The following is a 72,089-nucleotide window of genomic DNA, read 5'->3' as shown; positions in this document are numbered from 1 at the left end:
AAACTCTGGAAGATAATTTGTCAGATGGACTATTTTTTCTCTGTAACTTCACATTCAGTTCACGTGTGTGTGAGTTTTCTTTACAGCAGAAAATTTTGACATACAAGTTCAGATTTTTGATGCACAACTTCTCACATTTTATTCTAATAGTTTTCACATCAAATCTACAAGTTTGTTCATTTTGGCACATTTTTACCTTCATAAAACACAGCATTCATCATTTCATAGCCTTCATCATGAAGAGCAGTTGTAGCCACATCCTGTTTCCTGCAGAACAGGCAAGACTGCGAGTCATTACACAAGTTTAAAAGATGAACTTTAAGATGTCAACACTTCTGCTTGCTTTAACAAAAGTCATGAAGACGAATCAAGAAGCAGATGTAGGTGACGACAATGGAGCAAACAGAGGACCAGAGAGTCAAGGAGATGAAGAGGAAGACGTGAAGACATGAGGAAGAATTGAGAAGAAAATTAAGGTAAAGACATGAAATAGAATTGAGATGCAGACGGGGAGGAACTAAAGCACTCTGAATCCACAAAAAATGTGATGAAAAAGCACATCAAATCACTGCAGAAACAAAATGAGCACCTCAATGAACAAAATCAAAAACTCCAACAGGATTTGTGAAAACAAAAGCACTTTGAATCCGCATGTGATGTGATGAAAAACAAATTCAATCAGGGACAGCTACAAAATGAGGACCTCAATAAGAAAATCAAAAACTCCAACAGGATTTGTGAAACCCAAAGCACTTCGAATCCGCATGTGATGTGATGAAGAACAAATTCAATCCAGTGCAGATAAAAAATGAGGACATTGATAATAAACTCAATTGATGATGAACTCAGAAACTCCCAAGAGTATTTACAAGAATTAAAGCAGTCCAACTCTGCAATCGATGTGATGAAAAACAAAATAATCCAAGTTCTTGCATTTCCTCTTGGACCAGAAGAAACAGAAGTTCCAATCAGATGAAAAAGAAAAGTTACAGTCAGATGAAAAAGAAGAGTTACTGTTAAAGCAAGCAGAGGTGTTGACATCTTAAAGTTCTTCTTTTAAACTTGTAATGGCTTGCAGTCTTGCCTGCTCTGTAGATAACTGGTTGTGGCTACAACTGCTCTTCATGAAAATGAAATGATGAATGCTGTGTTTTTCATTCTGACTTGCTTGCACTACTGATTCATGTGATTTGCATAATCTGCTCAATAAAAAGGCTGTGCTGGGGTTGAGACTTCAGAGTTGACACCAGATACTCTCTGAGTGCTGAACCACTGTCTCTCCCCATCGCGATGTTGATAACCATACACAGGTCACCATACACAAAAGGAAAAATAAATAAAAAGAAAATAAAAATAAATTATATAAGAGTTAAACACAGATAAAGGACATTGATATAAAAATGACAAAAAAACAGTCAGTTTACATGATTTACAGGGAGTAGGCCAGTTTAAACAGGTGGGTTTTGAGTACAGATGTGAATGATAGCAGAGAGTTGATGTTCCGAATCTCGGGTGGGATTTTAGAGAGACAGACCGGGGGAACAGTAAGGTGAACGGAGGAGGATGACCTAAGAGCACAGGAGGGAGGGAGTGGTAATATGGAGGAGATCAGACAGATAAGGCGGGGCCAGATTGTGAATACCTTTGAAAGTGAGGACCAGTAACTTATAGTTAATTCTGTATTTTATTGGGAGCCAGTGGAGTTGTTGAAGTACAGGGGAGATATGTTTAAAGGAAGGGGTGTGAGTCAGGATAGGAGCAGCAGAGTTCTAGAGAAGCTGCAGTTTCTGAAGTGATTTATTGGGAAGACCGAAGAGTGAGTTACAGTAGTCAATGCGGGATGTGACAAGACTATGGATAAGGATTGTAGCAGCACGCGGAGTGAATGATGAGTGCAGACGGTTGATATTACAAAGGTGGAAGTAAGCAGACCGAGTAATGCTACTGATGTGGGCTTGAAAAGATAGGGTGCTGTCAAGAATGACGTCGAGACTCTTGACCTGAGGGGAGAGGGAAATGGCAGAACTGTCAATGTTGATGGAGAAACTGTGAGACTTGGTTGGAGTGGAGGGCGTGACGACAAGTAGAACCTCAGTTTTACTGCTGTTGAGTTTGAGAAAATTGGAGGAGAACCATGCTTTGATTTCACGGAGACAGTCAGAGAGAGAGGAAGGTGGGCGAGAGGAGTATGGTTTGGAGGAGATGTACAGCTGGGTGTCGTCTGCATAGGAGTGGAAGTTGATATTATATTTATGGAAAATATAGCCAAAGGGGAGAAGATAAGTGATGAAGAGAAGGGGGCCCAGGACTGATCCCTGGGGTACACCGGCCGAGACAGGGAGTGACTCTGAAGTGTGGGTCTTGAGTTGAATAAACTGTGTGCGGTTAGAGAGATACGAGGAGAACCAAGTAAGAGGAGTATGAGAAACACCAAGGGTTGCCAGTCTATTTAGGAGGATGCTGTGTGAGATGGTGTTGAATGCTGCACTGAGATCTAAGAGGATGAGGATTGTGAGAAGACCGGAGTCAGCTGCCATCAGCACATCATTGGTGATTTTTAACAGAGCAGATTCTGTGCTGTGAAAAGGACAGAAGCCAGACTGGAATTGTTCATAAAGGTTATTATTAGTGAGGTGTTTGTGGAGTTTCGAGAATTTTGGAGAGGAAGGGAAGATTAGAAATGGGACGAAGGTTATTGAAGTCAGACGGATCAGCACCAGGTTTTTTGATGATCGGAGTGACAGCAGCAGTCTTGAAGGTTAGTGGAACATATCCGGTGTTGAGGGAGGAATGAATGATGGCAGTGATGAGAGGAACCAGTGAAGGGAGACATGCTTTAACTAGGACTGTAGGGAGAGGGTCGAGCAGGCAGGTGGAAGGTTTAGATTTCCTGAGCTCCTCCAGTGGTGAGCTGCTGATGGATATTTCAGATTTTTGAGGTAAAGAAGGACAAAAGAGAATTACAGAAGTCAGCTGAGTAAAGATGAGGAGGGAAGGTGTCCGGAGGTTTTGTGATATTATTGAACAGTGAAAAGAGAGATTTAGAATTTCCTTCATTAGAACAGATTGAACCTGAATAGTATGTGGATTTTGCTGAAGCAATACAGTCCTCATATAGATGAATGTGGCTATTGTACATGTCCTTATGAATGGTGAGTCCAGTTTTCTTGGCAAGGCGTTCAAGCCGGCGTTCTTTGGCTTTAAGCTAGCGCAAGGCGGGAGTGAACCATGAAGCAGAGTGGGAGAAGGAAACACATCTGTGTTTCGGTGGAGCGAAGATGTTAAGAAGGTTGTTGAGGTTTTCATTGTAGTGAGAAACTAAATTATCAGGAGTGGAAAAATCACAAGAAGTGGAGAGGTTATTTATGGCAGAAGACAGTGTGTTGTGATTGATATCCTTGATTTTCCTGAAGGAAATGAAACGGGGAGGGTGGGTTTTATACAGAGACACACTTATTTTGAAGGAGATTAATTTATGAACAGAGAAGGGAATGTGAAGGGCTGTAGAATCAGTAGGAATTTGTACAGTTTTTAATTATTGTTAACTCTAATTTCTAGAGTGAATTGTTTGTGCTTGTAATTTGTGATCTTACGATCTGATCGGTGTACTTCCAGGCAGTTCATGCTTTCCTTCCAAGTAAAAATAAAAGAACAGAAACACTGCTTGTTTTTCCTATGTTTCCTTTCCTAAACAAAACAAGAAATAAGATAACAGTTCATTATCTAATTTCTGTATTGTGCTTAGAACGATAATAGAAAAAACTGACAAGCATCACAATTTTATATGTTTCTCCATCTGAGACAAGTTACGTGACCCAGAAATGATTTCTGGTCTGTAAATGCGTTCTTCACCACTCGTCCAAACCTGTGTTGACCTCATTTGTCATACATGCATATAACATGTTTAAAACTTGTCTCATATTTTTAAAACTAAATCAAGTCGAACAACTTGTGATCCTTTCTTTTCAATTTTCGTTCTGAGGACATTGGAAAACAGATAACCGTCTTTTGGTTAGGTTTAGTAGAAGGAGGAAAACAAGAGTTTTATTTTGTGTGTTTTTTAATTTTATGTTCCAAAGGAAATAAATGAACTACCTGAAAGTAAACCAACCCTTATGGAAGTTGGATTATATTTATCCCTAAAAAAAGATGATTTTTCTCTACAGTAGGGAGGATGATGAAGTTGGTTACTTACATTGTAGTTAAAAACAGGCTGATTCTCAACTTTCTGCTGATGCAGGAAAATGTTTTTCCTTCCTAGAAAATCCACGAGTGTCGCTGTTTTCCAAAATCGTTGGTGAAAAAGCTCTGAAACAAAGCAAGTGCTTTCTCTTGGTCTGGTGTGTGACTGAAATGGAACTCTGTACTATAGAACACACGGTCACATGCTCTTAGAATGTTCCGTTGCCATAGAGAATTATGATGTCATTTAAACATGCAAATTAGATTATTCCTTTGATATTTAAAAAAATGCTATTTAAATTAACACAGAACTAAATGTAACACCAAGTGCTTTACAGAGTTCAAATTTAAGAATGATGTAAAATATGACTGATGACATCATTAACTATAATCTTAGTAATAATTATAAAATAAAGATGCAAACTCATGAGCCAAATAACATTAACTTTAGGCTACTGAAACTTTTGTGTTCATCTGAAAATGTGCTGAAAACGGGGTCATTGATCCAGGAGTATTATTAATTAAAGCTGCAAGCAGCGATGAAGACCCTTGCACCTACGGCACCACTCCGGCCTATTGTACCGACCCATTAGCCGGCAACCTCCCTCCTACTGCACAGCCGCTCTCGCCGTATGCCCATTCTTCAAGAGGTTATCTTCATTAAGTGGTGATTTTCCTCATGAGAGGATCAACTTGCACCTCAGTCTGACCAGTGATGACATCTGAAGCGTTCATGATGTTTCTTACAAATTGTGTTGAATTCTCACAAACCAGAGCATGATTAAATTGCACATGGCCACTGGGTGGCGCTATAGTCGTTTTTCACGTAGAGCCATGTTCAGGTTGGAACTCTAACAAGAACAGGAAAATATCACCTCCATTGGTCAACCGACGGCAGGGTAAGAGCCACTTCCTGCTTCATGGCAAATGATATAACCATGACAGGAAGCCACTTTGATGATGATACTGCAAGAAGTTAGTCATATTTTCAACCATGAGTTCATGAAGGATGATATTAATGAGTTTGAATTAGTTTTACAGGTATTAAAGGGTTAAAATGATGGGACTTCCTGTTTCCAGGGGCTTGGGCTATGGTGTTGACAACATCTGGACAAGAAGAGGCCATTTTTTTGTCCTGGGATGTTGTATTAATATGCTGAATTTCATCAATGTCAGTCATTGCAGTGGTTGGAGAGGATAAATTAAATATGGAATTTAATGGAATGGAAGAATGGAATTTAATGGAAGAATGGTCGACACCATTCGCCATGGTTCTGCTTGATGAAGGAAATTGAGGTTTTATTTCCTGTAGTGTCATGAAAGGGTTTGATCTGATCTGAAGCACTTTTGAGTATGTGAGGTTCATTCCTGAGGAGAGGGACCCCGGTGTCTGAAAAAGGCACTTCCTGTTTTAAGTGGGCGGGACTTAGGCCGAGACCAGAATTAGTTATATGTATCTGTTCAGGACCAGACCCTGATTAAAAACTGTAAGTGTGGTTTTGCCTGGGGCGGTCGGGCCCCGTCGGGTTCCTGGGTGGGGCTTTGCTGGGGGCAAAGGGTGGCCCTTGGGCCTGTGGGGCGCCTGCCCTCCGTGCGGCCCGCACCGCAGCGCCCGGCATCCGCTGGGCCTGCTCGCCATCGCCCTGGGCTGCCCGGTGCCCCTGCCCCGTCGCGCCGGGGGTTCCGGTCTGGGGGCCCCTCTGCTCTGGACCGGGTGGGCTGCTGCTCTGTCTGCTTTGGCTGTCCCGGGCTTCGTACTCTGTGGATCTGCTTGGCCTTTGGGGCCTCGGGCTCCCCCCGTCCCCCGCTGATGCTTCGGGGTGCAGCGTGATCGCGGCCCCCTTGCGGGTACACTTTTCCTCCTTGTTGCATGGCCACACATGCATGTTAACATGTGCATGCTCACAAACGTGCTCGTCTCTCCATCCGCTTCTCACTAGATGTAGTTGATGTTTGTGTGTTGGTACGTTCATCTGCAGGTACGTTTGATGACTATTGTAATTTTTTATATTATCATCATTCTATCTGTCTTTCGGTATCATGTAGTACTGTGGTAGTTTATGTTGTTGTTTTTTTGTGATATGTTCTAGGCAGCATAGACAACAGTTATTTCCCGATTTTAATCCTGCCCTTTTCTCCCTTCTTTTTTCTCTCTCTTCCTCTATCTCCCTGTCAAGTTCGGCACTGACATATAAGACTAAAGAAAATAAGATAAGAATAAAAATAATAAAAATATCAAGGGCAGCCATGTATATAACATGTCTCCCTTGGTAGAGCAAATCTGTCAAGCAAAATATGGCACACAGACCACCGTTCTGTATGTTAGGATGCTGGACAGGACAGGGTTAAAAAAAAAAAAAAAAAAAACTGTAAGTGTGATGGTGATTGGATGAAAATTGAGGGATTTATATTGAATAATGATGTCATGGCATCTTATCCAACATTGCCTAAAAATTGTAATTGGCCAGAGAGTGTACTTATGTAAAGGTCGAACAGAGCGTTTCAAACACAGAAAAACAGAAAAACACGGAGAGCGTTCTTCCCCTCCTCCCCCTCGGAGAGTTGTACGTAGGTTTGTGCGCAGATGGTTCTTTTATATACAGTCTATGAAGGAGGGAGAACATAGCGCCAGCAAACACCATGATGCGGAGTGAAGATGATTCACACACACACAGTAAGTTGCTATGCCTTGCAATGCTAGCACTAATTTCAAGCGCTAATTTACGTTAGCATGAAATAGTGTAAACAAAGCCCACATTAATCAACAAATGCCACACAGCGGCAGTTTTCCCTTAGTCTCACTTAATGAATTAATTTGATAGTAATTTCATAAGTTTATAAGGACAAACACAGTATTCACTTGGCCCAAACATCATTACAGTTGTTGTAAACTAATAGCCCACCAATTTACTCCACTAATACATAAGAAACTTTGCCAGCTCAGACTTCTCCACCTTTCAAAAGATCCTCCAAAATTGATCCTCGTTTTATTCTATGTTTGGCCGTTTGCTTATTTAGCAGGATGCCGAGGCTTTTTAGGTTTTTCTGAAACTATTTCTGGTCCGGTTCTTTTACTAGTAGTTTAGAATGAATACCAGTTGTTGTTGTTAGGTAACCGTGGGGAGTCGTATATGATTGGTTAAGGAACCAGGAAGTTGGAAAGAGCAACACGGTGCACCCAAGTTATTCCTGCATGGAACTCTTATTTTGAAGGACAAAAGCTTGACAAAAACAGTGTTGATATAGGAGACAGATTGTTTATAGGGAAGCTTCCTTTTATCCCTCACAGCAAATGAGAACATTTTAAATTATTTTTAAGGAAAAAACCTCAACTATTCAGCCTTTAAGGGCCAAGGAAAGAGGGAATGGTGGGGCTGAGCAATGAAGTGAGAAAGATCTTTTCTATACGCCTGAACAGGGACTTGAACCCTGGACCCTCAGATTAAAAGTCTGATGCTCTGCCATCTGAGCTACCCAGGCCCTTATAAGGTAGTTTCCTTTACTTTTTGTACCTTTGTGTTTGTCTTTGTGGTCAAGGAGCTGCAGAACAGGGGTCCTTTATCTTCTATTACAAAGTGACACATAAAGTTTGAAAGATCCAGTTTATCAGAAAAGCCAGTGTCGCAAAAGTTGTGATGGTGCTTCAACTAAGGTGGTACTGAAGTTGAGCTAGACCCAAGAAAACGAGGAAGACACCAAGAGATGGGTTCTACTGACCATTTGCTCCCATTTGCTGTCACTGCAAAATCACCAGAATACATGAAACGAGCAAATCAAATCAAATCAAACTTTATTTATATAGCACCTTTCATACATAAAAATAGCAACTCAAGGTGCTTTACAGAGAATAAAATAAAATCCCCCAGAACCCCAACCCAATAACAACAAGGCCACCCCCAACCCCTTCCATTCAGCACACACACAACCCAGAGGGTAAAAGCAAGTTAAGAGGAAACGCTGTCTTAAATTCTGGAGTCTTGTAGTGTGGGGAAACACTGAGATAAAACACTATAAAACAAAATCTAAACAATCTAAAAAAGCAACCCTGGGTATAAAAATAATATTTCTCAGTCCCATAAAATAAGAAAACCCACGAAATAAGAGAATACAAAATGATGAAACAAATACATAAATGATAGAGGAATAGAAGCAAAATACAGCCTTTGTGTTAAGAATAAATAAATGAATAAATACAATAGTAGTAGAAAAAGAAATTTGGGTCTTGAGTCTGTTTTTAAAAATATCCACACTAGGTGCTCCCCTCACGTCCTCAGGCAGGCTGTTCCACATGTGAGGGCCATAGAAATAAAAGGAGGACTGGCTGTGGGTTTTTGTTTTTACTCTGGGAACAGTTCAAAGGCCAGTACCAGAGGACCAGAGGGGTCTAGTGGGCTCCTAAGATAGAAGCAAATCAGATAAATAAGGTGGGCTAAGACCTTTAAGAGACTTAAAATCCAATAAAAGAATCTTAAAATCAATTCTGAAGCTAACAGGGAGCCAGTGCAGAGACTTTAGAATTGGTGTAATATGGGCCCTTTTTCTGGTCTTTGTCAACAGATGTGCAGCTGCGTTCTGTACAAGCTGCAGCTGGTTCAGGTACTTCTTTGGAACACCAGAAAGAAGAGCATTGCAGTAATGTAATCTTGATGTGATAAAAGCATGAATCAGTGTCTCTGCACTGGCTCGAGAGAGAAACAGCCTGACGCGGGAGATGTTCTTCAGATGATAAAAAGCAGTCTTTGTTATGTTTTTAATATGGGGCTCAAAACTGAGATCTGGGTCTAAAATCACTCCCAGGTTTTTTACTTGATTTAAATGGTTGAGTGCTATTGTTTTCAGTTTGGCCTCCAGTTTCACTCTCTCAACTTCAGGTCCAATCATTAAAACTTCTGTTTTATCCTGGTTGAGCTGCAGGAAGTTTTCTGCCATCCACCCTCTGATATCTAAAATACAATCTAACAGGGCATCAATGGGCCTGTGCTCATCAGGAGTCACGGCAACATATAACTGTGTGTCATCAGCATAGCTGTGGAAATTTATGCCGTGTCTCCTGATGACATCACCAAGAGGAAGCATGTAAAGATTAAAAAGGGTGGGGCCTAAAACTGAGCCTTGGGGTACACCACAGGTCAGTCTATATCTCTTGGACGAGGATTCCTTCATGCTAACAGAGAACTCTCTATCTGTTAGATAGGATTTAAACCAGTTAAAAACAGTACCAGTGAGGCCAACCATGTCGTGGAGTCTGTTTAAAAGAATAATGTGGTCAACTGTGGCAAAGGCTGCACTGAGGTCAAGCACCACTAAGACAGAGAGTTTTTTCATGTCAGTATTGAGCCTAAGGTCACTCACAACCTTGGCCAGTGCCGTCTCAGTGCTGTGATTGGTCCTAAAACCTGACTGAAACTTGTCAAATTTATTGTGTGAGGTAAAACAATAATTTTTTAAACAGATTTCTCTAAAATTTTGCTTAAAAACGACAGGTTGGATACTGGTCTGTAGTTGTTAAGAACTGCGGCATTTAAATTGCTCTTCTTCAGAACAGGGGTCACCATGGCTGTCTTTAGGGAGGAAGGGAAGACACCCATCTGGAGAGAGCAATTCACAATGCTCAGTAAATCCTCCTCAAAAGAGCCACAGACAGTTTTGAAAAAAGGCAGTAGGGATGGGATCTAAAATACAAGTTGCAGATCTTAACTGTGAAACAACATCCCTAAGCATTGCAGCATCAACCAGGGCAAAACTCTCCAGTGTTTCCCCACAGGTAATGAAAACCCCAGACCATTTAAAATCTGATGCAGGTCAGATCTAATTTTCTCTACTTTATCTCTGAAATGGGCTGCAAACTCCTCACACCTGGCACCAGTGGGTATATCAGCAGGATTGTTAGAAACAGGGTTAATTAGGATTGATTGTGGAAAGAGGACACTTTATTTGTTTTTATTTTCAGTTATGAGTTTGGAGAAGTGGGCCTGTCTTGATATTCTAACAGCCTCATTGTAAATACATAAGTGTTCATGTAGAATTTGATAATTTCTTGTTAGTTTGTTTTTTTGCCACCTCCGCTCTGCTATTCTGCAGTTCCTTTTTAACCTCTTGATATCTTCAGTTTTCCAGGGAGGAGCTGGTTTTGTTGTTACTTTCTTCAGTTTTAGTGGGGCCACTTTATCCAGGGTAGCACGTAATTTACTATTAAAATGGTCAACAATAAAATCACAGGATGAAGGTGAAAAAAAAACCTGGGGCGCTGTAAAGTTGATCAGTAAAGTTTGCAGCCACTTCAGCATTAAGACAGCGTTTCCTAATAATCCGTTCAGGAATAGCTTGTTTCATAAAACCTTCAACCTTAAAAATGACACAAAAATGGTCAGAAATACCTAAATCAACAACTGATGTTATGTTGGTAGATAGTCCATAAGTAATAACAAGGTCTAACGTGTGGCCCTTGTTGTGCGTGGGTACTCTGACATGCTGGGTAAAATTCATACAGTCTAAAAGATTTAAAAAGTCCTGGGGGAAAGAGTCTGACTGATTATCTATGTGCAAATTAAAATCACTTAAAATAACAATCCTCTCATACTGGTTGATTGAGAGCAGCTCTGAGAAGTCTGTTATGAATGATGAGCATCTTCCAGGAGGTGTATATACTGTTACTCCAAGGACAGGTGGGCTGCTGAAAACAATGGTGTGATATTCAAAAGAAGAGTATTCTTCAAACGAAATGTCTTTAAAACCAATGGAAAATGACAGGATAGAGGCTGTCCCACCACCCTTTCTGCCTTTCCTGGCCACATGTGTGAACATGTAGTTATGTGGTGATGCTTCAATTAGGGTGATGGAGGCATCTGTGCTGAGCCATGTCTCTGTTAAAAACATACAGTCAATGCTGTTGTCTAAAATCAGGTAATTTATAAGAAAGGACTTATTCAAAAGTGATCTGATGTTCAGTAGGGCCATATTCAGGGGACCAGAAGGAGTGTCCTTAGAAACCGGGTGTGTGTTGGGTGGGCTGTTGAGTGTCTGTATTGACGTGAGGTTAGCAGGGTTTCTGTGGGACTTTTTACTGAGTATCTGTGTTCTGTTCGTGATAATAGACTGTATGGGGAGAGACACAGGTGTAGGTGGTGATGCCAGGTGGTACTGATAGGGGGCGCTGGCAGGGGATACAGTGCTCAATGGTGCAGGTAGGGTGTTGTGGTTGGTAATTAGTCAGTCATGTGTAGAGCATGTACAGCATGCTGCACGTTTGCAGCTAGCACCCTGCTTCCCAGCGGGCTTGGGTGAACTCGGTCGCCTCTGAAGAAAGAGGCCCGGTTCCAGAAGAGGTTAAAATTGTCAATAAAACCAACCTTGTGGGCACTGCAGGAAGACAAAAGCCAGGTGTGGAGGCGAAGGATTCTGCTGAAGCGCCCCATTCCACGGGCTAGTGTTGGGATTGGACCTGAAATAAAAACAGATTTTCTGCAGCTGCTGAGAAGGTTAAAAAGGTCCCTAAAATCCTTTTTTGTCAGCTCAGACTGCTGACAGGCTGTATCATTTGTTCCCACATAAACTATGTTCAATAGAAGATGGCATAGAGTTCAGCAGCCCAGGGAGTGGCGTTGAAAAGTTTGATGTTTCTGGTGATGGAATCTCCCAGAATTATTGTTGTTGGCGCAAACAAGGGAGGAGGAGATGTTGAGACGATGCTCTCCGGACAACCAGGTGTATGTTTTTGTACAGATATGGCCTTCCCCGTTTCACCCAAGCAGAGCGCACAGCCAGAGCTGGCTGGGTTCGCAGGAGAGAGGTGATCAGTGGTGGGCAGAGGGCCAGTGCCGGCCCCGGGAGTGCCATCTGAGTCAGCTGGCAAAAGTTTGCTGCGGGACAGAGCGGCCATGTTGCACAACTCTAGATGTCCCTCCTGCTTAAAGCCAGAGATAGGGACGTCCATCCCCAGTCTGGGCGTAAAGTGAATCGAGCCAGGCCGAACAACCACGGACCGACGTTGGCTTTTACGTTCCATAGGAGAAGCGGGTCTCATTACTGCCTTCGTGGAAGACGGAGGGGAAGCCAGGTAGCCATCACGCTTTTAAGAGGAGCCAGACAAGCTGCGATCAGGGAGAGGAGGGAAGTCTTCCTCGCTCAGGATGGAAAACTTATTTGAAGCTTGAATGGCTGACGGAGATGCCGGGCATCGCCTGATTTTGCTGCTGTGTTTCCCCTTAGTGACCGAATTCCACATCTCCTGGTTAGGAGTGGAGGCAGCCATTGAGTTAGATTTGCCCTCTTCAATCTTTTTGACTTCATGCAAAAATACAAAGACATCATTTGAATATTGTTCCCACACTGCAAAATGATCATCACTGATGGTGAGTAGCTCTGGAGGGGAGGAGTTTCTGTGAAATAACAATCCTAATGCTATCACCACTGCAGTGGAAAGCCTCTGATAGAAGAGTGGCCAATCTTCTTTTAAGACCACGTTCCTTTCCATTGACATCAGTGCTTTCTCCCTTGGAACAGAATGGAAAGACATGTATGGATTCTTGCTCCAAAAATGAAGTATGGTCTATTTTGTTGCCAAGATTTCACATGACAAATTGTGGATACCCACCTGAAAATGGAGGTTCCAAGATAGATTGGCAAAAGGTTTTCAAAGCGGCCCATTCAGTTCAGGTGGTCCATCTCGTCCGCAAACCAAGGTTGCCAAAGTTATGATGGGGGTTAAACTAAGGTGGTACTGAAGTTGAGCTTCCAGCAACAGACCCAAGAAAACTAGGACGTGATCAGAAAATCTGCACGTAGTCCTTTGGAACAGAATGGAAATTGATGTGTAGATTCCTGCTAGAAAACTTAAGGCTCCTCTGTGCTTACAGACAGAGATTGAACACTGTAAATGGATGATAAGGTATACAACAGTGACACCACAGATTCAGAGTCACTGTGACCATGGCAGGTGGTCTTGTGCATTTGCTGAACCCCAGGATCGAACCAGGGACTTTCAGATCTTCAGTCTGACGCTCTCCCAGCGGAGATACTTCGGCTTGCAGCAGCTTTTCCAGCATTCCAAAAAGAAAAATTGTAATTGGCCAGAGGGTGTCAAACATGGTGGCATGACAGCACGGTCTCGCCATGCAGCATTGAGCAATCTCCAGATAACAACATCTAGACATATAGATGTTGGAACTGAAGTGAAACATGTGTAGTTTGATGCAGACATGATAAAGAAAAATATACAATAAATATTTTCCACTGATTTGTGTTAAAAATGCATTTTCAGTATGACTCTAACACGTTTTTGACAGTTTATTAAGTAAAAATTGCCAAATTTGAGTATTTCCCGATCAAATCCAGTGCAGAAACCCCAGTGGGGGCACGAGCGAGCTGTGCCTCAGCTTTGACTGTGCCATCCAATACGAACTAGGTTGTGTGACACATGCCGTTTTCTGTTCCTCAGCATATCGCCAATATGAACTTTACAGAAATATTTGTTATACACCATGACTCTCAACAGTCTGTGTAATGTATTTAATGTATTTGTGAGAAAAATATTCCCGTTTATCGTACAATAACATGCAGAGAAAAGTCAGTAGGTGAGGGAAACAGTACTCTGCCTTACCTCAAGGGGTGCACTGCCAACTTAGCGACCTTTTTTTTTGTTTGTTTTTTTTAAAAGCGACTAGCGACAAATCTAGCGACTTTTTCAGTATTGGAGACTTTTGCAGACTGACGTATATGAAAGTAGTTTATTCTTCTCAATGATGAGTGGGTGCTGCTGCTCAGGCCCCTCCCCTGTCCAAAAGCAATCAGAAGAGGCTTCTGGCAGCAGCAAAGCTGCATTCAGAGCAGGAGGTGGTCACCTGTTTCATGATAAAAATTAAACGTTCAAAGCTGGTGCAGGATGATCTTGCGCTGGCTTACAGTCATATATTAATGTCTATTAATGAAGCGTGTGGAGGAAAACAAGTGTTATGAAATGTTGCAGCCTCCTAATTAGAAAATAACCCACACTTAATAAAATTAAACTAGAATAAAACAAAATATTAACCAAAGAATTTGTTTTATTTTCATTAGTTTTGGCTTTTAAAAATTTTTTAGCTTGTCTTTTCTCTTCTATTATTCTATTCTACAGTCATTTAGCAAACGCTTTTATCCAAAGCGACTTACATTTGAGAGTAAGAACAACACAAGCATGAATTCAAACAAGATGGGACATCATAATTAAGTGATAGTCAGACTGCTTTGAGTCCAGTTGGAGCCAGGTGCTGTCATGTAGTGCTAGAGGCAGTGCATATAATAATTTAAAAAATTTTTAAAAAGTAATTTTGTTTAAATACAAGATCACGATTTCATCACACAATATCAACTTGGGCATAAGTCCACACAGTTTCTTCAGTACTTGGTTGAGCCAAAGAGCTGGACAAATTTTTCTAACTCATTCTGTTGCGTAAAATAGTTAAGCTAAGTGTGGAAATGCTCCTTAAACAACTGGTTCTTTAGCTTGCTCTCAAAAGGATAAAAGGATAAGGACTCTGCAGATCGGACGGAGTTTGGTAGATCGTTCCACCATCGGGGAACAACAGAGGAGAAGAGTCTAGCTACTGATTTTGTGCCACCTTGTGGTGGGAGCACTAGGCGTCTTTCACTGGCAGAGCGTAACTGTGGAGAGGGAGTGTAGCTCCGGATTAAGGAGTGAAGGTAGACCGGAGCCATTTGGGTTATTGTTTTGTAAGCCAGAAACAGAGCTTTGAATCTGATGTGCTGCAACTGGAAGCCAGTGAAGAGCAATTAGCAGCGGAGTGACATGAGCTCTTTTGGGCTGGTTGAAGACCAGACGTGCTTCTGCGTTCTGGATCATCTACAGAGATTTAACTGAGCATGCAGGCAGGCCAGCCAGTAAGGAGTTGCAGTAGTCAATGCGTGAAATGACCAGAGCCTGGACCAGGAGCTGGACCGTGTGTTCAGTCAGTTAGGGTCTGATCCTCCTGATGTTGTAGAGAGCAAATCGGCAAGACCGGGAAACCGAGGCAACATGGTCCTTAAAGGTCAGCAGGTTGTCTATCATGACACCAAGATTACTGGTAGGAAACTTAGGCACAAGTGTGATTGAGTCAAGCTGCACGCTTATCTGTGGTGGTAAGGAAGGATTGGCTGGAAAGACAATAAGCTCAGTCTTGGACAGATTTAGCCGAAAGTGGCAATCCATCATCCATACGGAGATATCAGCAACATGCTGATATTCGCATTGAAACGTTGTGTCATCAGGTTTGAAAGAAAGGAAAAGCTGAGTGTCATCTGCATAGCAGTGGTAGGAGAAGCCATGAGAGCTAATGATGCACTGAGTGAGGAGGTGTATAATGAAAAGAGAAGAGGGACAAGCACCGAGCCCTGAGGCACCCCTGTTGTCAGCCAGCTTCAGCAGCGGGTAACCCGAGCTTGCTTGAAGGCAGAAGGAAAGACACCGGATTTAAGAGAGGAGTTGATAATATGGGTTTTTGCAGTTTTCACTGTAGGTAAAATGCTCTGCAGGATGTCAGAGGGAACAGGATCAAGAGAACAGGTTGTGGGTTTTGAGCTGACTAGAAGTTTAGAGACTTCATGCACAAGAATATTCTGACTACACATTAAATACTAGTTGCATTAAAAAGTCCAGCCAACTAACATCAAATGTGTTGAAACAAATTCTGCTAACAAGTGAATTTCTCCACTGTGAGATAATAAAGTCTAGTCTAATCTAATCTAATCTAATCTAATCTAATCTAATCTAAACAGACCAGAGGTCTGTACTACGAAGCTGGATTTTCTCTTATCGGGGTAACTTCAGGGTTAACTCGGGGTTTTCTGTACTACGACGCTGGTTCACTTCTTACCAAGCTGTATCACCGCAGCAACAAATTGTCATGGTTCCTGGGTTTATGTTCTTTGGTTTGTGTTAGGTTTTTATCATGGTTTGGGTTTCTGGTTTTGTGATGTTTAGTTCAGTTTGTAGTTTCCTCTCATGTGCTCTGTTTTCTTTTTCTGGCTCGTTAGATCACCTGGTCTGATTCTCATTCTCTTCACCTGTTCCTCATTACTCATTATGTATATATGCCCCTTGGTTTTCAGTTGTCTTTGTCAGATCATTATGTGGTTCATCCCCTTTAACGTGTGTGTTCCTGCATATATCCACAAGGCACGAAACTGCAGGAATAACAGCACACAATCGGGACACGTTCCTTCTTCTGTACGTGCCAGTCTTGCCCTTCATGGATGCAAATGGAACTCGACCATGTACCACCTTCATGTACCTATCCACATTGATGTAGATTAGATTAGATTAGATTAGATTAGACTTTATTATCTCACAGTGGAGAAATTCACTTGTTACAGCAGCTCTTGTTATAGAATAAAGTACAGAGAGGCAAAATAAGGGGAACATGCATCACAGCAAGAAAGTGCAATAGAAATTATTTACAAGTCTAAGAAAAGCAAAAATATGTACCGTTATAATATAAAGATATATATATATATATATATATATATACATACATATATATACATACATACACACATACATACATACACACATACATTATATATATATATATATATATATACATATATATATACATACATACACACACACACACTACATCCATACATAAAATAAAATAAAATATAACAACAACCTCACAGACTATATACATATTTACATGGTGATGGTGGGATATGAAGAATATGATGACATTGATAATGGGGGGTATTGCACAGTAAAATATAAATAAATATTGCACAGTATTATGACTATACAGACAAGTTGTACAGTCTGACAGCAGTGGGGATGAAGGACCTGCGGTAGCGCTCCCTCCTACACTGAGGGTGTCTCAGTCTGCTGCTGAAGGAGCTGCTCAGCCCCCCCAAAGTCTGGTGCAGTGGGTGAGAGGTGTTGTCCATGATGGATGTGAGCTTGGCCAACATCCTCCTCTCACCCACCTCTTCCACAGAGTCCAGCCCGCAGCCCAGGACAGAGCTGGCCCTCCTGACCAGCTTGTTCAGTCTCTTCCTGTCCCGGTCGGTGCTGCTCGCTCCCCAGCAGACAACGGCGTAGAGGACAGCAGAGGCTACCACAGAGTCATAAAATGTCCTTAGCAGAGGCCTGCATACTCCAAAGGACCTCAGTCTCCTCAGGAGGTGGAGGCGACTCTGGCCCTTCTTGTACAGGGCGTCTGTGTGGTGTGACCAGTCCAGTTTATTGTTGAGGTGAACACCCAGGTACTTGAAACTGTCCACCCGGTCAATCTCCTTCCCCTGGATGTTCACCGGTGTGTGGGGTAGTGTCCTTCTCCGGAAGTCAATCACCATCTCCATGGTCTTACTGGTGTTTAAGCACAGGTGGTTGCGCTCACACCAGTCCACAAAGTCCCTGATGACTGACCGGTACTCCAGCTCGTTCCCCTCAGACACACAGCCCACAATGGCTGAGTCGTCAGAGAACTTCTGGAGATGACAGCTGCTGGTGTTATAGGTGAAGTCCGAGGTGTAAAGGGTGAAGAGGAACGGTGAGAGCACTGTTCCCTGAGGGGCCCCCGTGCTGCAGACTACCACCTCAGACACACAGTTCTGCAGACGCACGTACTGTGGCCGGTTGGTGAGGTAGTCGATGGTCCACGCAGCTAGCTTTCCATCCACACCAGCTCCTTCCAGCTTCCCCCGCAGCAGCACCGGCTGGATGGTGTTAAACGCACTGGAGAAGTCAAAAAACATGACTCTCACGACGCTCCCAGCGGTCTCCAGGTGAGCCAGCGCCCTGTGCAGTAGGTAGATGACAGCATCATCCACCCCGATGTTTGGCCTGTAGGCAAACTGCAGCGGGTCCATCGCGGTGCACACCACGGAGCGGAGGTGACCGAGGATGAGCCTCTCCATGGTCTTCATCAGGTGGGAGGTCAAGGCGACGGGTCTGTAATGGTTCGGTTCCTTCGCGTGTGATATCTTAGGAACCGGAACCACACAGGAGGTCTTCCACAGGACAGGGACCTTCTCCAGGCTGAGGCTCAGGTTAAAGATGTACCTGAGCACCTCACAGAGCTGATGCCGTCGGGTCCTGCAGCTTTCCTGTTCTTCAGCCGCCTCAGTTCTCTCCTCACCTGGGCCGATGTAAAGGAGAGGGGGGAGGTGGAGGGCAGTGGGGGGCTGGTGGTCGAGTCCATTGGTGTGGAGTGGAGATGGGGGGTAGGTGAAAGTGGAGGTGAAGATGAAGGTGGTCGGGGGAAGGTGATGGTAGACGCTGGACTGGGGATGTGTGAAGAGGGGGGAGGGGGGGCAGGGAGAGTGGGGTTTGAGTCAAATCTGTTAAAAAACAGATTTAAATCATTGGCCCAGCGCTGGTCTCCATCAGCTGTCCCTCTGGCACCACTCTGTCCAAATCCAGAGATCTCCTTCAGCCCTCTCCACACGTCCCGTGTGTTCTTCTGCTCCAGCTGCTCCTCCAGCTTCTTCCTGTAGCTGTCCTTGGCCCGCCTGATCTTGTACTGGAGTTCATGCTGAACTCTCCTCTGCTCCTCTCTGTCCCCTGAAATGAAAGCCCTCTTTTTCTGGTTCAGCAGGACTTTAAGCTCAGGGGTCACCCAGGGTTTGTTGTTGGAGAAACACCGCACCCTCCGGGTTGGCACAGTGTTCTCCACACAGAAGCTGATGTAGTCCGTGATGCAGTGGGTCAGGCCATCAATGTCCTCTCCATGAGAGCTGCAGAGTGTCTCCCAGTCTGTGGTTTGGAAACAGTCTCTCAGTCTCTCATTGGCCTCATCGGTCCACACTTTCAGACTTCTTCTGTGCCAGCTGTCTTCTCACCCTGGGTGTGTATTCAGGGAGCAGATGTACGAGGTTGTGATCAGAGCGTCCAAGCGGGGGGAGGGGGGCGGAGGTGTATGCGTCCTTCACATTAGCATACAGTAGGTCCAGCGTCTTGTTCTCCCTGGTGTGGCACTTCACGTACTGGACGAAAGTAGGGAGAGTGGCAGAGAGCGAGGTGTGATTGAAATCCCCGCTGATCAGCAGGAGGGACTGCGGGTGGCGAGTCTGCATCCGAGTCACTGCGCTGTGGAGCAGCTCACAAGCAGCTGCTGCATCAGCCGAGGGAGGGATGTACACATTAAACAGTATAACGTGTGAAAACTCCCTCGGGAGGTAATACGGCCGCATACCCACAGCGAGTAACTCAATGTCCCTGGTGCAGAGCTGTTCCTTTACACAGACGTGCGCCGGGTTGCACCATCTCTCGTTGACATACACCGCGAGTCCCCCGCCTTTCCTCTTACCACTCTCCGCCGCACTCCTGTCCGCGCGCGAAAGTTTAAATCCATCCAGGGAAACCACAGAGTCCGGAATAAGTCCATTCAGCCACGTCTCCGTTAGACACATGAGGCTACATTCCCTGAACTCCCTCTGTAGCCGGGTCAGCGCCGTGAGCTCGTCGGTCTTGTTAGAGAGGGAACGAACGTTTCCCATAATCACGGAGGGTAAATATGGCCTGTACCTCCGTTTCCTCTCCTGGAGCTTTCTTCCTGCTCTGCAGCCTCTTCTTTTTCTCCGTATCTCCGCGGGAATCTCCGGCTTCTCCGCGTAGAGAAGAGCAGTGCCGCTCAGAGCTAACAGCTGGTCCCTGGTGTAAACAATGGAGCCGTGGCTGAAACCAAAGGTGTCCCCCGCCGAAGTTTGGAAAAGTGCCAAAAGAAGCAGAAATCCAAATAGAAAAACAATAAAAGTAGGTTTCCCATGTGCAGAATTGCACCTGGTACTGACTACTGTAAAGGAAAAAAGAAAACCACGTCTAAAAACCATATAAAACACTAAAAAAAGGAATAGAGGAGGCAGAGCTGCCGTAGCACGCAGCTGCTCGCACAGCGCCATGTTTTCCAAGATAGAATGGCAAAAGGTTTTCAAAGCGGCCCAAACAGTTCTGGTGGTGGATCTCGTCCACAAACCAGGGTTGCCAAAGTTAGCAGGTACTAACCACTATTCAGAGGGAGGAAACGTGGAGCTGTGGACCACTGATGCTACATGTTGGAAAGTGGTTTTCATCTGTCTGCTGGGTTTAAGACAGAGGAGGTCCTGGCTAGTTTTGTGCCCTGGGCGAACCACCTGACAGATTTTGTGTTGATGTTCAAACAACAGGAGTTCCCTTCGTTCTAAAGACGACTGCATCCTGTTCTGTTATGTACAGCATTAAATACGGTTATGAAATAAGAAAATGCTGCAATAAATATCTGTATGAGTTCAGCTTGGAGTGAAATGTGTCCTGAGATCAGCTCACATCAGTTCAACAGGCCTAGATTCAGTCGGTAAGGCTGCTGTCATTAAATACTCAGTAAAGCAGCCATTGTAGGGTTTTTAAAAATACAAAAATGGATGAAAAATATTTAATAGGATAGAAAGACAAAAACATCAATCCCTCTCATTTGTTCAGACTGATGGTAACTAAATATTTTAATATGTAGGTGTTTACAAACATGCAGTTATTGTGGTATTTATATATTTATCCAATTTACTGGTAATTTCAGTTTGATTCACAAAGTATTCTATGAAAATGTTACTACCACTTCCTTTCCCCTCAGTGGAGCTGCTCTCAAAGTAATTTTCCAAACACATGAAGTTTCTGGACAAAGCACTGGTATCAGACCGGTATCGGATCGGTATCAGACCGGTATCGGATCGGTATCAGACCGGTATCGGATCGGTATCAGATCGGTATCACACCGGTAATGGATCGGTATCGCTGATACTGGCTTGCATTTTACTTGGTATCAGATCAGAAAGAAAGCGAGTGGCATCGTACATCACTACTCCAGTACTCCTGCTGGCAGCACGCGGTGTGACGGAAACCTACGAGCCTGCGTGCTCTAGTCTGGAGCTGCTCTTAAAGGGCCAGCGTCACTAAAATACCCCACACAGTTATCACAATACCAGCTTTACAAGCAGAACGAATGTGAACAGGTAAACAGTTTAAAACATAATAAGCTCTGTTTCACAATGACAGATATTTAATATTAGTTCACTTGGCTACAGATAAATATATTTAGTTCAGTAAACGGCCTCTCATTACACAGTTCTTACCTTTCAGTTTACCAAACCAAGACTTGGTGGTTCACATGTTGCAGCTGCAGAGCCGAATGTCGCCATGGCCAGGAAAGTGTCTCAGGTAAACTGCAATCACACGTCAGCTGTTTAAAAGTGGGTTGTTAATACAAGTTACTTAGACTCTGTTTTACAGAAACAAGTCATGGAAGGTGGAGATTACTGGTTCTCTGGTCAGCACTGCCATCTCAGTGGTTTCCAACCTGGGGTCCGGGACCCACAAAGAGCACAGAGTGTACCCAAGGCTTTGGACATTCAGAGCCATTGTAATTAATGTCCACACATTGTCCCTTCTTTAAGAAAGAAAAGTAAAGCTCTATGTTGTTAATTTAACTTTGGCTTTATCAGAAGGATGCTCCGTCTTTTTCATTAATTTAACCAGATGAGTAAAAATTGTACTAGCCAGTTCATTTAGTACCGAAACCGTTTGGTGACATCGATAGAAAAAAAAGAAAAAAACTAGGGCCACGCATCCTTAAATTGTGGGCACCCAACAACACCTCAACAACCCAGTTAGCTCAGTTAATTTTCTATAATTACTCTCAACGTTAAAATACAACCACATGAAATGATAATTGTGGGTTTAACTAATACGTTTCCTCAAGTTAATGATCTCTTCCACACGCTAATAATGCTTGATCACATGATAACTTTTTTCTATCGATCTCATCAGACGGACTCGGTAGTTTTGTGCTATTAAGTTATAAAGTTTTAAGAAACCTGTTCATTTCCTCTTCAAACAGAGCGCCTCTGTTTTCTTTACAGCTGCTGTGTTAGAAACACCATGGAAACAGCAAAACACCGAACATTAAATTGTGTGGTTGATGTCACCACTGTTATTTTCAAGCCACGGATTTATTCTGAGCCGGTTAGCCTGAAACTTTTATTTGGGCTGCTTGGTAACGTTACCGGCACCAACGCTACCACATCACTGACACCAGCACCGCTACTAGCGCTGATCTTTTCTTCTGTTTTCTCTTCAGACGATGTGAGGCCAGATTTACATTTAAACCAGCTGTCCATGAATGCATCGTCTTACGGCAGGAAATCGCCAACGTTTGGTTTACCAGCGGGAGCGACGCTGCGACAGCAGAGGAAGCTCAGAGCTTAGAGAGAAGGAGAGAGATGAATCTGTAGTGGAAGTGCTCTCCCTCCTTTTAGATTTATGGCTCCGATGCAAACCTTCACTACACATTATTACACACAGCTGTCCATCACTATGACTGGGTAACACACACCTCACCAGTCTGATGCTCATTTCAGAGCTTCACCCTCCCCAAGACCAGTTTGACTTTACTGGAACTCTTATCAGATGGAAAGAGATTAAGTAGAAGAGACAGAGGAAACAATAGAGCACGGAGGGAAATGACTTATTACACTGATGCAGCTCAAACAGTCAACAAATTACAGCAACAAATCTAGTTTTTATACCTAGTATAATACTCAAATTAGAAAACTTTACTGTCACAACTAATTTTCTATTAAATGCTGCAAAAGAGACGGAAACTAACTCAGCTGAGTTCATCCATCCTGATCAATAATCCACTCAGACCAATAATCCACCGCTACAATAGTCAAAAATAATCAATAACAGACCCAATATTTATTAGTTACTTAATAAATAGCTGGTGTTTAGAAAGTACAGCACACTTCTAATCATAGGCCTATAAAAGCCACAGTAAACTTAATAAATGAATCATCAGTAATCCTAAAGCAATCTAAGAGTCAGTCCACAACAGCCCGATAATCTTTGTGTACCTAGCTTGAGACCACTCTGCTGATAAACATGTAAAACTAGTAGATGATTAACCTCGTAGGAGGAGAGTCTGTCAGGGTGGGATGTGAACCCACAGCTCCTTTTAGAGACCAGAATTCCCTGTTTTATAGAAGGAAACAACCGCTGTGTTTGGCGTCTTAGGCCGTTCAGCCTGAGTCGTATCTGACATGCAACATACCTGATGTTGAAAACCTCTGAAACCTGACAAGGAGTAAAACCTTAAACATGACTGCAATAAAAATACAGTTGTCACAGAAGAATGACTTAAACGACTATTAGAAAAGCTTTTGTCACTTCATTTTTTCCATGAGATTTTGTTTCCCCTGGAAGTCAGTTTATAGTTGTTGATGTTATAATTTGTTAATAAAGAACTCTGAGCAATAAAATGCTGCAAAACTATTAATGTTTAGCAAGACTTGTGTATAGTCGTCAGTGTGTGAGAGCAGCAAGGAAAGGATGACCTCAGCTCACCTAGTTTTTTCTGGTTATTTGGTGTAGTTGTGTCCATGTCAAATCATAATCTGTTGCACCTGTAAACACGCTGTAAAGATTCGTAGCTGTAGATGTTCTCCAAGGAAGCGATCAGCTGAAGGTTCCTGACCAAGCATCACTTTATGATCAAAATTTCAACACCCAACGTGGGGCTCAAACCCACAACCCTGAGATTTAGAGTCTCATGTTCTACCGACGGAGCGAGCTGGGCCACATTTGAGGTAAAATGTTCAGAAAAAAACCATGAAACAAAAAGTCTGATTAGGAGATGTGTAATGGATCGCATGACGTGACTATGGCTTCTTATAGAAATGGGCCTCAGTGTACTTGGAACTCTGCAAAGAGAGGATCTTTTTTATTTTAAATGTGCACCAATACATACTGAAGTTGTCAGAAGTGGGATTTGAACCCACGCCTCCAGAAGAGACTGCAACGGAAAAAAAGGCAATCCATGAACATGGGTCTTGGGAGGATTTTTGGACAAACTTCACCTTCCCTGCATGGGCTCCCCAAGGGGGTGTAAAGATACACCGGGGGCATTTGTGCGAGCATCCCTCCCCCCTCTAGCCTACAGGAAAGGTAAGCATGCACGTACCTCTGACCATCACTAATATAAAAAATCTTTCATATTTTTGCAACAAATTCCCTTACCCGTCAGCAAAGAGTCATTTTGTCCATTTGCAAAGCCAGCGATGTAAAAATTTCTCCAGAAACCCTGTTTTGTATTGAAAATGTGTCATTTTGTCCATTTAAGAAGCTACAACATTTCTTTTATTTGAGTCTTAATCATCCTGCAGACTGGATTTTTCTACTGATGTTCCAAGATTCAGTAAACGACAAGAAGATCTGTCAGTGATGAATGAGACTTCTTTGGAAAGGTTCTGAGCTGGTTTTTCCAGGGACAGTAACCAAAATCACACTTTATATACAGCTTTTTTAAGCGAGGCTGGAGGCCAAGCAGACATCCAGCCTGCTTGTGCATGGCTGCGGCAGGCCCATCTGATCCCCAGTTTCATCTCCAGCAACAGCTGGATCCCTACTGGACCTGTGTGGCTGCAGCATGCACAGCTGCTAGAGCTCTGTTGGGTCTCCAACACACGGAGAGCTGCTGGGGGTCAAGCTGGAGGTCAGGTGAGACTGCAGCAGCCAAACACAAGCATGAAGAGCCACTTGAGGTCTGCTTGGTCTCCAGTACACAGAGAGAAGCTGGTGGTTGGATGGACCTGCAGTAGCCATGCACAAGCAGGCTGGATGTCTGCTTGGCCTCCAGCCTCGCATTAAAAAGCTGTTACTTTATATAAAGTGTTATTTGGTCTCTCATATGTCCTCGAAATACCCAGCCTATTACCTTTCTAAAGAGGTCTCATTCATCACTCACAGATCATCTTGTCATTTACTGGACCTTGGAACATCAGTTGAAAAAAGTGTTTACTTTGGGTGATGCTGCTGTAGGATATTTATCACTGCTGCAGTCACACTTCAATGATAAAGGGGAAAATGTGTTTTTATCCAGATCATCAGTTTTATCAATTCCTTCATCAATGTTAGCTGTTTGTTCTTCACTCATCACATCTGGTGGTTTTATGACAGTTATGATCACCATGGAGACGGTTGGTGAGATGATTATATTATATTACAGATGTTCTGATGATTGAATGGTGCTCTGGATAAATGTATTAAAACCACCTGAATTGTTTATAATCAGCATCTACTTTCCGTGGTAAACAGCTATAATTCAGGGGCTCGTCTGGGATTTGAACCGAAGACCTCTCACACCCAAAGCGAGAATCTTACCCCTAGACCAACGAGCCAGTCTGTCAGAGCGCCAATGATCATCAATTACATAACATCTAAATTTAAAACAAATTAATTTATTATAGAAAAGTCCCATTTTAATACTTTTCTTCAGTGATATTTGAATTAAAATGTTCAGAGCCAAAATAATAAATGTGAAAGGGACAGATAAAATTACCCCCTTGGTTCACTTTCTGAGATAATCAGAAAGATAAGAGATCTGATTTATTTCATTTATAAAAGATATGAAATTCAACTTTCTGAAGACACGTGTCTTTAAACTGATTTATTTGGCTGGTACTGAGCCGAACAACAACATGGCTCTAAATTGTGGTAAATAGTAAATAAAGCTAAATGTACCCTCTCTTCACACAGATGTTATGCATTCAGTGGTGCTTGTCAGACAGACCCCACAGTCACATCTCAGGGCCACAGGATGGGTGTAGGTGGGGTCCACATGGGGCTGGCAGTCGGGTAGTTTCACAGTGACCAGACGAGTCCTGTTGTAGGTACAAACCTGCTGGTAGGACTCGATGAACGGATGCTCAAGGACCGGTTTCTGGAAATAAAAATAACATCTTTTGAAGAGGGAGAGTGAACAGAAGAGAAAAGTAGAGATTGAAGAGAAGAAGGAGACAAAGATGCACCAGATAGAAAACAACAACTAAACAACCAAAAGCCAAAGACAAAAACCAGACAATCAGCTGATACACCTGAAAAGAAACTTAACAGAAAACATCCTACAGCCTCTGTAAGAAAACAAAGCAGAGAATCATCAGGAGCACCTAGAGGAAGACAACCTGAGAAAAACATGACTGTAGGTATCAGCGAGTAAAGCTGCAGGACAACACAGCGACTGTTTAAGCATGCATGTTAGTGAGAGAGAAAGATATCAGGAATGAGTTGTGTTTAATGATGAGTGCAATCATGCAACGATGCCTCCTACAAGGATCAGAAGCAGAGAAGGACTCAGGAAACCAGCAGCCACCACTGAGTATAAAACACTGACCTCACCTCAGTTAAACTAAATGTTTTACTCTTTTGTCTCCTGATTCTGGGACCTTAGCTGGAACTTTTCTGTGTAGTTTCCATGATCTCCATGTGCCTGTGTGGGTTCTCTCCACATTTTCTGGTTTCCTTTGATGCATATTGGTTTACTTGGTAATTCCAAACTGGAAACCAGATAAAACCGTTTTCCTTCAAATGGAAATGAATCCACTTTATTGCACATTTAACATTTTATGGATTATTTTGTTCCTCTTGTTTTAGTGACCAGTTACATGACTAACCTTCATTTTCTTATCAAATCATTTTTTCATGGGAATTTCTGGCCCACCTGCAAAGTCACTGTTAATGTATTCCTGTATGTATTTCATCATATTTTGTTGCTGTTTTAAGAGAGTTTATTCTGAATTCAATTCTAAGAGGAAGTAAAAATGTAAATCTTGAAGCTAATCGGTGCCTCCCTCCCTGAGTCTCTGGACCCACTTCAGTTCACTTATCAGCCAAACAGATCCACGGACGGTGTCCCAGGAACCGCACACCACCCTCACCCACCTGGACAACGGGACACAGGGGACTATGTAAGGATGTTGTTCATTGACTTTAGTTCAGCTTTCAACACTATAGTCCCCACCACACTCCACTCCAAGCTCCCTCAGTGTCCTCAGCCCTCTGCTCTTTTCCCCGTACACTCATGACTGTGTAGCCATGGACAGCTCCATCACCATAGTAAAGTTCACGGACGACGCTGTGGTGGTTGGATGCATCAACAACAATGATGAGCGGGTGTATACAGGGAGCTGGAGAAAGCAGAGGAACTACACCCCTCTGAGTATTAGTGGGACTCTGGTGGAGAGGGTGTGCAGTTTCAAGTGGTGGGTGTGCACATCACCGAGGATCTTTCCTGGAGTCTGCACATAGACAGCCAGGTGAAGAAGACGAGGCAGCGCCTTTTTCACCTCAGACAACTGAGGAAGTTCAGAGTGTGAAAATCATGAGGATGTTCTACACTGGAGTGGTGGAGAGTGTTCTGACTGGTAACATCACCCAGTGGTACAGGAACAGTACTGGTCGTGACTGGAGGGCCCTGCAGCGGGTGCTGAGGTCAGCAGAGCAAATGCCTCCCTTCTCCTCACCTCCCAGGTCTCACAGCGCCCCCAGCAGGCATCGGTGGTGATGTGCAGGCTGCCACATCCGGGCTTCCTGGCCAGGAAAGTAAACTCCCGAACTGCACAACCAATGAAACGCCGCAGGTTGACTGCTGACACATGATTACGGGAATCTGGCTGCAGAGACATCCAGAGCAGGAAGCAGCTGAGCATCAGTCCAGACCTCCTGTGGGATGAAGAGGAGTGGAGATGAAGGAGAAAAGGCAGTTTCAAGAAAGCTTTTAGTTGTTTCAGCCAACTTTAGACTAGATGTAAATACATTAAATCCTTACCAGCTTGATGTCAGGAGTAAAAAAATATTATATTTTCTTAATCATGATGAAGATTTTACATATGAGTGAACGTAATGCTGGGACTGACTTCTGATCAACACAGTCAGCTGATAATGTTTCTTTTTGTTCAGTTATATTAAATTTTATAGAGATGAACAGATAAATGGATGTTCTAACAATTTCTACCCCAATTTCTAATTTACTGTCCATCAAATGAGCAACATCCTGATATTAACAACACACCAAGATTGAACTTCTGCTGCTGGACCAGGGAGCAAACATCATCATGGAAATTAACATCAGCAGCAGAAGAGTTTTGACTCCAGTCGACATCGAACCACTGACTTCATGGCTTCATTCATTATTCCATAGTTCTGTATTTTAACTGAACCATTCATGAATAAAAGGTGGGCAGCTACTCCGTTCCTCCAGAAGCACATTTGTGCACTGCAGCCCTGTGGTTGTGGTGTGGACCCCGGCCTGCTCTGACCTGGGTGGTTCCTGTGGTGGCGCCCTCTGTGGTCATGGGTGGGCTGGCTTCCGGTGTGACTGGATCCCCAAGATATCGTTTCCTCACAGCAGCATCAAACCAGATGTTTTCATTTTATTATTGTTTTTTACTTACTTTCAGTTCAGAGAGTAATTAGTGATGGGAGTTCAGGTTCGTACAGAATGGGGTGAGGGCGGGTGGGGGAGGGTACATGCACTTTGTATGTGTGTGAGTTTGTGTGTGATTATGTGTGAACTATTATGAGGTGTGCCTTCTTATTTTTTGTTATTCTTTGGAGTGTTAAGGCTTTTAAATGATGTTGTTAATATGCATAACTTGGTTTTTATTATGTCCAGCACTTTGTGTTGCTTTTTGCATGAAAAGTGTTCTATAAATAAAATTAGATTCAATTCATGAACATCACTGTCCATAAATGTGGACCAAGATCCACGTCTGCATTTCCTCCCTTTCATTCATTTCTTCAACTCCTTGTCTCCACAGATAATTGACCAGTACTACATGTCAGTACGACCAGACTGTATCAAAGACGTGGTGGACGAAGACGCAGATGGACATGAACGACTGTTTCTGGTGAGAAATGGAAGACTGATTAACAGTGCCACCAACGACCTCCGGCGTCTGCATGAACAGTGAGTTTATGAATCTAAATGCATTTCTTTCTAGCGTGTGATGTAAAAAGTTGGACCAAGTTTATGAGATGAAACAAAGACATTTTAGTTTCTCTTCCATTTCAGTTACAAGTTGAAAAACATCACAAGCCAGGAAACCCGCCGGGCTGTTGTTATTGTGTTGTGTCAGTGCAGCAAGTAATTGAAGGTTGGTCAGAGAATGTAACTTTTCCATTGCTGCCCTCATGTTCCTTTCTTCACTTCCACAAAGCTCAAGAAGAATGCCTTATTTATGCGTTCCATTAGATTTCTATCAATAACCAGGGTCCTCACTGCTACAGAGAGACTTCTACAGTCATGTATGAGTTGATGTTTGCAGACTTTGGTGTTTGTGTCTCCTAATGAAACCACCTGACACGGTAGCGGTATGGACAGAGAAGAGCTTGTGCAGCGTTTGACTCAAGCAGGACAGAGCTGCTGAATTCAGTCAGTGACTCCAGCAAATCATCTGCATCCAGAAAATAAACAAGAAGTTTAGTCCAGTATCAAACCATCACACTGTTATTTTCCCCACAAATAGATATATGAGCATTTTCACTGCCTAATTCAGGTCAGACGGCGAGATTAAAATGAAAACAGCTGACTGTATTTACCAAAACAAGCTAATAATCAGTTAGAGTTATGTCAGGAAGTCAGGTGATTAAGTGAGGTAGAGGGAGGAGGGACTGCAGGGAGGGGACCAGATCAAGGACGGAGAAACATCCTCTTGTTCAGGCCATGAGGAAAGCTGGTTCCCAGCCTGCCAACCCAGTCCCTCTCAGCCCTCCTCTGTGCATCCGTCTAGTGTCGATTGCAGTCCAGGACTAAGGCCTGTACTGCATCCCAGCCATGGAACACAAAGTGCTGGACCAGATGTTGATGAGTGTTTAATCTCCTCTGGAAGTTCTGCTGAATTAAAAGTATTTTAGATTTTTCCCACCAGCCTCACTGTGTGGAGAGAAGGTGGTGATAAACGGGAGAGCAGCTGAGACCTGGATGGGATTTACCTGGAGAAATGTTTTAAAACAGGACCTGAGGAAGGTCCAAGAGTGCCCCCTGCTGGACAAGGTGGAGAACAGCGTTTGGGCGGCATATTTAAAATCGTCCATTTGTGTGAAGATCCAGTGGAAACTTAATACTTATGATTCAACTAATCCAGCAAAGGTGTTCTTGGGATGAAAGCTGTTTTTTTATGTTCTTTTTTCCTTAAAGTAAACTTTAATGTCTAAATGGTTGTGTTGTGAGAAATTTGGTCCTTTAAACCTGGTTGTGTCCAGAAAATTAATAGAATTATTGTCTGTTGAGTGTGTGGAATTGATGTGTTAATGTCCTCCTCAGAGTGGGTCCAGATCCCCAGATATCATCCAGACATCTGTAGTAGTTCAGGTGGTTTTACAATATAAAATAAAATAAAATAAAATAAAATAAAATAAAATAAAATATAAAATTAAAGTAAAATTAGGGCTGTCAAATGATTAAAATATTTAATCAGATTAATAACAGCTTCCAAATTGCTCATGATTAATCACCATTCAGGAGTTTTTATATGCCTGAAATCTTCCTGTTTTTACTGTTTTACATCAACAAAAAGAACCAATGCTACAGATATTTACTGTTGACTGACCTTCCCTTGGATAACTGTCAGATGTACAATGGTCAGTAAATGCAGCATGTAAAGTACTTTTATCTGTTGTTCTTAATCATTTTTACCATGATCTATATCATCATTTAGAATTCATGTATCATCGTCTCACCAACCGTCTCCATGGTGATAATATCTGTCATAAATCCAGCAGATGTGACGACTGAAGTTAAACAGCCAACATTGGTGAAGAAACTCTGATAAAACTGATGATCTGAATAAAAACATGTTTTTCTTTTATCATTGAAGTGTGTTTGTGCAGCAGTGATAAAAGTCCTACAGCAGCATCACCCAAAGAAAATACTTTTTATACAAGTTGTTCTCCACTTGTTTACATTAGATCAGGGATGGGCAACTTTGATAATCAAGAGGGCCAAAGAAATTCTACACTCACTGCCTGAGGGCCAGATTGTGATCGAATTGAAAAAAGTTCGTTTTTTTAACTACACTTTAGTATAAACGTTACAAAACCAAGTATATTTAAAGCATGTTTGTTAAATGGTGACATTAAAATTCGGTAATATTTGATATTCAGTTACTTTTAAGGGGTTAATGAACTGTGTACCGGATGGAAAACAACAAAGCCTCAAACCGTTTTTTTTTTTTTTTTTTGTTTGTTTTTTTTTAAACTGTCGGTGTTGCCTCTCTGTTCAGCGTCTGCTGACGTTTCCTACAAGTAATTTCTGAGGTTTAAGTGATTAAACGTCCTGTGTTGTTGCTATGGGAAATTCTTGTAGACTAGGTAGGCTGTCCCATTTCACGAATGTTAAGCAGACTTCGAAGTGTGTAGACTACGGAGGACACTCTGCAGCCTACGTAGTCTGCGCACTTCGAAGTGTGCAGACCCTGAATTGGGACACAGCTAGTATGTAAGTATTGACCTCTTGTGTTTAGGGGGAGCGCCCTCTGGCGGTTGGTAGTGTAATTACAAGTGGGAAAGGATTAATGGCCCGCTTACAGCTGTACATACGGTATGCTTCCTATGCTTGTGAAATCAGTTTATTTTACATTAGGAAATTGACTTGCGAGCCATACTGAATGAGGATGCGGGCCGGATGCGGCCCGCGGGCCGCCAGTTGCCCATCTCTGCATTAGATGATCGCTTTAGTTGTAATAATTAGTTCAATATTTCATAAAAAATATGAACATTTATAAGTGTTCCTGCCTGGCCCCCATCAGAACTTTTCTAGACCCGCCCCTGCATATGTGAAGTATAAACCCTGTCAACCACCAGCAGCTACTGTGTTAGAGAAGGTCCTGCTAAACACAAAACTTTGAAGTAAACATTGACGGTGTGAACCATGAACCGCTAGTTTTTCTACTTTTCAAATGAACAATAAACGGGGTGAAAGTAAGCCGGTACGGTCTGGTGGTGGTAGCAGTACCAGGAAGATGGAGAGTGGCTGCTGCTATACAGGCCAGAACCAGTCACGACTGCACTCTGGGTCAGACAATAGATCCATTAGCAACATGCAGTCTTGAGAAACTACTTTGTGTTTAAAAATTCCTTCATTTGGAATTGTTTCTGGACTGTCAGTGCTGTTTTAGTCCATGCTGGACGGAGCTTTGACCGGGCATCTCCCTCTCTTCCTCAAGGGTCTTGCCCTGCTCCCCCCCACCTCCTCGGAGAGAGCCTGGTGGCCTCCTCTACGCCCAGCCTTCGAAACGTGAACCACAGGTTGTCTTTATGTTCGTTGCTGAGCTTTTGATTTAATGCGCTGAGATGTTTTCCACAACTGGTCACCAGACATGAAGAGACGCCGCCTGGACGAACAGGACGAATAATAATTACACCAACAAAATTCCACACATTGTTGTGGTTGGCTAAAACACTTTAACAACATTTAAATATCTACCAGTTATCATCTACAGACACTTTAAATAAAAAAGTTTTTGTTCGTGGCTTCATGAGCTGTTCTTAGAGACGTGTACTCTGCATGTTTATTAATGTTCCAATTAAAATAAATAATTTAGCATACCGTGGAGTGTTTTTAATTTTTCCCTGCTCCATGGGTCTACATGGAGCCTGCAGTAAAATATTGGAATAAAATACTGGAATATTTTAGCCCATATCCATTCCAAACAAGTCTCATTCATCACTCATAGGTCTTCCTGTCATTTACTGGACCTTGTAACATCAGTTGACAAATCCAGCCTGCAGGATGACATTCTGAGTCTGAGACGCACCGTCTCTTCTGTATTTTGTCAAAGTTCTGTTTGGCAGACCAGACGCACAAAAGTTGACTTTGGAAAAATTAAAAAGGGAGAAAATGTGCACTAAATGTTTCTTACTGGAGTACCAGGAGCACGAAGGCCAGGGCCAGGTGGAGTTGCAGAGACAGTGAAGGGTGTCTCCAGCAGACATGGAGAGAAGCTGGTGGTTGGATGGGCCTACAGCAGCCATGCCGGTTTTAGAGTCACTGCATTGGCTCCCCGTGTGTTTCAGGATCGATTTTAAGGTTCTCTTACTGGTTTTTAAATGTCTTAATGGTCTTGGGCCTTCTTATCTTTCAGATGTGCTTTTACCTTATGAACCCTCGTGGCCCCTGAGGTCTTCCGGTACTGGCCTCCTGACTGTACCTAAAGTCAGGACACATACTCACGGAGAAGCAGCTTTCCAGTGGTATGGTCCTCGTCTGTGGAACAGCCTGCCGGAGGAGGTCAGGGCTGCAGAGAACGTTAATGTTTTTAAGAGCAGGCTCAAGACCCACCTTTTTAATTTAGCTTTTACTTAATATTTATTCATGTTATTTTTATTTATTTTATTCCCCTAGCCTATTTATTTCTCTATGTTAACCCATTTTTATTTATTCTATGCTTTTATTCTATTGATATTATTTTTAGGTTATTTCTCCAGTGTTTCCTCGGAGGGGGCTCTCTGCACCGGGGGCTTTCATCGGCTGTGGCTGCTGGGGCTCTGTCCTGCAGGTTCTTTCAGTCTGGTTGGGCGGCTCCTCTGCCTCTCACTTGGCCGTGTGCCCTGGGTCGGTGTCCTGGGTCGGTGTCCTGGCGGTCGTGGCCTGTGAGCGGCTCCTGGTGCAGACGGCTCCCTGTGATAGTGTTTCCTTACCTGGCTCATCTGTGCTCAACCTCACATTACAGTAGTCTTTTAATATGTGCAAGTATGTGTGTGTGTATGCTTGCTTGTACATACTGGTATGTGAGAGGACGCGGGGAGGGAGGGGGTTGTGTGTGTGTGTGTGTGTGGTTGGAAGGGGGGAGGGGGGCATTGTTTTAACCATGGAAAGCACTTTGTGCTGCATTTTTGTATGAAAAGTGCTCTATAAATAAAGACTGATTGATTGATTGATGCACAAGCAGGCTGGATGTCTGCTTGGTCTCCAGCCTCTCATAAAAAAGCTGTAACTTATATAAAGTGTGATTTTGGTCTCTTATATGTCCCTGTAAAGCACAGCCCATAGCCCTTTTAAAGAAGTCTCTTTCATCACTCACAGATCTTCCTGCCACTTACTGGATCTTGGAAAATCCATTCTGCAGGATGATTAAGACTCACATATAAAAGCTGTAGCTTCCCAAACACACAAAATGACACTTTTTGGACAAAATGCCACGTTTTGGACACAAAATTAACATTGCTGGCATTGCAAATGGACAAAATGTCCTTTTGCTGACAGGTAAGGGCTGTCTGTATGAATAGCGGGGAAGAGACAGTCAGACAGAGTATGATGAAGCATTTGTTCTTGGCTTGCTGAATATATTTTGAAACATTACCTGTCCTGTTGTGTCTCTGAAAGATGGGTGTCATTGCCTTGGAGTTGGTGGTGTGGGTTTTGGCCTTATTCTGCACATTTTTAGAAATGTACAGTTCATTGCTGAATTGCATGTTTGTAGCAGAGTGTTTCAGTGTTAACAGTCTTCATAAAAGGAATGTTACTGGCTGGTTCAAAACCAGGTGGAAACATGCATTTCACCTGAAACATACTTTTGTGATAGCCATTACACCACAGAAAATAAACAACGAAACAGAGGATTATGACATCATAAAGGTTGCACAAACAGCATATGCAATGTTAAAAAGGTTCTCGAAATTTGTTTGGGTTTTTTCAACTAATTTCTGAGGTTTGAAGCTCATTTGAAAAAGAAAAAAGATCAAACAGGGACATCAAGACAATATGACATCATAAATGTGGCTCTAATAACATACACAGACCAAACAGTGAAATCAAAGTGGAATATGACATTATAAATGTTACACAAAGAATATACACAAACCAAACAGTTTTATCAAAGAGGATTATGGCATCATAAAGGTTAAAGGTGGCACAAAGCCCATATACAGATCAAGCATTGACATCACAGAGGAATATGACATCATAAAGGTGGCATAAAGAACACACACATATCAAACAGTGACATCAAAGAGAGTTATGGCACCATAAAGGTGGCACAAAGTATAGAAGGTGTAATCTTTTCCAATGAAGCTCTGGCAGCTTGTAACAAAAGCAGAATGGTCTTTGTAACTGAGCCATATTCTCTTACCACCCAACCCTTTCTAAGACACAAAAACACACACAACACTTGGCAATGTCTTGAAAGTGTGTTGAGACTGTAGTTTGCCAAACAGCTTTTCTGGTGCAGATGTCTTCTCACAGTCAAAATGCTTTAGATTGCCACCTGGATACTCCTGATATGGAGCAGGACATGACACATACTCAGTACACTACAACATTTAATGCTTTGTTTGCAGGATGTCCAGAATGTCTGATGAGAGGCTCTATTGTCCCAAAATCACCAGTACTTCCATATTAATATCAGCACTGTGTATTTGAATGCATGAAGAATGGAGAAGAGACAGTCAGATAGGGTTTGATGAAGCAACTGCTTTTTTTGAACATTTGTTTGCAGCGTATCTTCTGAAACGTTACCTGTGTGTTGGCCCATCTTCTTGCTGACAGATGGGTATTGTTACCAGGGAACGGTGGTGTGATCTCTGGCTCAATCTGCCCCTTTTTTTTAAGAATTTCTTTTAGAGTATTTGAGGTGTATGAATGTGTGTAGCAAGTAGTTTCAGAAGGACAGAATGTTTCTGCCTGGTTTCGAACTCAGTGGTGGCTGGTGTTACCAGTGATAGATGCTACACCACAGAAACCGCTGAAAAGCTGATTCGTCATTGTTTATATTAACACTTGGGTCCAGCTTTTAAATAGATGTGACCAAGAACATACTGCAGCACTGTTATAGTAAGGCCATCATTGTTTTGTCTATAACAGATGAGGTAGCTCGGGCACATCCCACCAGAAAGATGCCCCGGGGAAGACCCAGGACACACTGGACGGACTACATCTCGCGGCTGGCCTGGGAACCCCTCGATATCCCCCCCGGATGAGAGGATGAGAGGGAAGTCTGGGTTTCCCTGCTTAGGCAGCTGCCCTGCAACCAGACTCTGGTTAAGTGGCAGGTAATGATGAATGGAAGATTGCACACGCATGTTTTGATAAATCTGAAAGTTTTTGTGCAGCACATTTCCTTTTTGCCCTGTAGATGCCACCTGTAGTTTGCTTTGCTACGCATAGTTTGATAAATGAGGCCCCAGAACTGAAAGAAATTACAGACTGGAGACAGCGTGAACATGGACTTTTTATCCTTCCTTACTCTCCAGTCATATCGATCTCTGATTGGCTACATTATGTTCCTGTTACACCAGTGATTACGCTGTAAAGACAGTCTCATAGCTTCATCTGTTGAAGGTACCTGACCAAGTATCAGTTTTTGATCAAGATGTCAACGTCCAACACGGGGCTCAAACAGACGACTCTGAGCTTAAGACTCCCATAGTCTACCAGCTGATCTAGCCAGGCTGCTAACGGGATGACATGTACACAAATATAATTAAGAGTGGTTTGCTGAACAGCCTCGCATGGCTATAGGTGGATATAATGTCTGCGTAACCACCGTAGGCTCAGCGTAGCTCCGCAGAGGCTCCACACACACCTCTTCCAGGCCTGATGTGCACCCTTGCTATGCAGTGATTGGTCAGTTTGGGATCACGTGTTGTGGGATATCTGGATCTTCTCGCTGAATTTCTGTGGTAACCACCATTTTTAAAAACAATAACCAGTGGATGAGAGGCTTTTAAAATTATTTTTTTGTTTTCTTCTTTACAAGTTAGAAAAGACACCATGAATGTTTTAAACAGAACATACTTTGCTGAGTTTTTGATCTTAAAAGACTGTGAATGTCCTTGGGAGTCTGTCAGGAGTGGGATTTGAACCCACGTCTCCTTTTGGAGACCAGAAATCCCTGTTTCAGGAAGGTAACAGCCCTTGAGTCTGGCGCCTTAGACCACTCGGCCATCCTGACACACATTGAGTCTAATTTGTCATGTGGTAAGTTTACTATGAAGTTCCTGACTTCACTGCTAATTATATATATATATATTTATATATATATTTCTTTTATATTTATAATGCTACATACTTTTTGCTTTCCTTAGACTTTTCTTGTAAATAATTTATATTGCACCTTCTTGTTGTGATGCATGTTCACCTTATTCTGTCTGCTTTCTGCACTTTATTCTATAACAAGAGCTGCTGTAACAAGTGAATTTCTCCACTGTGAGATTAATAAAGTCTAATCTAATCTAATCTAAACCTGACAAGGAGTAAAGTGTAAAACATGACAGCTATAAAAGTACAGTTGTCACAGAACGTCTTGAGATGCATTAAACAACTATTAGAAAAGCTTTTGTTGCTTCATTGTTTCCATGACATTTTGGGTCTCAGTGTACTTGGAACTCTGTGAAGAGAGAAGCTTTTTGATCTTAAATGTGCACCAATACATACTGAAGTTGTCAGAAGTGGGATTTGAACCCACACCTCCACAAAAAACTGCAACAGAAACAAAAGGACGTCCATTGGCAACCCCTGAACATGGATTCTAGGGAGGGCTTTTGGACAAACTTCACCTTCCCTGCATGGGCTCCCCAAGGGGGTGTAAAGATACACTGGGGGCATTTGTGCGAGCATCCCTCCCCCCTCTAGCCTACAGGGAAAGTAAGAGTGTGTGTACCTCTGACCACCACTGAGACAACAAATCTTTTATATTTTTACTAAAATTGCAGGACTGCACAAATACACCAGGTGGATGAAGAATCTGTCCAAATCCTCTCCCTTTGTCCATGAGCCCTCCCCGTTTACAAAGTGTAGCATTCACCCCATTCAGGAGGGGCTTCCAGCCCTTACCTGTCAGCAAAAGGACATTTTGTCCATTTGCAATGCCAGCAATGTTAATTTTGTGTCCAAAACGTGGCATTTTGTCCAAAAAGTGTCATTTTGTGTGTTTGGGAAGTTACAGCTTTTATATGTGAGTCTTAATCATCCTGCAGACTGGATTTTCCAAGATCCAGTAAGTGGCAGGAAGATCTGTGTGTGATGAAAGAGACTTCTTTAAAAGGGCTATGGGCTGCGCTTTACAGGGACATATAAGAGACCAAAATCACACTTTATATAAGTTACAGCTTTTTTATGAGAGGCTGGAGACCAAGCAGACATCCAGCCTGCTTGTGCATCAATCAATCAATCAGTCTTTATTTATAGAGCACTTTTCATACAAAAATGCAGCATAAAGTGCTTTCCATGGTTAAAACAATGCCCCCCTCCAACCACACACACACACACACACACACACAACCCCCTCCCTCCCCGCGTCCTCTCACATACCAGTATGTACAAGCAAGCATACACACACACATACTTGCACATATTAAAAGACTACTGTAATGTGAGGTTGAGCACAGATGAGCCTGGTAAGGAAACACTATCACAGGGAGCCGTCTGCACCAGGAGCCGCTCACAGGCCACGACCGCCAGGACACCGACCCAGGACACCGACCCAGGACATCGACCCAGGGCACCGACCCAGGACACCGACCCAGGGCACCGACCCAGGACACCGACCCAGGACACACGGCCAAGTGAGAGGCAGAGGAGCCGCCCAACCAGACTGAAAGAACCTGCAGGACAGAGCCCCAGCAGCCACAGCCGATGAAAGCCCCCGGTGCAGAGAGCCCCCTCCGAGGAAACACTGGAGAAATAACCTAAAAATAATATCAAGAATCAAGAGTCTTTATTGTCATTGTGCAAGGCACAACGACATTTTGTTTCAGAAGTTCTCGGCTTAAAAGGAACACTGTAACACACGAAGATAAAAGTATGGAAAGGAAATATACCTTTAGATAAATATATATATATATATATATAAAAGAGTAAAAGGAATAACAGTGCAAATCAAACAAGTATTTAAAGTGACTGGCATGGAAGTGATCCACATATTGCAGCATATTGTCCCAAAGTGCAGTCTGAGTGCTTCTGCCTGTCTGCAGGAGTTTAGTGTTCAGTCTATGGGTGGGGGGTGGGGGGAGATGGGGTGGGGGGTGGGGGGAGATGGGGTGATGGATTCACAGCTCTGGGGAAGAAGCTGTGTTTCAGTCTGTTGGTGTGGGCTTTGATGTTTCTGTATCTCTTTCCAGAGGGAAGAGGTACAAACAGTTCGTGTCCTGGGTGGGTGGGTCTGCAGCTATACGACTGGCCCTTCTCTGGACCCGGCTGTCGTATATTGAGTCCAGGAGTGGGAGAGGACTCCCCACCATCCCCTGTGCTGTTTTCACCACCCGGGCCAAGACCTTCCTGTCGTGTGCAGTGCAGCTCGCGTACCACACTGTTGCACTCAGACAGAGGATGCTCTCTATGGTGGCTCTGTAGAAGTTTGTCAGAAGCTGAGAGGAGAGTCCAGTCCTCTTGAGCTTCCTGAGGAAGAAGAGCCTTTGTTGGGCCCTCTTCACCAGGTGCGATGTGTGTGTCAGAACAAGGTTGTTGTCTGAACACCATCCTGTCAGGTGCTGGATCTCCGCTCTGTAGAGGGTCTCATTGTTGTCCGATATGAGACCCACCACGGTGGTGTCATCTGCAAACTTCAGAACCATGTTTGTGGGATGGATAGCAAAACAGTCATGTGTGAATAGGGTGAAGAGGGCCGGGCTAAGCACACATCCCTGTGGTGTGCCTGTGCTCAGGAACCGTGTGGATGATGTGCGGTCCCCAATCCTCACCACCTGAGGCCTATTTGTGAGGAAGTCCCTGATCGAGAAGCATAGGGGGTTAGACAGTCCGAGGTTGTGGAGTTTCGGTGTCAGCTTGTCCGGGATCACCGTGTTGAAAGCTGAACTGAAGTCCACAAATAACATCCTGACGTAGGTGTTAGGATGCTCCAGGTGGGTCAGAGCCGTGTGCAGTGCCAGTGAGACTGCATCCTCTGTCGATCGGTTCTCCCTGTAGGCGAACTGATATCTGTCCAGAGTAGCAGGAATGACGTCCTTGATGTGACTTAAGACGATCCTCTCAAAGCACTTCATGATTACTGGTGTGAGAGCGACCGGGCGGTAGTCATTAAGGCAGGTGACAGTAGATTTTTTCGGCACAGCCACAATGATAGAGGACTTGAGGCACACAGGAACTGAAGCAAACTGCAAGGACAGGTTGAAAATGTCCAGAAAAACTCCAGCCAGCTGTTGTGCACACAGCTTCAGAACCTGACCTGATACCTTGTCTGGTCCTGCTGCTTTGCTGGTGCTGATCCTCCTCAGGGTGGAGCTAACCTGGTGTTGCTGCAGGACGAGAGGCTGCTCCTCACGCTGTGGAAGATAAACAGTCTCTCTGCTGCCAGGTGTGTCGAAGCGTGCAAAGAAACTGTTGAAGGTGTCAGGTAGGGTGGGGTCATGGCTGATCTGCTGGTTGCTATTCCTGTAGTCTGTTAAGGTTTTGATGCCTCTCCACATTTCACGTGGGTTGTTGTCAGTGAAATGCTTCTCAATGCGCTGTCTGTACCTGTGTTTGGCCTGCTGGATGCCCTTCTTCAGTTCTGACTGGGTCCTGCTGTAGGCCAGCCTGTCACCTGACCTGTAGGCTGCATCCCGAGCTTTGAGCAGAGACTCCACTGTGCTGTCACACCATGGTTTCTGGTTTGGAAACACCTTGATGGACTTTGTGGGTAGAACAGCATCAGTGCAGAACTGCACGTAGTCCAGGACAGATGATGTGTAGGCCTCCAGGTCTGAGTCATCTTTAAACACTTCCCAGTCAGTGAGTTCAAACAGTCCTGTAGGGCTGAAGAAGCCTCCTCAGTCCATACTTGAACTGTTCTGGTGGTTGGTTTTGTCCTGTACATCAGAGGTTTATATGTTGGAATCAGCCTCACAGAGATGTGGTCTGACATGCCCAGCTGAGGAGCTGCTGCCGCCTTGTATGCTCCTGGGATATTGCAATAAACCTGATCCAGTATGTTATTGTCTCTGGTGGGAAAGTGTATGAACTTCTTGAATTCTGGAAGCACTGCTTTGAGTTCCACGTGATTGAAGTCTCCAGCCACAATCACAGCTGCCTCGGGGTTGGAGTTCATCTGCCTGGTGATCAAACAGTAGAGCTCCTCTAGCGCTAGCTTAGCGTTAGCTCGCGGTGGAACGTAAACAGCTATGATCAAAATGGAGCACAACTCTCTCACCGTCTTGAATGGCCTGCATTTCACAGCCAGATATTCCAGGTCGGGTGTGCAGTGCGTTCCGATGGTGTGTGTGGCTGTACACCAGGAGTTATGGATGTAGAGCGCGAGCCCTCCACCTCTGCTTTTAGCCGAGGCTGCAGTCCTGTCTTCTCGGAACAAAGAGCGACCCGCTAGCTCCACCGCTGTGTTGGGTGTATTGCAGTCCAGCCAGGTTTCCGTAATGATGGCCACACAGCTGTCCATCCTCCGTGAGACGATCCTCAGCCGAATCTCGTCGATTTTGTTGGCTAGTGATTGAGCATTTGTCAGGAAGAGACTGGGAAGAGCTGGTCGGTGTGGGTCGGCTTTTAGCCTAGCACGCGCCCCGCTCCTCTTACCCCGCTTTTGTTTACATTGTCTCCTCCGTCTCCTAGGCCACAGTGGAGGGATGGTGAAAGCCGTGGTGGTTCGAAGGACCTCTGGTGGTATAAAATCCGGCTCAGGGTGTGCGTAAAGTTGGCAGTTTCTTCCGAAGTTAATTAATTCAGCCCTGCCATACTGAATTAATGCCTCCAGCGACTGGAGCAACAACAAAAACACGAACAAAACAAACAAAAGCCGAGAGCCCTGAGCCGCTGCGTGCACACGGGCCGCCATCAGATGCAAAATATATAATATATAATAATAATAATAATAATAATAATAATAATAATATATATTATATAAATAGAATAAAAGCATAGAATAAATAAAAATGGGTTAACATAGAGAAATAAATAGGCTAGGGGAATAAAATAAATAAAAATAAAATGAATAAATATTAAGTAAAAGCTAAATTAAAAAGGTGGGTCTTGAGCCTGCTCTTAAAAACATTAACGTTCTCTGCAGCCCTGACCTCCTCCGGCAGGCTGTTCCACAGACGAGGACCATACCACTGGAAAGCTGCTTCTCCGTGAGTATGTGTCCTGACTTTAGGTACAGTCAGGAGGCCAGTACCGGAAGACCTCAGGGGCCGCGAGGGTTCATAAGGTAAAAGCAAATCTGAAAGATAAGAAGGCCCAAGACCATTAAGACATTTAAAAACCAGTAAGAGAACCTTAAAATCGATCCTGAAACACACGGGGAGCCAATGCAGTGACTCTAAAACCGGCATGGCTGCTGTAGGCCCATCCAACCACCAGCTTCTCTCCATGTCTGCTGGAGACACCCTTCACTGTCTCTGCAACTCCACCTGGCCCTGGCCTTCGTGCTCCTGGTACTCCAGGAAGAAACACTGAAAACTTTAAAGAGAGGGGAGAACTGCACTGACTCTGCTTTTTGCCCTTGGTACTCCAGTAAGAAACATTTAGTGCAAATTTTCTCCCTTTTTAATTTTTCCAAAGTCAACTTTTGTGCGTCTGGTCTGCCAAACAGAACTTTGACAAAATACAGAAGAGACGGTGCGTCTCAGACTCAGAATGTCATCCTGCAGGCTGGATTTGTCAACTGATGTTACAAGGTCCAGTAAATGACAGGAAGACCTATGAGTGATGAATGAGACTTGTTTGGAATGGATATGGGCTAAAATATTCCAGTATTTTATTCCAATATTTTACTGCAGGCTCCATGTAGACCCATGGAGCAGGGAAAAATTAAAAACACTCGACGATATGCTAAATTATTTATTTTAATTGGAACATTAATAAACATGCAGAGTGCACGTCTCTAAGAACAGCTCATGAAGCCACGAACAAAAACTTTTTTATTTAAAGTGTCTGTAGATGATAACTGGTAGATATTTAAATGTTGTTAAAGTGTTTTAGCCAACCACAACAATGTGTGGAATTTTGTTGGTGTAATTATTATTCGTCCTGTTTGTCCAGGCGGCGTCTCTTCATGTCTGGTGACCAGTTGTGGAAAACATCTCAGCACATTAAATCAAAAGCTCAGCAACGAACATAAAGACAACCTGTGGTTCACGTTTCGAAGGCTGGGCGTAGAGGAGGCCACCAGGCTCTCTCTGAGGAGGTGGGGGGGAGCAGGGCAAGACCCTTGAGGAAGAGAGGGAGATGCCCGGTCAAAGCTCCGTCCAGCATGGACTAAAACAGCACTGACAGTCCAGAAACAATTCCAAATGAAGGAATTTTTAAACACAAAGTAGTTTCTCAAGACTGCATGTTGCTAATGGATCTATTGTCTGACCCAGAGTGCAGTCGTGACTGGTTCTGGCCTGTATAGCAGCAGCCACTCTCCATCTTCCTGGTACTGCTACCACCACCGGACCGTACCGGCTTACTTTCACCCCGTTTATTGTTCATTTGAAAAGTAGAAAAACTAGCGGTTCATGGTTCACACCGTCAATGTTTACTTCAAAGTTTTGTGTTTAGCAGGACCTTCTCTAACACAGTAGCTGCTGGTGGTTGACAGGGTTTATACTTCACATATGCAGGGGCGGGTCTAGAAAAGTTCTGATGGGGGCCAGGCAGGAACACTTATAAATGTTCATATTTTTATGAAATATTGAACTGATCATTACAACTAAAGTGATCATCTAATGTAAACAAGTGGAGAAAAACTTGTATAAAAAGTATTTTCTTTGGGTGATGCTGCTGTAGGACTTTTATCACTGCTGCACAAACACACTTCAATGATAAAAGAAAAACATGTTTTTATTCAGATCATCAGTTTTATCAGAGTTTCTTCACCAATGTTGGCTGTTTAACTTCAGTCGTCACATCTGCTGGTTTTATGACAGATGTTATCACCATGGAGACGGTTGGTGAGACGATGATACATAAATTCTAAATGATGATATAGATCATGGTAAAAATGATTAAGAACAACAGATAAAAGTACTTTACATGCTGCATTTACTGACCATTGTACATCTGACAGTTATCCAAGGGAAGGTCAGTCAACAGTAAATATCTGTAGCTTTGGTTCTTTTTGTTGATGTAAAACAGTAAAAAGAGGAAGATTTCAGGCATATAAAAACTCCTGAATGGTAATTAATCATGAGCAATTTGGAAGCTGTTAATAATCTGATTAAATATTTTAATCATTTGACAGCCCTAATTTTATATTATATTATTTTATTTTTTATTATATTATATTATATTATATTATATTATATTATGTTATATTATATTATATTATGTTATATTATATTTTATTATATTATATTATATTATATTATATTATATTATATCATATTATATTATATTATAATTTATTATATTATTATATTATATTATATTATATTATATTTTATTATATTTTATTATATTATATTATATTATATTATATTTTATTATATTATATTATATTTTATTATATTATATTATATTATATTATATTATATTTTATTATATTATATTATATTATATTATATTATTATATCATATTATATCATATTATATTATATTTTATTATATTATTATATTATATTATATTATATTTTATTATATTATATTTTATTATATTATTATATTATTATATTATATATTATATTATATTATATTATATTTTATTATATTTTATTATATTATATTATATTTTATTATATTATTATATTATATTATATTATATTTTACTTTATTATATTATATTATATTATATTATATCACATTATATTATATTATATTTTATTATATTATATTTTATTTTATTTTATTTTATTTTATTATATTATATTATATTATATTATATTATATTTAGGGATGCACGATAACTTTTTTTTGAGACCGATACCGATAACCGATAACTTTCAGCTCCTAAAGGCCGATACCGATAACTGAAAACCGATAACGCATCGATGATCAATCATTACATCAATACTATTTTTTAAAAAAAAAAACACTTTTCACTATTGATAGAGACATTTATTTTTTTCAGTGAAAAGCTATTGGCAAGCCTCTCAAACGCTCTAAAAGATATCAAACAAAACAATTTTATACCTTAAATCAATCAATTCAAAGCAGGTGCATTGCACTTACTTTTACAAAAATAAAGGCTCCTTGAACCACCTTAAACTGATGCAAATACATGCATTGGGATACAAACTGGAAAAGCCTGTTTTTCAGAAGTAAACAAAAAAACAAGATCAGAAAATTAATGCAAGTTGCATTCAAACATTTCTACTGTTTGTAAGCACAATCAGAATAAGTGTACACTTAAGAATATTGCACTGACACAAGTTAGATTTTATGCAATAAACTGAAAAAGTGCACTCATAACCAAGAACAATATTGCACTGAAACAAGTTAGACTTGTCTACGCAAAAAATGCATTCCATGTTATGGAATCCATAGTGGCAAAAAAAACTAAGTTTAAAGGATTTTTTAATACTTAAACATATCTCTGACCTGACATTACTTAAACTTAACACTCAAACTTTTGGTTCCTTTAAAGGAATACTCCGCCCTCAGAGTGATGTGCCTTCATTCTGTACTCACCCTCATGCTGATTAACACTCTGGAACACTTTCTTGATATTCATCATGTAGCCGGAGATATGAGGAGGTTTTCGTTTTGTCTCAGTTCGGCTACAATGGTGTTGAATGGCGTCCGGTGAAAAAAGGTCCATAAAAGTCCACAAAAACTTGTCAATATTCCTCCATACTGCTCGTCCGAAGTAATCCAAGTGTCCTGCGTGGGTAGCGTCCATCATTTACTCGCGACGACATCATTTAGTTTATTTTTAGAGCTCAAACCTTTAGCATGTTTTGCTAGCGACAGGCGCGTGCATGCGTGATGCATCCAGCGTCACGCGGCGGTACACGGGTGGTGCCGCATTCACTGTGAGACGGAAATTCCCTATTCCCGCGTTTGATAGTCATTCTTTTGGCCTTTTTAAATGAATGATTCTATTGTTTATGAGTAACCCAGTCAGTTTTCCGATTAAATAAAGGTTGAATAAATTAAAACAAATACCAAAACCTATTACAAAGTTTTAACTAGTTGTTTTCTAACATGAGGGGTAGGCCTCTCTGAGTTTTCCTTTTTATGCCAACATCACTTGATAGCAGCATGCACTGTAGACCATTCAGTTTATAGTGTCTGTGTCTGCGGAGGACTGCCGTGTTGACAATTTTAAATTAATTATCGGAGCAAGTCATCATGATATCGGACTTATCACTTATCATTCTAGAATGCGCCGCTAGGTGGCAGCAGCAATTGTAGTAGCTCTGTTTTTAACTCGTGATTTTTTGCAATATAGCCGTCTTTTTTAAGACATCAGCTGTCAATCTGTGTCTGTTCGGGTTGATTTTTCACGCTGGTCAGAGGCTGTGCTATACGGGAGATTTTTCTGAATATTTTTCTGTTTTTGCAAGACTTGTTATTGTGAGTCTCCATGGCAACGAGACTTGTTTACCATCGGGATCAACTGATAAAACTCTCCAAACTCAAGATTATCAGTGAAACAACACTTCAAATCCCAACGGAGTTGAAAAGAAAGAGAAGAGGATGCAGGGCAGGAGCGAGGCAGAGAGAAAAACGGTGGCGATTCAAACCGTTTCTTCCAACGGTTGTTATGGGAAACGTGAGATCGCTAGCTAACAAAATTGATGAACTTCAGGTGCTAACCAGGTCTCTTAAAGAATACAGAGAGTGCAGTATTATGTGCTTCACCGAGACATGGCTGCATGAACACATCCCAGACTGTAATGCGTCTGTACACGGCTTCAGGACGGTCCGTGCAGACCGCAATAAACAACTCAGCGGGAAGTTGAAGGGAGGTGGAATTGCGGTGCTGGTAAACCAGCGCTGGTGTCATCCTGAACATGTCACTGTTAAAGAGAAGATCTGCACAAGAGACATTGAACTGCTAGCTGTGAGTCTCCGCCCGTATTATTTACCCAGAGAGTTCACATGCGTTATTCTGGTAGCGGTATATATATTACCTGGTACCGCTCCAGACGCAGCCTGTGATGTCATTAACTCTGTAGTGGCCAGGCTTCAAACACAACATCCAAACGCATTTGTGGCGATCTCTGGAGATTTTAACAACATCTCCCTCTCTGCAACTCTACCAACTTTCCAACAGTTTGTCAGCTGCTCCACCAGAGAAAACAAAACGTTGGACTTATTTTATGCAAATATTAAAAATGCATACAGCTCCTTTGCCCTGCCACCTTTAGGAAGATCAGACCATAACCTAGTTCTTCTCTCCTCCTCCTACAAGCCCATCGTTCAGCAACAACCAGTCATTAGAAAGGCTATTAGAACCTGGTCTAATGAAGCTGAAGATGCTCTGAGAGGATGCTTCGAGGCTACAGACTGGAACGTCCTATGTGAACCTCATGGAGATGACATCAACGCCTTGACTGAGTGTGTGACAGATTATATTAACTTCTGTGTGGACAGCACCGTTCCAACAAGAACAGTGAGGTGCTTCCCCAATAACAAACCCTGGATCACCAGTGACCTGAAAAAGCTGCTGAACATCAAAAAGAAAGCTTTTAGGGATGGAGACAGGGAGTTATTGAAGTCCACACAAAAACAACTTAAAACACAAACGAAGAAGTGCAAGGAGGACTACAGGAAGAAGTTGGAAAGTAAGCTTCAGAAAAACAATGTGAGGGATGTGTGGTCAGGAATGAAGAAGATCACTGGCTTCGGGTTAAAGGAGGATCAGACTGATGGAGGTCTGGACAGAGCGAATGAACTGAACATGTTCTTCAATAGGTTTAGCTCACCTCCTGCTTCAACCCCAACTAGCCACACACCCTCCATGAGCCCACAGCTTTCCTGTCACACCTCCACTCTGTCACCCTGCAGCTCAGTCAAGGACCTGGACACAACCTCATCTCCCTCCACATCAGGACTTCCTGAAACCTCCTCTGCCTCCACCTCCACTCTGTCTGTCTCCTGTAACCAAGTCATGCAACAACTGGTGAAACTGAACCAGAACAAGGCTGCAGGTCCAGATGGTGTCAGTCCCAGAGTTCTCAAGACCTGCTCAAAACAGCTATGTCCGATTCTCCAGCACCTGTTCAACACCAGCCTGAGCCAGAGAAGAATCCCGGTGCTGTGGAAAACATCCTGCCTTGTTCCAGTGCCTAAAAAACCACAACCAGCTGAACCAAAAGACTACAGACCAGTCGCCCTGACATCTCACGTCATGAAAGTCCTGGAGAGACTCTTACTGGCTCACCTCAGCAAGCAGGTGAACACCTTTCAGGACCCATTACAGTTTGCATACCGTAATGGGCTTGGGGTTGAAGATGCCATCATATACCTGCTTCAGAGAGCCCACTCTCATCTGGACCAGTCAGGCAGCACTTTGAGGGTCATGTTCTTTGATTTCTCAAGTGCTTTTAATACGATTCAGCCTGCTCTGCTGTGTGAGAAGCTGCAGAAATTCCAGGTGGATCCCTCCACAACCACCTGGATTTACGACTACCTCACAAACAGACCACAGTTTGTGAGACTGAAAGGTTGTGTGTCTGAGATGGTGGTCAGCAGCACTGGAACACCACAAGGGACTGTACTTTCACCATTTCTATTCACGCTGTACACCTCAGACTTCCAGTACAACTCTGAGTTCTGTCATCTGCAGAAATACTCTGATGACTCAGCAGTTGTTGGGTGTATCAGTGATGGACAAGAAGCAGAGTACAGAGAACTGGTCGGTCAGTTTGTGAAATGGTGCGGTGACAATCATCTCATCTTGAATACCAAGAAAACAAAGGAGATGATTGTTGACTTCAGGAGGAACAAGAACACACATAGAAGTGTTTCCATCATGGGAGAGGAGGTGGAGGTGGTGGAGGAATACAAGTACCTTGGAGTTCAGCTGGACAACAGACTTGAGTGGAAAAGCAACACTGAGTACATTTACAAGAAAGGTCAGAGCAGACTCTACTTCTTAAGGAAGCTGAGATCTTTTAACGTCTGCACCAAAATGTTGCAAATGTTCTACAGGTCTGTTGTTGAAAGTGCAATCAGCTTTGCAGCAATCTGCTGGGGCAGCGGCATCAGAACCAGAGACTTGAAAAGAATTAACAAACTGATCAAGAAAGCTGGATCTGTGCTTGGAGTAACTCTGGAGCCGCTGGAGTTGATCATCAAAAAAAGAATTCTGTACAAGCTGACGAAGATAATGGAAGATCCTTCACACCCTCTACACAACGCCGTGACGAAACAACAGAGTGTGTTCAGTGGGAGGCTTGGTCAAGTCCGATGCAAGACAGAGAGATACAGAAGATCCTTCCTTCCAGCAGCTATCAGGCTGAAGAACAAAGCCCTTAATTAATTAATGTGATTGTTTAAAAAAAAAAAAAAAAAAAAAAAAAAAAAATTACTACTACTACAATATTGAATTTCCCTTTGGGATTAATAAAGTATTTTTCATTTCATTTCATTTCATTCATTATCGGAATGACGTCACAATTTCCTAATATCGGCCCGATAATTATCGTGCATCCCTAATTATATTATATTATATCATATTATATTATATTATATTATATTATATTATATTATATTTTATTATATTATATTATTATATTATATTATATTATATTATATTTTATTATATTATATTATATTATATTTTATTATATTATATTATATTATATTATATTATATTATATTATATTATATTATATTATATTATCATACAGATGTTTTTATGGCTGAATGGGAGACTGCTGCTCTGGATAAATGTAAAACCACCTGAACTACTACAGATGTCTGGATGATATCTGGGAATCTGGACCCTCTCTGAGGAGGACATTAACACATTCATCCACACACTCAACAGACAATAATTCTATTAATTTTCTGGACACAACCAAGTTTAAAGGACCAAATTTCTCACAACACAACCATTTAGACATTAAAGTTTACTTTAAGGAAAAAAGAACATAAAAAAACAGCTTTCATCCCAAGAACACCTTTGCTGGATTAGTTGAATCATAAGTATTAAGTTTCCACTGGATCTTCACACAAATGGAAGATTTTAAATATGCCGCCCAAACGCTGTTCTCCACCTTGTCCAGCAGGGGGCACTCTTGGACCTTCCTCAGGTCCTGTTTTAAAACATTTCTCCAGGTAAATCCCATCCAGGTCTCAGCTGCTCTCCCGTTTATCACCACCTTCTCTCCACACAGTGAGGCTGGTGGGAAAAATCTAAAATACTTTTAATTCAGCAGAACTTCCAGAGGAGTTTAAACACCCATCAACATCTGGTCCAGCACTTTGTGTTCCATGGCTGGGATGCAGTGCAGGCCTTAGTCCTGGACTGCAATCCACACTAGACTGATGCACAGAGGAGGACTGAGAGGGACTGGGTTGGCAGGCTGGGAACCACCTTTCCTCATGGCCTGAACAAGAGGATGTTTCTCCGTCCTTGATCTGGTCCCCTCCCTGCAGTCCCTCCTCCCTCTACCTCACTTAATCACCTGACTTACGGACATAACTCTAACTGATTATTAGCTTGTTTTGGTAAATACAGTCAGCTGTTTTCATTTTAATCTCGCCGTCTGACCTGAATTAGGCAGTGAAAATGCTCATATATCTATTTGTGGGGAAAATAACAGTGTGATGGTTTGATACTGGACTAAACTTCTTGTTTATTTTCTGGATGCAGATGATTTGCTGGAGTCACTGACTGCATTCAGCAGCTCTGTCCTGCTTGATTCAAACGCTGCACAAGCTCTTCTCTGTCCATACCGCTACCGTGTCAGGTGGTTTCATTAGGAGACACAAACACCTTCGGAAACCTGCCGGTTGGTGCTGAAGCTCATTTTCCCAGTGAAATCAAAGTCTGCAAATATCAGCTCACACATGACTGTAGAAGTCTCTCTGTAGCAGTGAGGACCCTGGTTATTGATAGAAATCTAATGGAGCGCATAAATAAGGTGCTCTTCTTAAGCTTTGCGGAAGTGAACAAAGAAACATGAGGGCAGCAATGGAAAAGTTACATTCTCTGACCAACCTTCAATTACTTGCTGCACTGACAACACAATACTTCAAAAAGTTGATTCTGGATTGTTTTCCAGCCGTAGGGCTGCAGTGCAGTGAGGCAGATTTCAGCCTGAGGTGTCTTATAGCAGCCAAAGCATGACGCGTTACATAATGATTGACAGACTAAAAATATATCACGTCACCTCTTTATTTGTTTGAGTCTCAATATTTTATGTACGTTTTACAGCAGAATCTTGAACTTTGTTTTGTGGTGTTTAAGGTTGAACTGTTGAATTCCCCACCTGAAGGATTTTTTTCCTCATCCCATAGTCAAAAAAGTAGTTCCTCGTTTACTTCCAGATCCGTCATTGCTCTGAAAAAGATGACGTGTTGTGATCCTTCGGGAAACTGCATTAAGCAGATTTCAGGCCTTACGTTTGTGTCCCATTTGGAGTGATTGATAATCCTCCCAAAAGTCTCCATGTGAGGGTGGCACGAGCATGGGACGTTGTGGGCATCAACACAGAGTTCCTTAGAGCCAGCCTTAAAGAAGAAGGAATAATCTGTGTCACTACTTCTGTTGGCCATCCTTCTTCTCCCCTCTGCGCCTGTGATAAGCTCTCCATGATAATCACACAAGATGGAGTTCTTCGGGAAGCGTTTCGTGGTTACCACTCCTGTGGGTCAGAGGCAAGAACATTAGTTTTCTTCATGTTTTTCTACGTAGCTTAACCATAAGTGCCTGGATGATGAGATTGGTTGTGGCATAAATACAGAAGTGAAGGAGTTTTACATGCACAGAATAAAACAGTGTTACCTTTCCCCTCGCCAGCCCATGGCGATGGTTCAACAACAGCCAGATGTTTCCACTTCTGCGTACGAACCAGCTTCATGAGTGAGACGCTGGACTCCACTTCCTCCTTCTCCGGTGGACTCCACTTGCTCATGATGGCCTGAGCTGTCGGGCAGTTGGAATGCCACCGTTCTTTTTGGATAACGCTGTCGATCTTTGGGATGGTGGGGGGGCGCCTTGTCCATTTTGCTGTGAAATAGATCAAATATAAATTGAATACGATCAATATTCTTTTAAAATAGTGTAGGTAATGATCATCACAGATATATATGACTTGTTTATTATTCCCCACACTGACCCAGCAGGTGTTTCTCCCTCATCTTGAACTGCAGAGCTCTCCACTTGTCATACAGAACCCTGTCAGCACTGAAGCCAGCTGCAGTTCTTCTGACTTTGCTGGGTGGCTTCCCATCCAGGGTGACCGGGAATGTCACTTGAAATTTAGTAAAATCTTCTTCTTCGGGGGCCTCTCTTGCTCTTTTTGATGCAGGACAACGCTGGTCGTCTCTTGATTCATCAGAACTGCAGAAAGAAGAGACCTGAGTGAAAAAGTGAACATGAAGCAGCTGGGAGAGACTCTAAATGTTTCACCTTATTGACCTTTGTGTTAAGAAGTGCATCAAGTTGGCAGTGTTCACAATGTTTTCTGGGTCTCTCATTCGGTAGTGGTCTTTAACAACCTTCTCCGTGTGTGCCAGATAATGGGCCAAACCAGTTTTCTGCTCATCCGTCAGCATGCTGTTGCATTCTGTTTCAACAGCCCGGCGGATTTCCTGGCTTGTCATGTTTTTCAACTTGTAACTGAAATGGAAGAGAAACTAAAATGTCTTTGTTTCATCTCATAAACTTGGTCCAACTTTTTACATCACACGCTAGAAAGAAATGCATTTAGATTCATAAACTCACTGTTCATGCAGACGCCGGAGGTCGTTGGTGGCACTGTTAATCAGTCTTCCATTTCTCACCAGAAACAGTTGTTCATGTCCATCTGCGTCTTCGTCCACCACGTCTTTGATACAGTCTGGTTGTACTGACATGTAGTACTGGTCAATTATCTGTGGAGACAAGGAGTTGAAGAAATGAATGAAAGAGAAGAAAAGCAGACGTGGATCTTGGTCCACATTTATGGACAGTGATGTTTATGAATTAAATCTAATTTTATTTATAGAGCACTTTTCATGCAAAAAGCAACACAAAGTGCTGTACATAATAAAAACCAAATTATGCATATTAACAACATCATTTAAAAGCCTTCACACTCCAAAGAATAACAAAAAATAAGAAGGCTCACCTCATAAAAGCTCACACATAATCACACACAAACTCACACACATACAAAGTGCATGTACCCTCCCCCCACCCGCCAGACCCCATTCTGTACGAACATGAACTCACAGTAATAACGGTACTGCGTCTTTTCTTCTTCTGTAACAGGTTCATGACTGAGAAGTCGCCTGTAAATTCCAAGAGCATCCTTCTTGGCTTCTCGGAGGACTTTCTGGCAGCTATGAACTGCCGTCTTCGGACCAACAAAGTAGTCATGTCTGAAAGATGAGACGGGCCAGAACACCAGTGAGAAGGAGAGGCTGAATTATTTGTATAACCTTTAAACACCAGACAGAAAATTAAGTTTGGGGGAAGTTAAAAACTCACCTTATACTGCAGAGGTCTCTGTTGTGTGTCTTTGAAATTGGCTTTCTCAGAACAGTCAGAAACTCCAGGTAATGACTGCAGCTGTTTACTAAGCCTTGGTCAGATGAGCCATGCTCCAGCTTCAGGAACTTGATGAATTTGATCATGCTTTTAATGTAGTTGATCCTGGTGGCTGCTGACTGCCCCACTCTCTTCAACTCATTGAAGTAGTCCCCCAGCATTGTGGTGTCCTGGAGGAAGTCCAAGCTGACCTCATTTCCAGTTGGCTGCATGTACCTCAGCATTCTGGACACGTTGTCTACCTGTAAAGACACAGCAATTAAAAACAAATCAGGCTGCAGTTAGTGTCTGAGTGAAGCCTCCATACATATGGTAATGAACATGCAGAGAGAGGAGCAGAAACCAGCCTGGTCTGCAAAAAAGAAAACACTGGAGCTGCCTTCCTCTGCTTCAGAGGCTTGGATGGGGCTGCATTCACCGGTGTTGTTTTCTGCAGAGGGAAGTGGGGGAGCAGAGGTTGATGGCTGCTCAGCTACTGTTGTCTCCTCTGCTTCTGCAGAGTCTATGTCTTTGGACATGTTTGGGACAAAGAAACCTCTTCTTTTCAGCTCTTTTACAAGAGCACACCGGGAAGGACCATGAGGACACCACTGGCTGATTTGATCGTAATCCCAGGTCCTCCCCTCACGAGTCCAGGCCTTGGCTGACTCTTTGGCCTTCAATAATTCCTGTTGCTGCTCCTCTGGTGTGTTTGTTTTCATGCAGACCCTGGCGAGGTGCACAGAGAGGGTCTCACATGGCTTGAAGCACTTCAGGCAGTGAACCACACGGCGATCGTAGCTCCTGTAACAAAGAGATGAAACACATTGTTCATGTACAGATAACTACACTGCTGTTTTCCACAGGTATGTGACTATAAAACATGTTTAACAATAAAATACAGGAAATAAGAGCAGTGAAAAGGTTTGGTCTGACTTACTTGTTGTCTTGAGCCATAGCAAAAAGCCTTGACGAAGCAAAAGCAAAATGAGGAAAAAATCCAGCGATGTCCAGCAGCGTACTCTGTGCCTCTCAGGAAACAATGAGCAAGGTTTATAAAATCAGACCAGTTTAAACTAAACTCTGCCATTGTGATGTACCTGGGTTACGCCCACCCATCAGAGGCCCATTTAGAGGTCTTTGTCTCAGAGCAGAGCAGCAATCTCAGGCGTGGCTTCTCTAACTGAAGGTGCTTTCACTGATAGCTGGCAATAAGGAAAGGAATTTGAATCTTGGCCTTAACTGTTTCAAGTTGTGGAGAATTCAAAGTTTTACTTGCATTGAACTGTGTTTATCCAAGAGATGCTTCAGTTTTATCTGGGTAATAAAATACTCAGTCATCTGCAGCAGAAATGATTATACTTGTTTCTGAGTCTGTATCGTGGATGATTTAATTTGAGTCAGTGAAGGCAGCTCAGCTGGTTGAAGTTTAAATACAGTCTTCCTTCAGAAATACAGTTGTTAGGGGGCTGGGCCCGTCCGGATGTGGCGTGCCGGGGGTTGGTCCGTGCCCTGGTGCTTGGTCGCAGCCCCGGAACCTGGGTGGGGGTGTGTTTGTATATAGGTGGGTGTGTGTGTGTGTGTGTCTGTAGGTATGCTGGTGTGTGGGTGGGTGTAGAGGGATGTGTGTGCTATATGTGTGTGGGTGTGTATGAAGGTCTAGGTGTGTGCGTGTATGTGTGTGTGAATGGTGTGCGGGTGTGTGTGTGGAGGTCTATGTGGGAGGTGTGTGTGGGTGTGTGTGAAGGTGCGTATATATGAGTGTGTGCACGTGGAGGTCGAGGTGTGTGTGGAGGAGTGAAGGAGTGGGTGGAGGCGTGAGTATGTATGGAGGTGCTTGTGTGTATATGCAGGTATGTATGTGAGTGCGTATGTAGTGGTGTATGTGTATGGAGGGGTATGAGAGTGTGTGTGTATGTGGGCACCGGTGTGTGTGTTTATAGGTATGTGCGTGAAGTGTGTGTGTGGAGGTATGTGCACGTATTGAGGTGTTGGTGTATAGAGGTGTGTGAGAGGGTGTGTGAGTGGCTGGGGGGAAAAAAAAAAAAAAAAAAGTGTGTGTGCGTTTGCAGGGGGTTAGGACGTGTCCTCTGGGGGGCGCCCTGGCCGGGTGTTGGGGGCGTGGGCCTGGGGTTCCCTTCCTTTGCCTCGCCCCCCTCCCACTCAGAAAGAGGAAAGTGGCCCCTTGGGCTGGTGGCTGGCCCCTGGGGGGGTTCGTGGCGTGCCTGGGTTAGGGTGCCTGCTCCGGGCCAGTGACGCCCTTCGGGGCCGGCGGGGGACGGGGGCGCCCTAGGCCACTGGCGGGTCGTCTTCCAGGGGGGAGGCCTACTCCCCTCTGGACCTACATCTCCTGACCCCTCCCCTCCCCCACTCTTCACTACATACACAGGTAGGGCTGTGGGAGGTGTGCTTGTTGCGCTGGGCGGGGCAGGGGGGTCATCATAGTGGCCCCGTTGCTTCGCCGAGCGGCAGCATGCCTCCCAGCTTTTAATTCCACTTAGTCACTGAGCACAAATAACATTTGCAACATACAAACACGTTTTGGGGGGTGGAACATGCGAGGTCAGGTGGGTGGGACTGCTCAGGTGGCCCCGCCCCCTCCTCAATGCAGTTACTGCCCCCCAATTTTAACCCTCTTTTTTAAATTGCAAACAGCACATAATATATTCCATCACTAGTGGGGGAGGGAGGGGGGATGGGGTCTTCAAGCGCCCCTGTCTCCATGGATGGCCCGGGGGCGGGGCGGGCAGGGTGGCCTGTCGCGTCGGCCCGGGGCGTAGGCGGGCTGTCCCGGGGGGTTTTGGCTGCTGGCCCTGGGGGGAAGGTGCTGTTTTGGGGGTGGGGAGTGTGGGGCGGGGGCAGGGTGGGGGGGGTGGGGGCCTGGCTCGTGTCTCCTCGCCTCCTGGCTGGGGCTGTCCCCCCGTGGCGTGGGGTGGCGGGAGGATGGTGGTGGGGGGATGGTGTTTGTGTGTGTGTGTGTTGGGGGGGGGGGGGGTGTGGGTGGGGGAGTGGTGTGGGTGTGGGGGGATGGGTGGTGGAGGGATGGTGTGTGGGAGGGTGGGGTGTGTGGAGGTGGATGCGTGGTGTGTGGGAGGGGGGGTGGTGTGGGTGTGGGAGGATGAATGGTGGAGGGATGATGTATGTGTGGGAGGATGGGGTATGTGTGGGAGAATGTATGGTGCAGGGATGGGGGAGTGTGTGGGAGGATGGATGGTGGAAGGATGGTGTGTGTGCGGGAGGATGGATGGTGTATGGGAGGGAGGATGGTGTGTGTGTGGGGGAGTGGTGTATGTTTGGGAGAGTGGGTGATGGAGGGGTGGTGTGTGTGTGTGGGAGGATGGGGTACGTGAAGGTGGATGTTTGGTGTAGGAGAGGGAGGACGGTGTATGTGTAGGAGAATTATGTATGTGTGGGAGGATGGGTAGTGGAAGGATGGTGTGTGTGTGGGAGGTGTGAAGGTGGATGAATGGTGTATGAGAGGGAGGATGGTGTATGTGTGGGAGGATGAGTAGTGGAGGGATGATGTGTGTGTGGGAGGATGGGGTAGGTGTGGGAGAGTGTATGGTGGAAGGATGGTGAGTGTGTGGGAGGAAGGATGGTGTGTGTGTGGAAGGATGGATGGTGGAAGGATGGTGTGTGTGTGTGGGAGAACAGAGTATGTGAGGGTTGAATGGTGTATGCGTGGGAGGATGAATGGAGGAGTGGAAGGAGAGTGTGTGTGTTTGTGTGTGTGTGTGTTGGTCTCGGGGGGGGCAGGACTGGTTCTCGGGGTGTGCGGCTGGGCGCTGGGGTGTGGGGCTGGCCTCTGGTGGTGGCCGTCTGGGCGGGCCGGGTCCCCCCGGGTGGCGTGCTGGCCCTCGGCCTGTGGGGGGGGTGTCCCTGTGCTCCTGGGCCCGGGCCCTCTGCCCCGTCTGTCCCGGGCGGCCGGTGCCCGGGGGGGTCGGGGACTGCTGGCCTCGGCCCGCCGGGGCCGGTGCCCTGTGTCCGCGGGGCGGCTCCTGCTGGGGTCTCCTGCTGCTGCCTTCCTGGGCGGGCGAGTGGTCGTCTCTGTGGACCGGTCGGGGTCTGTTGCCTGCGGGGGGGCTGGTGGCCTGGGTCTCGGGACCGCTGGCCTGACTCTGGCCTCTGTTCAAGTGAGGTGGCATCTGCATGATCACTCTGCATGGTCACTCCTTCCTGAACGTCTCCACACAGTCTTTGCGTCGCCGTGTGGCCGAGTTCTCCAACACATCCACACAGGTTTCTCTGCGCGTGTTCTTGAATACAGCAGTTTCACTTATATCTATTATCATATTTTTTTTTTCCTTTTTTTTTTATTATTTCTGTTCTTATTATTATTATTACTCTTACTCTTATTATTATTATTGTTACTATTATCAACTAGTTGTGTAATGACCTACTGGCTAGGATGATCTTAGCTATATATGTTGTAAGTAGTATGGATTACATGGTCTTCTGTATGATGTTTCAAGTCCCCACCCGCACTCCCCACACCCTTTCTGTCCCTCTCTCTCCCCTCCCTCTTCTCTCTACTTTCTTGTCTCTCTCTCTCTCTCTGTCCCCTCCGGTCGAGTCCAGCATTAAGAGTCTGATTTAATAAAGTTTTTCATGTCATCAAGAGGGACTTTATACATGTAGTATAAATCCCTGCTTGATAGAGTAAAATTGCCCAGCACCAGACGGCAGCCAGACAATCATTCTGTTTGCAACGATGCTGGACAAGACAGGTTAAAAAAAAAAAAAAAAAGAAATACAGTTGTTAGAGTAAGCAGAAGTTGACAGTTTAAAGTTAACAGTTTAAAGTTTCTCCCTTTGCGGTCTCACCCACCCTGCAGAGGACAGGATGTGGTGTCACAGCTCTGTGTGATAAGGGTCATAAAGTGTTGTATGCTGATGTGTTTCCCTGTTTGAACTTTGCTTGAACTTTGTTTGCTCTACTGAAGTGTGATAGCTGCTCAATAAAGAGGCTGCGCTGGGGTTGAGATTTCGGAGTTGACACCAGACACTCTCTGAGTGCTGAACCACCGTCTCTCCCCATCGCGATGAAGCTGACTTCACTCTAAGTTCTTTGTGTCTTATTTTATAATAGAAAAATACCCATCAACAGTAAAAAGCCAAACATTATGATTGGCTTTACCAACAGGAAGCACAAAATGAAGGTGCTTAGAAATGCCAGAAAGTTGAAGGGCACAGATGTTTATGTGAATTAGCACCTAACCAAGAAAAAATGCCGAAATTGCAAGAGAAGTGAGGATTCTGAGAAAAGAAAGGAAGATTTAAGAAACCTGGACAAGAAACTGTAGATAGATAAATAGATAAAGTCCTGATTAATAATTAATGTGTAAAGATTTCCACAGTGTGAGATCATCCTCAACTATTTTTAGAAGCTGGACATAATTTAGCTTTGTTAGTTCTGACAACCTGGTAGAAATGTTTATTTCTAAGTATCTAATATATCCTGATTGTGCAGTATCAGGATTAATCTGGAAAGTGCAGTTAATGGGTAAAACAATGATTTTAGGCCAATTAATGGAGTAGTCAGAGATTGATAAGAATATATTAATCAGTGTGATTCCTTGATAAAGACAAGATTGAGAGTTTTGGAGGAATAGTAATACATCATCTGCATAGAGACTTGTCCTTTACTCTATATTTCTGCCATTGAAACTTTTTTTAAATTTGTTCTTTATCTTAATACTAGCTGTTTAGGGTTCAATAAAGATTGAAAAAAGTGAGGGGGGAGTGGCCAGCCTTGTCTAGTGCCCCTCTACAGACTGAAGCTTGTAGAAGTTTGATCATTTGTTCTAACACATGCATTAGAATAATTATATAATAACTTTATCTAGTCAAAAAAAGATGAGCCAAATCTAAATTTGTTCAATGTTGCAAATAAGAATTTCCAGCTTACCTGGTCAAATGTTCTTTCTGCATCTAGAGAGAGTATGATAAGTAGATGCAAGTGTTGGGTCTTTACCTCATTTTATTTCTACTCAAACATTAACCACATTCATGTTTTGAGATATTTTCCTAATTTCTGAAACCATTTTGTGGAATGTGGGTGCTAGTGTGGTCCAAAGTTCTTTAAAGAATTCTGCTGGAAAACCATCTGGACCTGGGGCTTTATTACTGGGCATGTGTTGTAGAGCTTCATGGAGTTCACCTATTAAGATGGGTAAATCCAGAACCACTCCCTGTTCCTGTTGTAATTTTATTAGCTTTAGTAAGGAGTGAGTGTAGTGTTTTATAGAAATCCTTAAAAAGGTCATTTATTCTGTCAGGATTGTGGGTGATATTTCCTGCTGAATCCTTAACAGAGGAGATGGTTGTTTTCTCCTTGTTGGCCAAGAATCTTCCAGATTTGTTGCCATATTGAAAGTTTTCAAAGTGAAGTCTTTGCAGCAAAATCTTTTCTTCTCATTTATTTCATTCATCTCAAATTTAGCTTTTCTTATACTGTTCAGCATGTGTTCTTCTGGAGAAGCCATGTAGGGATCTTCTAGAGATTTAATTCTAAGCTCTTGTTCTTAAACTGTCCTTTCTCTTATGTGTGAAAATGAGATTATTTTCTCTCTCATTTTTCCATTTCCTGCTTCCCAAACAACACATGCTGATGTCTCTGGTAGGTCATTATTTTCTATATATAAAGACTATTCTGTTTTGAGGTGACTGATAAAATTAGGATATATAAGTAATAATGTATTAAATCTCCAGTTTCTAGAAGGTGGTTCAATTTTCATATCAATTAAAGTGAATGAGACCTGTGTATGAGGGGCCGTTTGAGACATTATTCAGAATTACCCTCTCATAGACACATGTGAAATTTAAGTCATTCACACATTATACTGAAATCATTCACACATTATACTGAAACCTCTCATATATCATACTGAAATCATTCACACATTATAGTAAAACCTCTCATACACTATACTGAAACTTCCTCTCATTTACTATACTGAAATGCTCTCACATAGTGAAATCTCCTCTTATATTCTTTACCGAAATGCTCTTAGACACTATATTGAAATCATTCACACATTATAGTAAAACCTCTCATACACTATACTGAAACTTCCTCTCATTTACTATACTGAAATGCTCTCACATAGTGAAATCTCCTCTTATATTCTTTACCGAAACGCTCTTAGACACTATATTGAAATCATTCACACACTATAGTGAAATTTCTGAAATCACATTTCCCCAGTATGTATGAAAAGAATTCTACTAGTGTGTGTGAGAGCGGATTTCACTTGAAAAGAAAGTCATTTCAGTTGAAACGGAAGTCACGTGGTATAAAAAAAAACAAACAAAAAAAAAAACAAACAAACAAAAAAGAAACAGGAGCGCCTTTTCAGTACAAACCAAAGAAGAAGAAGTTGGAGAACACTGTGACAGATGTTTTGCAAAGACTTATGCTGTATTAATATCTGTTCAGTCGCCTGGAAATAATCTCATTGAAGCAGCTGGCATCTCCAAAACCATTCTGGCCTCAGCAGAGACTATGAAGGTGACATCAGCCTGACAACCGACAGCAGTAAGTCTGAATGAGAATATGCTAAGTAGCCACCTAGCATATCTCGGCCATTAGGATATACTGTGCTGTAAAATGAAGACCTAACAGCACTGTAAGGCATATCCTGGAGAATATTCCAAACACAGGTGAAGAGTATGTTGTCCAGTGCTGTCCAGGTCTTCCTTTGACAGCACTGCATATCTTAATGGCCGAGTTATGCTAGGTGGCTAGTTAGCATGTCCTCATTCAGAGTTGTGACTGTCAGTTATCTGGTTGCTGTCGCGTTAGACCTAACCCTTATCATAGTCTCTGCTGAGGCCAGTATAATATTGAAGAAGCCAGCTGCTTCACTTAGTCATCATAAACTCATGGACACATGAATAGAATTAAACAGTCCCACTGCCACTGAACAGAAGCAACACCTGCTATGCTTTCTGCAAACAAGATGAGAAGTTGAAAATGTCTGTGTCCCGGAAACAAATTTTCATATACCGTTATAAATACAATAACACAGTTACTATATATACTATATAATACAGTATAGTATATAAGAGAATTTCAATATTGTATATAAGAGGCAGTTTCAGTATAGTGTATGAGAGGTTTTACTATAACGTGTGAATGATCTCAGTATGATATACGAGAGGTTTCAGTATAATGTGTGAATGACTTAAATTTCACATGTGTCTGTGAGAGGGTAATTCTGAATAATGTCTCAACCGGCCCCTCATACTTGTGCATGACCACTGATAGAGATGGAAATTCTAGTTTCTGATACATCATTCATTAAAGAGCTGTTAGCTACGAAATAATCATAGAGTATGAGTGGTGCACTGATGAAAAGGAGGAGTTTGATTTAAAATGTTTAAAATGTCTGGGCTGCTGTAGCCCGTCTGCTTCAAGGTTGGACGTGTTGTGTGTTCAGAGATGCTATTCTGCAGACCTTGGTTGGAACCAGTGGGGGGAGGTTCGAACAGTTTGCCTTTCATTGTGGAGTTTGCATGTTCTCCCATGCGTGGGTACAAAGACATCCCACCGTACAAAGACATGCGTGTTAGGAATGGATGTGAGTGGGTGTTTGTCTCTCTGTGTTGGTTTTGTGATGGACTGGCCACCTGTTCAGGTCCATCTTCCTCTCACCTGTTAATTCCTTATGAGCCTAACATTGCTAACCCTAACACGTCATCCGTGCTGTCTGTAATAAGTAATCAAATGAGGTAGCAAGTAATAAAATAAGTAATAAGGTAGCCATAGCCTAAGTAACAGCTAGCTTGTATTTTCTGTCTGAATATATGCTATGATGTCACTGACAAAAACGTGAAGCTAAATGAGAAACAGGCAATAAGTGTGGGTGAAATTGTTGTAGCTACATGTGAGAACAGGAACATGGCCGGTTTCTGGAGCCAGCTAATTGAGCTTGCATGAGTGAGAGTAGACAGGGGTAGGAACAGTGTTTAAGTGTGTTCTTCCACTTCTTCTGTGTGAATGACTATCAACAAAAGGACAGAATCTTTCCCTAATTAAGGTAATGGAGTGGGAAGAAGCTGGTGACTAACCTGGATGTGCAGTGACAGGTATGAAGGCCCTCCTGGGGGTTCATGGAGCTGGGAGAAGAGGAGGAGTGAGGTGAGGACTTCAGCTGTTGGCTGTCATGACATGAGATGATAAAAAGTCCTGGTTTGCACCGTCAGCTCCATCAGCAGTTAGTTCAGGACTGAGGAACACACAGCAAGAGAGTAGCTTTGGAACAAACTCTAACATCTGAGAATCAAAAATTATCAGTGGCTGCTCATTAGACAGAAACTTTAACTACTTTTTATAGTGTTGTCAGATTATTTTTTATTTTGAATCAAACAGCAACGTGAGTTACAGCTGAGATGACCCTCCTAAGGAAAAAGCAACCTGGGTGAGTGATACAGAAAATAATGTAGCAAAGTACAGATGATTTTTACTGATTTAACACAAGTAACAACCAGGAAAACATTTACACTGAAGAAGCTCTGCAGTAAGGATTCATTGTTGTATTACCTCTGACACTTTTGTTTACTATCTAACTGATTCTTGGCCAAGTTACCAAAAATGTAAACCAATATTAATCTTAAGTTCCTTTAGAAAACTCTGAGTTAAAAGATGCATTTTCCTTTTATTGTTTTAAAGACAACATATGGTAAACGTTTGATATTTGACCTGAAGACATTTTCTCCTTCATCTCCACTCCCCTTCATCCCACAGGAGGTCTGGACTGATGCTCAGCTGCTTCCTGCTCTGGATGTCTCTGCAGCCAGATTCCCGTAATCATGTGTCAGCAGTCAACCTGCGGCGTTTCATTGGTTGTGCAGTTCGGGAGTTTATTTTCCTGGCCAGGAAGCCCGGATGCGGCAGCCTGCACATCACCACCAATGCCTGCTGGGGGCGCTGTGAGACCTGGGAGGTGAGGAGAAGGGAGGCATTTGCTCTGCTGACCTCAGCAGGACCCTCCAGTCACGACCAGTACTGTTCCTGTACCACTGGGTGATGTTACCAGTCAGAACACTCTCCACCACTCCAGTGTAGAACATCCTCATGATTTTCAGACTCTGAACTTCCTCAGTTGTCTGAGGTGAAAAAGATGCTGCCTCGTCTTCTTCACCTGGCTGTCTATGTGCAGAGTCCAGGAAAGATCCTCGGTGATGTGCACACCCACCACTTGAAACTGCACACCCTCTCCACCAGAGTCCCATTAATACTCAGAGGGGTGTAGTTCCTCTGCTTTCTCCAGCTCCCTGTATACACCCACTCATCATTGTTGTTGATGCATCCAACCACCACAGCGTCGTCCGTGAACTTTACTATGGTGATGGAGCTGTCCATGGCTACACAGTCATGAGTGTACGGGGAAAAGAGCAGAGGGCTGAGGACACTGAGGGAGCTTGGAGTGGAGTGTGGTGGGGACTATAGTGTTGAAAGCTGAACTAAAGTCAGTGAACAGCATCCTTACATAGTCCCCTGTGTCCCGTTGTCCAGGTGGGTGAGGGTGGTGTGCGGTTCCTGGGACACCGTCCGTGGATCTGTTTGGCTGATAAGTGAACTGAAGTGGGTCCAGAGACTCAGGGAGGGAGGCACCGATTAGCTTCAAGATTTACATTTTTACTTTCCCTTAGAATTAAATTCAGAATAAACTCTCTTAAAACAGCAACAAAATAAGATGAAATACATACAGGAATACATTAACAGTGACTTTGCTGGTGGGCCAGAAATTCCCATGAAAAAATGATTTGATAAGAAAATGAAGGTTAGTCATGTAACTGGTCAATAAAACAAGAGGAACAAAATAATCCATAAAATGTTAAATGTGCAATAAAGTGGATTCATTTCCAATTGAAGTTTGTTTAATCTCATAGCCAGTTTGGAATTACCAAGTAAACCAATATGCATCAAAGGAAACCAGAAAATGTGGAGAGAACCCACACAGACACATGGAGATCATGGAAACTACACAGAAAAGTTCCAGCTAAGGTCCCAGAATCAGGAGACAAAAGAGTAAAACATTTAGTTTAACTGAGGTGAGGTCAGTGTTTTATACTCAGTGGTGGCTGCTGGTTTCCTGAGTCCTTCTCTGCTTCTGATCCTTGTAGGAGGCATCGTTGCATGATTGCACTCATCATTAAACACAACTCATTCCTGATATCAAATTAATTAGTTTTAAATTTAGATTGTTTTCCACATGGAGGTCATGTTATGTAATTGATGATCATTGTCCCTGCGATGTTCTCTGTGTAATCTTAATCTGCAAAGTTTATATGCTGAATGTGCAGTTGTGAGAGTTCATTAAACTTGCTTCATTTCACAGTTTTAAAGATCTAACCACCTTTGTTTGTATAATTTCTTTATAAATAAAGCAAAAACTGAGCATTTTAAATGTTGCAGCATTAATCAGTTCTTCCCCCGAGTGCTTGAAATGATCACTATTTAGGAGGAAAAGGTTGATGTAATCCACCATGTAGTCACATGATTCTGAGGAGCTGCAGAACTGAGAGGGAACCAGAACTACAGGAAAGTGCATCAGTCCTTCCTGTGATAAAAGATCAACCAAAAAAGTAGTTTCTTTACATCTGAGTTACTTTCAGTTAATAAGACAACACAAACTCTTTACTAAGAAACTTTTCTTTCTAATGTGTTTTTCATGAGCATCAATGTGGCTGAAAAAGTTTAGTGCATCCCAGTTTTTTTTTTTTATTAACATTTTGATGTAACATTATAGACGTTATGACCTTTAGAAAAATGTTATTTGGGGGAGGTGGGGGAGTGCACTGTAGGCTCATGTGCCACAGTTTAAGTTTTAATCTTTAATGGTACTTTTTCACCATGGTATTACTTTTACTTTTATACTTTAAGTAATTTTAAACCAGTACTTTTACACTTTTACTTAGGTAAAAACTTTGAGTTGATACTTTTCTTCTACAGAAGTCTTTTTAAACCTGAGTAATGAATGTGCGTAACACCGGAGCAGGAGAAATCCTCCATCTGCTCCTGACTGGAGCAAGTTGCTTCCATCTTCACCTGCTGAGAGACTTTAGGAAACTCTTATTTTTGTCTTATTTTCAGCTGGTGTTTTCCGACGAATGCACTCTGTCCTCTGACGGAAACCTGTGTGTGCGTGCACGTGTGTGTGCTTACTGCCATGGACACACGGAGCAGCTATGACATGCCGTCTTGTAAAACAGATCAATAGCATCAGACTGTTTGTTTTTATAAAAAGGAGGACGTGTAAACTTGTTGTAGAGGAAATGTGACTTTAAATGATCATGTCGGATTAATTTTAGAGTACATACGTGTGGTGACATTGTAGTACTCCTGAATTAGGGAAGAAAAAATCACGCGAGTGATTAATACTGCTTCCCTCATGCAGTGGGTTCATTGCAATGTACAAATAAACAATATTGAACAAATATACATTGCTGTTCTTCTGCCATTACAATCAATGGGAGAGAAAAACAAGACATATTGTATAAAAACTACAAATAAAGTTGTAAAAAAAAATAAGTAGGCTACTGCTATATTTCTTGAGACAAAAGCACATGTCGAGGTAAAGCAATTATGTCTCAAAACAGTATAAAACCTTGATTTGACTTCATCAAGCTAACATGAAACAAACTATAATATGTTTAAACACTGTAATTATGGTGAAGACATTCATATTATTCACCATTACCTGAATTAGGGTAGAAAGAATCTGCTTCCCTCATGCGGTGGGTTTATTAAAATGAGGAAACAGCTCCGTAATTCCCTCTAGTGGTAGGTGAACCAATTGTTCCTAGAGCAGGATTTAAGGCTTATGAGCTGCTCACCCGTGCATAATGGATTATACTGAACAAAATGACAACATCCTTATAAAGGAAATATGAAATTAGCAGGTTCTTAACTATATTTAACTCTTAAATTTACTATTATGTTTTACTATTTATTGCAAACCTTGTTACTGTTTTTAACCATCTTTTAAAATGAAATCACCTTATGAATTACTCCATCTTAAGAAGGTAGAAAATATGGTTGGGGGGTATGTCTGTGTTATATCAACCCATCACAACATCACTTCCTGTTGTGGAACTTGATGGCGCCTGTTAACATTAGTTGCTAATACGAGTGCCAGCGGTCTTAGCATTTACTGCTAATGTGAGCGGAAATACGACTTTATAGACAAATGTAATCCACACTGGTGCATGAAAACATCTGAGTTTGACATCATCTCAGCAAGAGAAGCTGATTTTGGACTGAGACAACACAGGAAACCAGTTACATGCAAAGATCTCGCCGAGCCTCGATAATTCACACGAGAGTAGGGCCATGGTACTGAACCAACAGCCATCCAGCATCCTACCTGTACTGTGTTGTAGAAAAATGAATTAGTCTGGTTGAGAGAAAGTGTAACAAAGTTTATTTAGGAAAATGAAAGGACAAATACTTGCAGCAAGGAGAGCGTCATCTGACTAGCATGGAGTCAGAAGAGGCTCTGAGGAAGCAGGAGACAAACAAAAAGTTATACATTTCTGTTGAAGGAATCCTCCCTTCCTCAAGACCTTGGGTGAGCACGTAAGTCTCAGGACTGGCACCACAGACAACCTGTGTTATCTTGGAGGAGTCCAGCCATAGTTGTGTCTGCACAAGAACCAGACTGCACCACATTACGGTTCTGAGGAAGGACCAGATAAAGGTCATCTTACCCTCGTAGTGAACTTTTAACAGAGCAAATGTATTTGAAGAGAATAAACCTTAAAAGTCAACTAAAGCATGATGAGTAAAAATCTACTATGTGTAATCTGGAACAATCAATGTATAAATGAATAAATGTATATAATGGAAGAAGTAATGGAAATATATGAAGCAATAAGGGATAATATGTCAAATTTCTTCTACAATTACTCCGACGTTACGACATGACATGGCGTTGATTTCACAGTCATGTCCTTTTTTCTTATCCTCAACTTTTTTAGCCCTTAAAAATGAATCACTTCATGGGGCTTAACTATTTATATACACAGTCACTGGTATTAACTATCACGTTTTTCCTTTTTTAATTAGTTTGTTTTTAATAATGTGGAAAAAGGGGAGTCATCCTATAATCACTGTCCTATATCCAGGTCAGTGTGGTAGATCTGTCAGGTAGCCAAGCTAACTTTGTTTATGAAGCACTTTATCAGCAACCACGGACCAAAACGCTGAACATATAAAACACACTTAGGAAAAAATAAACAAATATAAGAACAATTTATTTTCATTTTATTTTTATTTAACCAGAAAAGTCTCATTGACATTAAAATATGTTTTCTAAGGTGTCCTGGCCAAGACAGCAGCAGAGCAGCTAAAATCTGAACTGCTCTGCTGTACTGGGACAAAACAGGGAGCTGAAGGCCACACAAGCTTAAAAACACTACAGAGCAGATAAAAGCCAGTTTTAGTAACGTTTTTATGCCAGCTGATGGTTGACAGCAGGCCTGTTTATGATTATCATCATTTCACTGATTGCAGATCCCAGATCTGATGAACCAGCCTAGAAGGGAACAGATTAAGTGGCTGTACATAATATTTTAGATTATTTTATATATTCAAGATAGAAATTAGGTCTATTCGTTGAGCACAGTATCTAATTATTGTTGTCATGTTTTATTTTTAGTATAAGCCTGATAATCTCTGATGTTGTTACCATTTAATTTAATTTATCTTTAACCAAAGACATGAAAGTCCCACAAAACGATGCCAGATACTGTCTGGACGGCTGCCTGAGGAGCTTCACCACCACAGGGTCATGGTCTGCAGGTGAGCCAACACCACCCAGCCAGAAGAAGAGGTACGAGCTGGATCAGAGGGTCTGTGTCTATTTAACAGGTCTTTACTTTTACAGTTCTTTTGGTACCAAATGCAACAGCATAAACTGGGTTTTTGGGCACTGTTGTTTTTAGATTGAGAAATGTCCAATGATGCAGCAGAAGTCGTTGTTTGGTAGTGTGAGGAGGTGTGTGTGTGGATTCCTCATCTAGATGGTAGGAAGCCTAACACAGTAGTTTTGTAGTATGGTAGAAATATCACCTCACAAAGTGACCAGTAATATATCGACTTGGTCATATAACAGCAGCTCCGACGTCGCAGGCTTCAGCTGCAGCTGCTGCCCAGTCTGCTGCACTGGGACCAGTACAGGGAGCTGAAGGCCACCAGCAGCAACCACCACTGAGTTTGTCCATGGTATTAATTTAGCTGTTAATACTCCTAAATTTACTATAAATATATTTAGTTCAGTAAAGTGCCTCTCATTACACAGTTCTTACCTTTCAGTTTACCAAACCAAGACTTGGTGGTTCACATGTTGCAGCTGCAGAGCCGAATGTCGCCATGGCCAGGAAAGTGTCTCAGGTAAACTGCAATCACACGTCAGCTGTTTAAAAGTGGGTTGTTAATACAAGTTACTTAGACTCTGTTTTACAGAAACAAGTCATGGAAGGTGGAGATTACTGCTTCTCCGGTCAGCACTGCCATCTCAGTCAGTGATGACCTTTTCAGCTAAAACAGTGGTTTCCAACCTGTGCTCCAGGACCCACAAAAGGGTCCCCTGCAGCAGGCACACACAGGCATGGCACAGCTGCTAGAGCTGTGTTGGGTCTCCAGCACACACGGAGAGCTGCTGGGGGTCAAGCTGGAGGTCAGGTGGGACTGCAGCAGCCATGCACAAGCATGAAGAGCCACTTGAGGTCTGCTGGGTCTCCAGTACACAGAGAGAAGCTGGTGGTTGGATGGACCTGCAGTAGCCATGCACAAGCAGGCTGGATGTCTGCTTGGCCTCCAGCCTCATATAAAAAGCTGTTACTATATATAAAGTGTTATTTGGTCACTCATATGTCCCCGAAATGCCCAGCCTATTACCTTTCTAAAGAAGTCTCATTCATCACTCACAGATCTTCTCCTTATTTACTGGACTTTGGAACATCAGTTGAAAAAAGTGTTTACTTTGGGTGATGCTGCTGTAGGATATTTATCACTGCTGCAATCACACTTCAATGATAAAGGGGAAAATGTGTTTTTATCCAGATCTTCAGTTTTATCAGAGTTTCTTCATCATTGTTAGCTGTTTTACTTCAGTCATCACATCTGGTGGTTTTATGACAGATATGATCACCATGGAGATGGTTGGCGAGATGATTATATTATATTGCAGATGTTTCTATGATTGAATGGTGCTCTGGATAAATGTATTAAAACCACCTGAACTGTTTACAATCAGCATCTATGTTCTATGGTGAACAGCTATAATTCAGCGGCTCGTCTGGGATTTGAACCAACGAGCTGGCGCAGCAGCATATAAGAATAAGCGGACTAGTCAAAGCTCTTTTGGGGACATAAGGAGGACGCAGTCAGTATTATGTGGATTTACAGACTCTAATGGCAGATTGGAGCCTTGTCCAGTTTTGTTGATACTCTCATTGTCACTTCTGTGCTTGACCATGTCTTCTGGTTATGTAATGCAGGCCTTTAACGTGATTGTAATAGATTCATTGCTTTAACAGCCCATGTTGATACTCAGCTTCATGCCAACTGCAGAGATATTATTACCTCCTATTTATCCCAAAGTCCTTGAAAACATATCTGGTATGAGCTAGCAGCTGAATTAGGGAACAAGTGTTTGTCTTTAGAGTTTCAGTGTGGATGAAGCATGCACCATGGTAATGAAACTGTTTTAGGTGATAAGATATTAGATAGCTTTGTGACAAGAAAGGTTTCTGTGTGGTGGTCCTGGAAATCTAGTCTCCTGATTATTCCCAAAACAATGAACACATGAATCCTTGACCAGGTAAAGCCCAGGATTCAACAGGGCTCATGTCACCCTTTCGGGCTGAGCTAAATCCCGACTGAAACTCTTCAGATTGTTTCTACTCAAATGAGAACATAGTTGAGTTGAAGCTATTTTCTCAGGAACTTTAGACTTTAAGGGGACGTTGGATATAGGTCTATAATTAATAATACTCCTGGATCAATGGATGGGGATCCAGGTGGAAACTGTAGTCTCATTCATGGTTTATCTATCAGGCTGTCCTCAATTCAGACCATCATTTAAGTCTAACAATGACCCCGTTTTCAGCACATTTAGACATGGACACAAAAGTTTCAGTAGCCTAAAGTTAATGTTATTTGGCTCATGAGTTTATATCTTTATTTTATAATTATTACTAAGATTATAGTTAATGATGTCATCAGTCGTATTTTACATTATTCTTAAATTTGAACTCTGTAAAGCACTTGGTGTTATATTTAGTTCTGTGTTAAAAAGTATAAAAAGTTAATTAATTTGAGTAACAAGATTTCTTTTTTCTTAATATCAAAGGGAAAATCTAATTTGCATGTTTAAATGACATCATAATTCTCTATGGCAACGGAACATTCCAAGAGCATGTGACCGTGTGTTCTATAGTACAGAGTTCCATTTCAGTCAGACACCAGACCAAGAGAAAGCACTTGTTTTGTTTCAGAGCTTTTTCACCAACGACTTTGGAAAACAGCGACACTCATGGATTTTCTAGGAAGGAAAAACATTTTCCTGCATCAGCAGAGAGTTGAGAATCGGCCTGTTTTTAACTACAATGTAAGTAACCAACTTAGTACACCGATCAGATCGTAAGATCACAAATTACAAGCACAAACAATTCACTCTAGGAATTAGAGTTAACAATCATTTAAAAACTGTCATGATTATAACAATGTTTTTTAGATTAGGTTAAAGTAAGAAATTGGAAAACATACATATTAGTGTTGTTCTTGCTAATTTTGCCAAGAATTTGTTGAGTTATTCCACATCTGTACAGTTAAATGTTACTGTGTTACTTGCACAGAATCACTCGTATTATTCAACTAGTATTAACACATTAGTATAGTAGTATATAGTATTTTAGTATAGCTTATGTAATTATTTCCAACTGGCTCAACTAACGAAATGAAAAATATAAAGTGAAAAATGTAAAAATAATGATGTGAGGAACTGTACCAAACAATCTTTCGGCCACCATCCCAACGATTAAAGCTTAGGCAAGTGAAACATTGCTGACCCGTATACACTCAGTCTGTCTCCTCCCAGGGTATTATGTTTTAAAATTTACGTTGCTCAGTGCTTTTGCCTCACTGATGTGAAAGCATGTATAGTGGTCCCTTGTTTATTGTGGGGGTTACGTTCTGAAAACACCCCACGATAAATTAAATCTGCGAAATGATGACCTTATTAGTTTTTCACAATTCAAATGCATGTTAAGGCTTAATTATCCCTCCTCTGAGTGTTTATAGACATTTCCTAAACTGTAATAAACAGTTTCACCATTCTCACACACTTTATACACTCTCAAACACATACATATATTTAACAATGTGAATTTCTTAATACTTACTCACCCCATAATATATATTACAGCTTCTCTGCTGGTGCTGTGTCCCCACCCTCGTCTGTAACATCATTTTTCACAGAAGGCCCGGGTGTTGTCATTTTCAGAGTGGAGAGCATAGTTATGGGAATTTGCTGGCGCTCCTTTTTTTCTGGGCGATAATGTTCTTATAC

At 42.6% G+C, this 72,089-nt stretch overlaps 1 protein-coding gene and 2 non-coding genes across 3 annotated transcripts; all 3 read right to left on the bottom strand.

Moving 5' to 3' along the window:
* Positions 1-7,589: 7,589 nt before the first annotated feature.
* trnak-uuu lies at positions 7,590-7,662 on the bottom strand. The gene has a single exon. It is a non-coding gene; the product is annotated as a tRNA-Lys (tRNA).
* Positions 7,663-36,790: 29,128 nt separating this feature from the next.
* On the bottom strand, positions 36,791-36,900 carry trnal-caa. The gene is made up of 2 exons: positions 36,863-36,900; positions 36,791-36,836 (listed from the first exon to the last, which is right to left on the bottom strand). It is a non-coding gene; the product is annotated as a tRNA-Leu (tRNA).
* A 14,365-nt stretch (positions 36,901-51,265) lies between these two features.
* LOC121635315 (N-lysine methyltransferase KMT5A-like) lies at positions 51,266-52,000 on the bottom strand. The gene is made up of 2 exons (XM_041978459.1): positions 51,781-52,000; positions 51,266-51,640 (listed from the first exon to the last, which is right to left on the bottom strand). The coding sequence occupies exons 1-2, from the start codon at positions 51,908-51,910 to the stop codon at positions 51,294-51,296; spliced, it is 477 nt and encodes a 158-aa protein (XP_041834393.1). The 5' UTR covers positions 51,911-52,000; the 3' UTR covers positions 51,266-51,293.
* Between the last annotated feature and the right edge of the window lie 20,089 nt (positions 52,001-72,089).

The sequence above is a fragment of the Melanotaenia boesemani genome, chromosome 24 (assembly GCF_017639745.1).
Source record: "Melanotaenia boesemani isolate fMelBoe1 chromosome 24, fMelBoe1.pri, whole genome shotgun sequence".
NCBI classification, from domain to species: Eukaryota; Metazoa; Chordata; class Actinopteri; order Atheriniformes; family Melanotaeniidae; genus Melanotaenia; species Melanotaenia boesemani.
Note: the sequence above shows the minus strand (reverse complement) of the source record. Positions and strands in the feature narration are given on the sequence as shown.

What these genes read in the sequence shown, in the direction of transcription:
- LOC121635315 (XM_041978459.1), bottom strand. Translation starts at nt 51,910, where the DNA reads ATGAGCAAGTGGAGTCCACCGGAGAAGGAGGAAGTGGAGTCCAGCGTC. An exon ending in ATGGGCTGGCGAGGGGAAAG is followed by an intron (nt 51,641 to 51,780) that starts GTAACACTGTTT and finishes TCTGACCCACAG; the next exon opens with GAGTGGTAACCACGAAACGC.